Genomic DNA, 60,924 nt, shown 5'->3' on the forward strand with positions numbered 1-60,924 from the left:
AATAAGAAAGGACTGTGTGGCTGCACTGTGTCACTTCTGAATAACTGCATTGGGAAGAGCTGACCGTACAGCATCGAAATTGATACACGTAGGATGGCACAGGTTAAAACACAAGCAGATGCTGCACAGCATGCCCGTGTCTTTATTGGTTATATAATACCCCCAAACTCCAGATGCTTTACCAGGTATAATGCAAGCAGTTTCTCCCCATATCCTAATCATGGAGGGAAGGCAGGGTGCAGGAAGGAACAATATGATGCTAATGTATCTTCCTGTGGGCATTACAAAAGACAGGGTTCTTTTGGAGGACTGTTTGTGTTTCTGCAGGGTTGGATGGTTTCAAGAGAGGAGCAAGAACCTAAGGAACCAGAATAAAAAGCTTACAGTGGGAGTACTAAACAGACAAATGGAGACTTGTGTGAGCTGTGTGATATATTCCTATGTCCTTGTTCTGTGGCCAAGAAGGAGCTAGTAACAAAGACGCAGGGCAGAGGCTGTGCTTGCCACATCTCCAAGATGTAGCAAGGCATGGAGGCAAGCAGAATTCTATGTTCTGTCTTTGATCAGCAATGGCCCTTTAAGGCTGAGCAGGACGTGCAGCATGGACACTGCCCAGTTGAGCCCAGCAGCCACGTGAACTGTGTATGATAGGCAGTGCCAGGCTGGCACAGCAAGAGACTCCCAATGGCAGAGGGAATCTGACAGAACTTGTTGGCTCCCACCCTATCTGCTCCTCTTTTCCTTGGGACAAATGAGAAGAACCTATCTCCCAGTGCAAGATTTTGAGGGTACATATCAGGGTAAGAGATGCCTGATAGTAAAACTTCCAACTTGCCCTGATTTCTGCCTGGGATGCTGCAATGTCAAATAACCTTCCAAGCTGGCTTTGGTGCAGAGGTATTTTGCTTTATGTTATTGCTAGGAGCTTTCTCTCTGAGCTCTCTCTGCTTCTCTGTGTTCCTGATCTCTGGCTCTTAGCTCCTTTTTTTTTCCTTGGGCTGGGATGCGTGCTGTCTGCAATGCATCAGGAAGTAATACACAATGAGGAAACTCTCATCATCTGTGCATCAGGGGGAGATTTACTGACTGAGTGCTGAGCAGTCAAGTTATTGATTCAAACCATAGCCCGGTCTCTCCGTCTGCCGCTTGGAGTGGCTGGTTACGTCCTTCTGGTTCACTGCATTTAATCGGATTCCCTGAGCTGCCACACAGAGGGGGAGAGTTAGAATCATATCCATCTATGATGTTTGCTTCAAAATCCAGTTCTGTATCCCCTTCTCCATCCATGGAGCAGGCAGATTCCGATGCTCTGGACATCAGCACCAAAGTGCAGCTTTACGGCGTGCTCTGGAAGAGACCCTTTGGGAGGCAGTCGGCCAAATGGTCCAGGAGGTAAGCCACTGTTGCTGAGGGATGCTCAGCTGAAAAACAAAGCCTAAGGGCACTGCAGTAAGTTAGAGCCTGAGTGCTTGGCTCTTTAAGTGCAGCTAGCCAGGCAAAGACTAGGGGTAAAACTTTGGGCATAGCTTCCCTGCTTTTGTGATGCTTTTCACACATGGTACCCCATTGTGCTTTACTTTATCTGCCCAAACCCTGTGCTACATGCACCTTGGGGTGGGAATAGGGACTAGCTGCCTCCTCTAGATACTTATCTTATGATCGTTTAATGAGAAAAAGGGTCAGCTCATGTATTTTGCCCCCAAACTGCTTGACTTTTTTCACTAGCACTTGTTAAAGCTCTTTAAGTCCTTTGGGTGTGAGACAGCTAGGCTGAACTGACAGTGCATGTGGGACTGTATGTGCATGTGTACAGTCTGCTGGGGCTTGTGGACCGGTGTCAGTATTGCTGTGCTGTCTGATGGTGATGGCATGCTTGGAACAGCAAAAGCAGACTCACTTCCCTGCGGAGAAGGTGGCTCCAAATCCTGTCCCATCTGGTGTTAGGGAGTTGTAAGCTGCTGTGTGTTGTCTCTCAGAGTCAGGAGGTTTGGAGCTGGAAAGCATTTGCTATAACCTTTTACTGAGGATGGAAGTACATTCTGTAGTGTTGAAATGATGGGTCACTTTGAGGTTAAAGTTGGTGTAGTTTGTTCAAATCACTGAATCTCATGGGAGAGTTTTCCATTGGCTATCAAAAGGTGAGAGATGACTGTTTATGGATGGTACCCACAAAGAAACATTCTACAGCTCTTTCTGGAAGTACACAATCTAATGGATTAAGCCTTCCAGCACTCCTGGATGGCAGATTAATGTCACTGCTGGTAGACATCATTGGCAAATGATTCAGTTAAAAGACTAGTAGCCAAGAACTTGCATTTTCACACTACCACTGCCAGAGATGAGTTTTGTGATCCAAAACTTGTTGTTGCAATCTATTAAACAATGATAGCAGGACTCACCCACCTTCAGCAGTTTGATATCTGCAGATGAAAAAGGCTGTGACAAAAGCAATGTTGTTTTTTCCCCCTCCTCACCTTTCCACTGGGGAAAGGCACAAATGAGTCATTAACAAATGACAGCACAGGAAGCCTGAGCTACTTCTGGACCTGAAAGGTGGTTTTGTAGCCTTGGTAGTAAAGTGTGTCTCAAGGCTTTTTGGAAGAATAAATGAACCTGCACGTGAGCAATGTCTGTTGGCTGCCTCTGGTACTTATCTTTGGTGGGTACCTTTTTGCTGCAGGCTGCATAGTAAACACAATACATCAAATCCTTTCCAGCCCCAGCTTTCCCAGTTTTGCTCTGTGTGGCAATGACAATGCTGCCCAGTTTGAACCTGTGAAGATGGCATAGCCTGAAAAATAATCAAATGTCTTTTGGGAAGCAGTTTTGTGTTTGTAGCCACCTTTGACTTGTGCGCAGGTTTTGTTCTATACTTCCCCCCATAGTGTCCTTTTTTACCCCAGACAGAATTTGTGCTGATGCTCCCTACTCAGCTCCCAGCATTGATATTTAAATGAATTATATCTGGAAGCTAATGTGGCTGGGTTACGGAAAACAAGTGGACAGTAAGAGAGGGGAAGGTAATTTGCTATGGAGGAGACATTCTTAAAAGGCTTTCTTCTTCCTAATAAAAATTTCTTGCAGGCAAATGGCTCATGTCTGCTCTCTCTATCATTACTTATTTAGTGCTGTTCTATTCCTAGAAGTCACCCCCATCTTCATCAAGTGGTAAATATTTTAGTGCTAGCAGGTGGGAAGAGGCCATGGGGCAAGAATGAAGTGGACGGTTAGCTTGCAAGCACAGCAGCTGGGGGTTCTGGAGACCAGAGATGGGTCTGTGGGAGATGAGCACAGGGGGTCTGTAGGGTTTGGAAGGAAGGGATTTCTGAAGTAAAATCACTGGAAGAGGAGGAGCAATAAGTTGGGTTTTTTTACCACAGGAGATATTTTCTTTGCAGTAAAAAGCTTATATGTTATTATAAGTTATTTGTGAAGGAGAATAAGGAGTAATTAATCCATTCCCTGGCCTATCCCCCCCCCTCCCCCCCACCCCCCCCCCCCCATGCCCAGCAAGACACAGCTGGTCAGTGCATTGTTTCATGAAAAGGAGAAGTTTCCCACTCCCGTTAAATTAAGAGGAAAAAATGGACTATTTCTAGATGCAGCTGAGGATCTGATCTCTCAGCAATGTAGATTTTGTCCTGACATCTTGGACTGAACAACAGAGCTACTCCTTGTTCTAAGGAAAGTCTTTCCAAGCTATGGGAAATAAACCAGCATGTAACAGGAGGATTGACCACATCAGGCTGTCAGCCATGAAGATGTGGCTGTTGAGATGCATGATACTGCTTGATCCCGTTCATTTGGCTGTAGCAGCAGTGCTGCTGGAGACACAGAGGAAAAAAGTGAGTGTTTAAGGGAAAGATGGAGCCTAACTGGATAATGGATCAAGGAAAAAAGTCCAGGCATGGTGTCCAGTGCTTTGGAAATCAAAATCCCAGGTCTGGGGATTTTGCAGCTTTGAACAGTCGAAGCTTGGGTCACTGCTGGAGTAGCTTTGGAAAGTCATATTCTTGGCCCTTGACTTATGGTTCTCCTCTCTCCACCAACTGCCTTCTATTCTTCCTTTGAATTTATAACAAGCAGTTTAGTCAATTCAAATACAAAAGTTGCACTGGTACTGGCATCAGCCTGGCATGGAATGAAATGCACAAAGTACAAACCTGCTCTGGATGTTGCATGAACAGGGCACTGTACCTTTGTAGGTAGGAAGTAACACATCCTCCTCTCCTGTGAATAACCCCAGCTCTGTATAGGAATGACAGGTTCTAAGCTGACTGTCACCATTCAGGTGTGAGACTCTGGAGCTAAGGGGAGCAACTCCAGGAAGGCATCTGCCCAGTGGTCAGCCAGAGTCAGAAAAGCAAGGTTGGGGCATCAGGAATTGAAAGGAGTAGAGAAAAAGTACCACAAAATATGGTGCTACCTCTGAGCAAACCCGTCAGAGATGCCAGGTTACTGCTGGAAGGAGGGAATGCAGCACAGTCGAGAGAAATCTCATCTTCTCTGTGACCAGTCCTGGCTGTGGCACTGCAACACAGGCACATAACCTTGTTTTCCAGCAGACTGGTTACCAACAGTCGCTAGATGTGGTCACAGGACAGATGGAAAGGGTGACTGGTTTGGACTGTTTTCTGCTCTAAAAAACCCTAGAAAGCACATGGCTGCAGAGCAGTGTGTGCATGAGCAGCACATGGGGAGCAGGAGCTGCTGAGGCAGCAGTGCTGTGAGTCAAGCTTCCCTCATCCTTCTCAGCTTCCCACTTGGCTGGTTGCTGTCAGGAAGCATCCACCTCTTCCCGCTCCTTGCCTGGCTGCCTGCCTCTCCAGCTGCCAGGCGCCAGGAGGCAGACAGGAAAGCCTGGAGCTGTCAGGAGAGGAACAGTGAGGGACAGGTATGTCTCTGAGCTGGCATGCCGATAAACATCATTTGCCCATCGTTTTCCTGAGCTGTCCCTAGGGAGAGAGAACTGGGCTGTTTTAGTAACTTGGATTCACTGCCTGTGCTCCCGGACTGGTGCCTGGAAAACCACCATTGGAAGGAAGGACCAGTGAGACTGCTGCAGTTTTATAATGTAAATACTTAACTTGGGCCGTTGTCACTTCAAACACTTTTAGGAAGGTTAGCTAGTTAACCTTGTTAGTCCTGTGTGACACAAAGCAAGCACTTTGTCCCCAGAGATCAGGTATCTCTACTTGTCCAGTATGGAGTTGTTCTGCCTAATCCTGGCAGACCAGGCCTCTGGCTTTAGATCCAAGTGACTCAAGACTGTTACTGCTCCTCTGCTGATTTTGTTTCATTACACTGTGGTTTCAGTGGTTTATTAGTGCAGGATCTAGCGACAGGAGATGGATGACCCAAAGAAATAGACCACGCATGAATAGCTCCTGTATTGCTTGAGCTGCGTGTGGAAGTGTGTGCACCAGGTCTTCCCACCTTCATTGCTGCTCTCTAGGCTTTTCGCTGCTTTGCTTTTAAATATCTTTTTTTGGTTCTTTGTCTGTGTTCTGAAAGCTTCCCCTGTCTCTCCAGTACTCCCTTTAATTCTGCTGGCTCATCTGTGCCAAATACAAGTGTGTTCAGTGTCTCCTGTCTTAACTGGCTGTATCTCCCCATTCGCCCTTGGCCATCTTTTCCCTTTCTGCTGTTCCTCACCTGGCTGCTGCTTCAGTCTTCAACTTGCCCTTGAGTCTTGTACCTCTTCCTCCTTCACTCTGTCGCTTCATCCCTCTTTTCATCATGCTGCATCCATTTCCTTGTATTGTTGTATGTAGACTTTGTCCTGAGAGTCAAAGTAGTGATCTTGGTTTCTTGGGTGTTGCCTTCCCAGTAGGGATAGATGAGGGAATAAGTTCTGAGCGTAAACACGTACTGTTTATCAGTTAGCCAGTTTTTCAGTGTTTTTCCTTCATTATTTGCTGTGTAATTTTGTTGTTTTAACTCTTAGTTTGTACGTTTTAATTCCCAATCCCCACAGATTCTCTCCACATCTGTAAGATCAGGGATCTAAAAGCTCATTAATCTGTGAGAGGTACATCAATTCTCAGAGATCTGTGCTAGGCTTTACTCTTGGTTTTGTTTTGGTTTTCCACTGGAGCATACATACTAGGGGGATATTGGGAGCACTGAGTAGACAAAAAATATGTAACAGCCTGGCTTTAAATGGGATCAACAGTTTAGAAATCATACATAATTAAAGATCTTTATGCCTTGCAAATGTTTCTCAAGGTTGTTCATCCTGAAAAGACTATTGAAAGTCTTTACCAACAGACTTTCTCCATTTCATGTGGTGTGTTGGTTTTCATACTTTAGTTTGTATTTACAGCCACAGTATCTGATTCACTCTGACCCACTGAACCAAGCACAGGCCAGGCAGAATTGATCTTAAAAGGTATTATTTCTGTATTTATTATGCTGACGAGGTAACATTTGCCTCTAAAAATCAAGTTCTCATTGAACTGAGCACTCGAAACATAACATGAAGATGTAGCTACTCATAAGAAAACTTTTGAATGGAGTTAATGATCAGAGGTGTGAATTAAAATGAAACAGGAAGGCTTCTGCTGCTCACACAAGTGATGAGGACAGGAGGAACCAGCAACCTGCCTGCTCTGTGGAGGTCTCTCTGATATCTGCCTTGGCCAGGGTCAGCTCTGAGCCTGCTGCAGGGGTCATGGCTGCCTTTGCCATGAAGGCAAATATGTCTGAAAATACCAATCCTTGTTTCACACTGAGGTGAGACCTTGATGAGTGCACCCTCTCAGCACTGTGTCACACAGAGATGTGCCTGATGCATCTGCTAAATGGGCTGGTGCCTCAAAGTTGCGTGGTCAGTTCAGCCACCACCTTCTCTGGGATGCTCCTTCGCAACCCTGCCTAGTGTCTTGAAGAAACTGTTCTAGTCCATGTTCTGTGACAATGGCAAGAGATTTAGCATGGAGATTTCCATCACAGGGAAAGAAAGTAATGCCCCATGGGCAGTCCATCTCCATGTCCATCTTAGGCACCTCGTACAAAGAGAGTATGGACAGCCACTGCAGGTAGGGTCATGCTGCTTTCCCAGCTGAGGGGGCATCACAGGCAGCTCTTCTGGAGATGCAGTGGCACATGAGCTTGTGCTGGCAGGGAGGTGTTCCCTGGGTGAAAGGTCAATAGTAAGTCCTCTTACAAGTTACCTGGTCAGGTAACTTGCTGGACAGGCTGCACTGTGAATGAGCACTTTTTCAGTCCTCTGCCAACTAAATAGCTCTGTGCAAAAGGATGATTTTTGCACTGACTTGTGCTGTTCTGTTTGGAGAGATTTTGCCAGGCTGTGGTCAGGAGCAAGAGGTGAGATTAGGCAGTCAACCATGATGTTTTTGGAGTAGCAAATGAGAAGACAATGTGTCCTGCTGAGAAAGCAAGCTGGAGGCTTCTCCCCACCTTTGATGTCAATGTGAATAGATATAGATAAGTAAGCAAGGAGAAGAAAAAAAACTGGGGCACAATAATTGTTGCTGGTGTTTGTACATTCTGAACATTTCTGGATATAAATATGCACAAGTTCAATCATTGCCACTCTTAAATGTTTTGGAGCAAGTGCACAACAGCTCCAGAGCCTGAGAGCCTTGAGCTTTCTGCAGGCATTCAGAAGCTTCACTTTGTTCTGTGTCTTTTGGTCCCCCTGTGAGCCCATGGCTCATATTTCCATGGCATTTGTCAGTTTCATCTGTGCCAGAGCCCTGGCAGAAGAGCAAGAGATGGAAGCTGGTGGAAGTGGTAAAGCTTTCCCCTCAGTGTAATAATGAGAACTATTATTAATAATGTATTATATTATAATTATATATATTAGTTTGCTATTGTAATGATAATTTTCTGCCAGCTTCCGCTTCTTTAGCTTTAGGAGCTAAAATGGTACTAAATTGCTGTGCTCGTCTGTCCTGGAGGCAGCGCTTGGCTCCATCTGACAGGTCCTCTGCTTCCAGAGAGGACTGCGGTGAGATGGGCATGCGGAGGTATTAGAATTGCCCTTGTGGATCAGACCTCTTGCCCAGTAGCCCATCACTAACGGAGGCTTCAGCAGAAGGTACAGGAATCCTCAGGCTGCACAACTGGAAAGCTCTGCCTGGAGAAGTCTCTTCCAGATCCCATCCAGTGGAGGCTTTCTGCCCAGAAAGAGGAGGTTTCCTTGGGGCTGTTCTCATTGCTCACAGAAAAGCTTTATCCTTTCCAGATTCCTCATGAGCTCTTGTCCTCAGGACCACATGAAAGTGACTTAAACAGCAGTGCTTTGTGCAGTGTAAAAGGACATTCTGTATTAATCTTCAGCTTACTGCCTTTCGCTTTGTTTCCAAATCCCTCTTTTCTCATATTAGAAAACATGAACAGTGCAACACATTTCCTTTGTCATTTAATCTTTTGAAACTTCTGTACTAAACGTGTCCCCATTTTTTTTTTCAGCTGTTCTTCAGCATTTTTGAGAGCTGCAGAGATTTAGACCAAACTGAAGCTAAGTCAGATATCTCCCCCCTCTACCACTGCCTGCAGGGTAAATGCAACCTCAGTTTTCAAAGAGAAGAGGGACTCTCCCTGGGGCATTTTGGACATGCAAATAAGCTAAAAGTGGCACTCCTTTAACCACGATTTTGAGGACACACTCCAGCAAATTAGCGACTTGGTTTACAGAAGCTGTGATATTTTGTGGCTACTACAGAGTGCTCCTCAGAGCATGCGTAGGGCTGAGGAGAACAAGGCACATTAAAATGTGATGTGTGTGAGGAAAAAAAAATTCAATTTACTTTGTATTTGCAAAGGTCAATGAAGGGAAACTTTGCCAGGAGCTCTATTAAAATAGCTCTGAAATTTATTTCTCCTCCCGAGTACTCTTGTGGCTCTTCTTTTGCCTCAAGTTGCCTGAGGATGCAGATCTGTGACTCTTCCTGCCATAGACTCAGTTACAGTGAGAAGACTTCCCTTCTGGCTTATGCATAATGGGGAGGAAGAGGGTGGCAGGGAATAGATTGAAATAATAAGTTTTTAGCTGTTCTTAGCCCACGTGAGAGAGGCTCTTAAAAAAAAGAAGCAGCTTTCTTCCAAGAAGTTGAATGCAACACGTGGGCTTGATAAAACATGCACAGGTCAAGATGTCAAAAGGTTTTTGCTATGCTTTTGTCTTGGACACAGACCACCATCCCATTCCCTTGTGAGTAAACTGTGCTGTGGTTTGCCTTCAGCACTGCTGTGTGCATGCTGTGGCAAACTGCAAGCACAAAACACTTGAGCTTGGCACTTTGTGTTAAGCACTAGCTCTTGGCTACAAGCGCAAGTAAGACACCTCACCTTAGGCATAGATGGGAACAGTAAACTCTTCTGCTCAGAAAGCAGCCTTAGTTACGTGGTGATTTTCTTGAGCTGTGGAACCATGACCACTGTTCTAGCAGTGTTTGTTTCCTTTCTCTGTCTTAAAGGTTCTTCATCATTAAGGAAAGTTTCCTGCTCTACTATGCTGAGAGTGAGAAGAAGAGTTTTGAAAGCAATAAATACTTCAATATCCATCCCAAGGTGAGCAGTGTTTGCACGGGAAAGGGGGTTATTCTCTTTCTAGCTTCCTCCCCCTCCACAGGCCCAGCAAGTGAAGAGGTAAGCCAGACCCAGAGAAGCTCCCAGAAATGCAAGAATCATGTCAGTACCTTGTTAGGTTCCTCAATGATTCAACATGACTTCAATGTTTTTTTACCTAACAGTAGAGGTATTCCCTTTTTTTCCCTGATCAAGTGATCTTGAGGATATGAGAATGCTGTTAGCAACGCCAGTGGTGGGTCTAACGGTTTTGGTTGCTGCTTATTTCTAACTTGTACTTGCACTTGTAAGCAGTCACAGCCATCCCCTGCTATCCCCTCATCCCTGAGCAGCAGCCTCTATCAGGAGGCTGTGTGGTCTGAGTCTGCTTTCATCCTCTGTAGTCTCTGGGGCTGATGAAGCACATGTGCTCCCAGAAGTGTAGATTTCACCCAGCCTGGTTAGGGACAGCAGGGCACCCATCCATCCCCATACAGCATGTGTGGGGTGTTGACCTACTGATGGGGTGGTGACTGTAACGGATGGACAGCTTCTCTCATGGTACCACGCTGTGAAACTGCAATGTCTGGCCCTGCTGGGCAATTACCTCCTCCTTGATAAGAGCTCCCACTTCCATGTCCTACCTAGCAGCCTTCCCTCCAGCCGTATGAAGGAGAGCCATCTTTACCCCTGCTCCGATGCTACGGGGAGGTCTGCTGAGAGTGGTGGGAGTCCCTGTGGTTTTCAGGAGCTGTGTGTATTGTCCCTCCTGGGATAGGCAAGGCAGGGCAGGGGCCCACAAGTGGTGAAGGGTGAAAGTTCAGCTCCTGGCTGGTTAATGGCTGTACTTGATTTTGACAACTGATTGGAGCACTCTGGTTTGTCCCCAGGGTGTCATACCCTTGGGAGGCTGCATTGTGGAGCCCAAAGAGGAGCCCAACATGCCTTATGCCATAAAGATCTCTCATGAAGACTTCCATGTAAGTAGACTTCTTTTCTTCTCAGAAAAACCCCATAAACACCACAAAACATGTTACTGCTGATGAGCAGAGCTGAATTGGCAGCCTTTCCCACCCCACCAAGTTATCCTACCCTCTCTGGGCACACTACCCTGAGAGAGGGTGGCTTAGCATCCCAAGTCTCCTCAAAGCTTTGCTGATGCTCTTATCTTGACAACCAATGAGGAAACTTGCTCTTTCTGACAGCAGGTCTTACGATACTAGAGGACCAGTAGACAGATATTCAGGAGCCCTAGAGCTCACATTGTCCTATCATTTTATTCCTGCCATGACCGCTTGCTGTTCACATCTCTTCCCAACCTGTGGTAGATCTGGGTTATATTTGCTCCCATGTGATGCCTCCATGGAGGTGGAAGCCTGAAGTGAGCTTTCCTCCCACTGTAGCTGTGGTACCTGTGTCCTGATCATGCCCTGGGTGTGCAGAGGTGTGTAAGGCACTAACCTCTCTAATCCAGGTTTTTTTCCCCTCCCCTCCCCTCTTCTAGGGTAACATTGTTCTAGCAGCCGAATCAGAGTTTGAGCAGGCTCAGTGGCTGGAGATGCTACAGGAGTCTGGAAAAGTGTAAGCTTCTTTCTATTCCTTATTCTCTTTGATCTGCTCTGTAGATGTGTAAAGGATAAAGGGGAAGAAGCCTGACTAGAAGGAGCATGAAAAGCTCCCCTAGACTAGCGAGACCTTCACTTGCCTCCTGGACCCATTCTTTCCTACACAAGAATGCTCTAAAACTGACCCAAATCTTCCTGTCTGGGTGTGGTATGCAGTATGGCTCCTTGCTACCAACCCCAGGCCGTCATATGTAGAACACTGATACACCGGGTGTTATCTGCTGTCCCTCTCTCTTTCTTAGAGAGGTGGGAGCTCCCTGGACCATTTTGTGTGGGAAGGAAGATCCACGGGCTTGACAAAGGTGTGGGTCAGAAAACCTCCCTGCAATGAAGGTGTATGAATTTGGGGTAAGGTAAGAGCAGAACAGGCAAGGTGCAAAGCTTGTGAGCAGCTATCTGTGTGGCTCTGCACCTCACTGGTGAGCAGGGACCTCACTGGCACATCCCTGTTCTCCTTAGCTGCCCTGGTCACACTGAGATGTCAGTAACAGCCATAAAGCAGCTGCATGACCATGGATGTGCATTCCTTCTGCTCAGATCCTAGGGCACTCAGGCCATGCAGCAGCAGGATTTGGCTTTTCAGGACAGTTTAATTCTGAACTGTGGAGGCAGGCTAAATCCCATGGAGGAGATATTAGCAAAGCATATCCAGCCCATCTACAGGGGTTAGAGAGTTTGATTGCTGTGTGCGTACAGCACTGAGTCCATAGTCCACTGAGAATACTGGAGAGATCTGCAGTTTGTTGGCACCAGCTCTGCAATCCCTCAGTACCCAGGTGCCTGACAGTGCAGTGAGCAGCTCTCCTGCAAACCCAAAGCAGGCTCTTCCTAAATCTCAGCAGATGCAGGAAGAAATAACACTTAAAGAGAGACTTGACTTTCCCAAGCCAGGCAGAAGCTTGCAGAGCCTACTATCCAGCCATGAGGTCTGAAGCAGTGAGAACTTTGTCCTTCCTGGCTGCACTGCAATGTGCGTATGTGGTCTCTTGTGACTGCAGGGACAAAAGCTGCTCTTTCAAGCAAGTTGAACTTGTAATACCAGTGTGTGCATGCATGTGTGCATGGCAAAGGTAGTATCTCAGTTAATTCCAATGTTATGATGCTGAAAATGATCATTTCTAATTAATGGGGAACACAGTATTATGGTGGATCAGCCCAAGCCAAGCTCTGAGCTGCTGCAGTGAGCCTGGCTTTGGCACTGGAGCAAGATGTAACCTCCATGGTATCATATAAACAGTAAATGCAAAGCTGTTCATTAGAGCTTTATGGGAGCATGTGCCCTATGGGACACAAGACCCAAGGCAGAGATCTGTCACCCACTCGGCAGAAGCAGGCTTGGGCATAGCAGAGGAGGAGGGACACAGACTCAGCCCTAGAGCAATTTTGAGTTGTTTCTTTAATAGCACAGGTCTGCACTTGCCTTCAACCAATGTTATACTCAACTATTGCCGAGGACAGTAATTTGGGGGCCAAATTAATCTTCCAGGAGTGTACGGGAGGGAAGGAACACGGCTGCACAGTGCAGGAAGGGGTCTTACAAACAACTCATGTGTACCTGCTTATTTCACAGGGCCAGCATTTTGTCTAGTCCTTGCTTCAGTATTCCAGCACTAATGTTTAAAACAAAGATCTAGACTATGGCTCCTATCATACAGCAGACCACCTGCACCCAGCTGACCATCTGCCTGAGACACCCCCTCCCCTCCCCTCTCTGCTTCTGTTCTTCCATCAAAGGAGGGGAGTGATGCAGCTCCAGTGCCTGCCTAATTGGTGCTGATGATAGCCTGCACGTGAGGGAAAGCAGAGATTATGTGATTTATGCTAGCAGGGTCAGGCTGGGAGCTAAGCGGCAGCCAGAAAGGCACAGCGTGGGCCAGTAAATTGATCTGCAATGAATAGGAAAGCTAAAAGGACACAGCTGAGATCTTCTAGGCAACCTGTTTTAGTGTCCTGCTGTTCCTAGATGGAGATTGTAATGCCAATGGCACTGCAGCACTTAATTTATCATCCTGTTCCCTCATTATAAAACCAACCAAATTATAAAAAAAAAAAAAAGCCCCACCAACACAAAAGCAAAACCAACACCCTCAGAAAACACCACATCCAGAGGCTGAGATTTTGATAAATAGAGGAAAGAAAAAAAATGAACCCAGGACAGAAAGCATCCGTTTCCTCTCCTTTGTTTCAATTTCTGTGCTGCCTCTTTACATCTCGGGCTGGCTGGTGTGTGTGTGCCTCCACAGCTGCCTAGTACCTCCACCATCACAATCTGCCTAGTGATGCCTTCAGCTCCTCACTCCTTTTCCAGCCTCCTGATTTGACAGGGAGACCCCTTACTCAGTGCGGAGGGGAGCTGGTGGTCTCCTCAGCCTCCTGACGTGGTGTGCTTGGACTTATCACACTTGGCTAGATTTTGAGAACTCCTCAGAAATGCCAAAGCCCTGACTGCCAGCTGGCTGGGCTCCCTTCCCACCCAGAGAGGCTTCTGCTGCTCCTAGCAGGAGACATGGGCACAGGTACACTCTCTATGTCCATAGCAGCATTCGCTGCATTGGTTGAAAGCAGACTTCAGTGGGCAATGGGGAAAAAACCAAAACAAAACAGGTAACATAGTATGTATGTCCCATGGAACAAAAAAACCTGAGTGTGAATGCTCTTGAGAAAGGTAAAATGCAGGCAAAGCTAGAGAGATGTTCCGAATGCTGCAAAAGGACTGGGATAAATGATCTTTGAGCTGAAGAGTAAATGGAACTACTACACACCTTCGGGGTGTAGTTTCACAAGTATATTATAGGGGTGCTTTCTACTTGTCCCAGGAACCTTCCTGACCCTGTGCTTCCCAGTACCTCAAGCAATGCATCTTTTTCTGATGGAAACTCACTTGGTAAGAAATACAGAATTGCTCTCCCTTCAGTTGAAGTCATGGCCTGAACCTCCCTGTGGCTGCAGTTACACGCTGGTAATGGTTCCAGCAGATAAAAGGAATAATAGCTTACATGCTGCGCAGTGATACAAGTGCATCTTCTGAGTTATACAGCAGTGGGTGTAGTAACCTTTGAGTTACAAACAGGAAGACATCTTGTTAGGCTGAGAAAGGGAGTTTGCACTGAAAAGGTGAATCTAATAAACTGACACCTTGAAGGCTGCAGCAGTTTTGGAACCTTCCAAGTAATCATAAAATAAGCTCTGTCATGCTTCCCACCCCACTCTTGCCATGTTTGCTCTTGATTTCTCTGGGGTTAGATTCATCCTGTATTAGAGAGTATTAGTGGAAAAACACATTCACACTCACATGTTCTCACTCAAGACAAAGATGTCTACCTGCAGGCAAAACATCACCTTTTTAATTAGCATTCTAATTTCTTCTGCACTTCAGAATATCCTAGATGCTCATTAGCTGAAAAGAAACCCAGCTGTCTGCAAAGAGCAGAAGGCAGTGCTTGGGCTGCTGGAGCTGTGAGCTGCCTAGTCCCTGGGGTGATGTGTTTTTAGTGTAATTGTCTGGCTTTTGTAAGAGATGAAGTACAGGTTGCCTTGACACTGCTTTATAAGAGGTTGCCAACCTAACAGGTTCTGAAGAACTGTAATTTCAAATGGCTCACAAAGAGGCCTGCTACCAGAATGCTTAACAGGTATTTAATATTAATAAGCTCCCTTAGGATTTAATGAAGATGGCAGAATTTCTGGGCAGCAATTGCTGTTCCTGTATGTATGTCTATATAAATAGATTGGGATGAATTTTAAGTGCACATTTTATGTGTTTAGGAATTTCTTTTCTAATGGAACATTAATAGAAGTGAGCAGCGAATTCCATTCCTGGTTCTGTTTTTGATTTGTGTGTCCTTGTCCTTGGTATTTAATATCCGTATTAAACTCGGTCCCATCAGCTCAATCAGTAATGGGCATCTGCTCCACAGGCCTTGTTTTAGCAGCTTAGTTTCCTAGTATATTCAAGAGACCTTGAGATCCTTAGGCCAAAGTCCTACAAAAACTCAGGGTACTCTTTGAATGTGCCTGCTTCCTTTAACTCTCCCTACTTACTAGCATCTTGTCAGGCTTTTATCTCAGGTTCTTCATTGTTTTTACAGGGAAAGGCACTTAACAGATGGTGTAGGGCTAGACACCAAATCCTAGCGGCTTGCAAGTTTGGCAGAGGAGAAATTGATTGGTTCCAGGATGGCTAATGAATACCAGAAAGGCTGAAGGTAGATGACTGTGTGAAGGAGTCAATAACCAGTTAATAACAGTTTGAAGGGGAAGAGTGGCTATAGCAGCAAACTATTGGAAATGGTGAAGACAGTGTCACTGTCTTGGCAGACTGCTAGGCTGAGTCCCCTGCCATGCTCTGTGGGAGCCTTGGCTCTCTCTTACATTGTCTGCTTTGTGTCTGCTTTCACTAGGACCTGGAAGAATGCTCAGCTGGGAGAAGCCATGATTGAGAGCCTGGAAGCACAAGGACTGCAGCTGGCCAAGGAGAAACAGGAATATTTAGGTAGGAAACTCTTACTTCCAAAAGCCATAAATCCGGAAATAGCCATTTTGCTTTTTTGGAGTTGTCAGTGTGACCAAGCCAAGGATTTACAGGTTTCCTGTTACTGGATGAAGCTTTGCAGTAGTCAGCTGAAATTCAGGTTTGAAGGGAGTTAAAACATGAAAATGTAAAGGTAGGATCTGGACATCTGTGCAGAGCATGAAAGGAACGTGCTTTGGCCAGCACGCTGCAGTCCTGCAGCTCCCAGTGGTTAGACTGCACAAATGTTTGCTGCCCCTGGGAAGTTTGGATGTGCTGATTTCAGCTGCTCACCAGAAAAGAGCCAGTACCTTTGTCTCCCTGAATCACGTAGGACTGGTATTTCTGCGGCTAACAACAGCTGTTCTGGCATGAGTTTTCCTCTTTTCGCTGTTAGGGTTTTTTCGATCGAGTCTTTACATTTGCTCACATTGATCATATTGGAAGGGATAGCTTTTACATGGGCTTGTTTAAGGTGGCTGATGTTAGTGGTTAATTTGCCATTGCTCTCTCCATGGGCAATGGATACAGAGCAGTTGCTCCAGATGAACATAGAATAATTTAGGTTGGAAGAGACTTCTGAACATTATCTAGTTCAATCCCCTACTTGGAAACCAGCCTCTGGATGGCAGTACCTTGGGTGCTCTGATTGCTTTGGGTGGTCCAGCTGTCTGTTCCCCCCATTGCCTATAGCAAGAGCCAAGGGAGGGGAGCCTTTTTAACCCAGACACCTCCTAAGTTAGACCATTCTCTAAGGTGTAAGAGCCCTTCTGACCTGGGAGCTGCTGGTCACATGTGAGAACTCAGTGACTTGTCTGGACAGTCATCTGCTTTAAACAAGCTAGCAGCAATTTTGGGTGCTTTCAGGTTGGTGATGCCTTGAGCAGCGATTCATGGTATCTCCTCCTAATGATCAAGCCATTGGAGGGATCTTGAAAAACCTTCTCTATTTCTGCATTCATGCTGATCAGGGGTGATCTCAGTATGTGGTCCCACATTTAACAGTGATCATAATTCAAGTATCAAGGCATGTTCATTCTCACCACCTAAGTGTTATTAACACATGTGAGTGGAGGTATGGCCTCATACATGAGGCAAGCAGATTCCACACCTGACAAAGGGATAACAGGGAGTGCTGTGAGGAGAGACAGGAGGAAAGCTAGAAACAGGAAATTTTTGTCAAAACATTATTTTACAAACACCAGAGCAGACTAAAAAGCCTAAGAGACTGAAGGGTGCCACAGTATAAGACAAGGTGATAGAGGAATAGAACAGTACACCTTCTATGACAAACAGGAGATCATTTGGAGTATAAAATACATGTTTCTCTGGGTTCTTTGGTCCATGACAAGAACATTCAGAGCTGGCAAATTGTCACAGCTGGTTACTTTCTCTTGACATCTATTGTCTATTTATTCCTATATAACTGCTGAGGCTTCTGCCTCAATAACCTTACCTTCAGTGAGCTGTGTGCATTCTGTAGTTAAGCTTTGAGGTCAGGTGCTGCTCCTGGCAGCAGGTCAAGGCTCTCTGGGGGAAGCAAACACTGTTCCAGGAAATTCCCTGGATTCCCCAAGTTGCCTCTCAGCTGTCCCCACACAGCTGTAAGCACGATTAACAACTGCTCAAGGCAGAGCCTGTTAGAGCATAGGTGCATCAGGTCACAGTGTAAGGTTCAGGGCAGAGTCCCAGGTGGGCATGTGTCTTTAGTAGGCAGAGAAACTACTATTAACAAGAATAGTTAAGAATGGTTAAGGAGTTTTGTGGCTAAGTTAGGGGGTTGATTTCTGGGCTTGGCTGGGACATGCCAAGATCACAAACAGGAACTGGCAGGTGCCTGAAGGAGAGCGAGATGTGTCAGGAGGGTAGGGATGGGGCACAGAGCTGCAGGAGAACTAACTGTCTCTATGCAGTGGTGCGTGATTCTGTGCACCTACCTTCTGGGCATTTGCTTCCTTATGTGAAAAGCAGAGATAAGAGTATTTTCCTGATTCAGAGGATTGCAGAGGTTTGTTTGTTCATGCTCTTTAAGAACACTGACAGAAAACCTTAGAAGGAGTACACAGCAATATGGTTGCTTAGTTTATTAAGTCATTTGGCAAGCTGGAAATTACAGAACATCCCATTACTGTCATCTCATCCTTCGGATTCTCCCAGACAGATACACATAGAGCAATAGGCATTTTCATGCCCATAAATATTCCCAGGATATCAACTGCTTTTCTCTGCATTTGGCCTTTGTGTGTGTGTTTGCAGATAAGCTAATGGAAGAAACAGAAGAGCTGTGCCTGCAGAGGGAGCAAAAAGAGGTGAGTACTCATCACAAGCCAATTTCCTTCAACTTCCATTTGCAGGACTGGGGAGCCTGGGAGTTGTTGGTTTGAAGGCGTATCAAGGTTCAGGGAGGGAGGCTTTGAGCCAGAAAATCTCTCCAGCCAACCTCTGGCTCCTGTGGATAAAGAAGGGAGTAAAAGCTGTGCCGTGAGATCAGTCCTGGAGGTGTAACCCTGTTGCCCTTCCCAGGCACTTTCCGTGCAGTGTTCTTGTGATACATCTCAGGAGGGCAAGGGAGGAAGATCACATTAAATTAATATTCCCCGGATTGAATGATACACTTGTTTTTTGGCAGATTTAAGACAACTGTGGCAATCAACTTGTTCGTCTCCACAGTTAGAAAGCAAAGGAACAGACCTGACACTGTTCTAGTGTAGAGATACTGTTGTGAGAAGCAAGCAGCAGCAAAACCCAACATCATTTGTTCTCTGGACACACAAGAGATGGGGAGAATAATAAACATTGCACTGAGGAAAACTCAAGAGAGCACTCCCTTAGATGTGACTATTGCATCATAATTAAACAAGGTTATTGTTTCCCAAACTATTCTTAACTTTTATTTGCTTAATACAATAAAAGCAGTTAATTTTCATGTTTTTACCACATCTATACCAGTTTTTATAGCACTATCATAAAGTTATTTTACGATATCTTTGAAAGTGGGTTGTCCTATTACATGGTAGGAAAGTCTGCATGGATGTAGACCACCACATTGCAATCTTGCAAACCACTACATGCTCTTTTCCAGTTAATCCAAAATGGCTGTGTCCCCTCTTTAGCAAAAGACAGCAATGCTGACCTAGGCTTCTCAGGCTTATGTTTAGTCCAAAAGTGGCTTGATCACTCCTTTAGAACTAAGTTACTTCTCCCTTTGCAGGGAGACATCCCTTTCTGGAAAGATAACCTGCTGCCAACTCATGGCTGTAGGAAGGGAAATGCCTTTGTTTAAGGGTCCTGGAACAAATCTCTGCTGTTACGAACCCATGCATGGTATCTTTGTTGTCCACAAAGAGCAGATACCACCAGGTTCGCTTACAGGAGTTTGGTACTGATGAAGGAATGAATATATAGCTCACGGAGCTGCACTAGTGGTGACCTGCTGCAAGCCTGTAGGCTTCAAAGCACTATGCTGGGAACGCAGCTTGAACCATGTATCTGCATCATGGAGCAAGAGTCTTATTATAGACTTACCTGGTGTCAGTGGTGTTTTGTGACCTTCCTGGGCTTGCAGGAGGAGTTCTGCCTACAGCTAAGGCTGCAAGGGGACTTTTGTCCCTTTGTCCCTTCATTTGCAGTAGGTCTCTGTAAAGCTGCTCCCTAGATTAGGGTAAGAGACTGTTTCACTGCTTGAGGATAGCTTGTGGTATTCAGTGCTCTTCAGGCGTAATTTTTTTATCACTAATGTAGTGATGGGCTGATTAAACTGTGCAAAGCTGTAACTGTGCAGTTTGTGTTTTCCTATCCCAGTGGGGATGTGAGACAAAGCTGAGATAGCAGAAATATCACACATCAGGCACTGCAGTGCTGAGGGTGTCACATTCCTGTGTCCAGGCTTTCTGTACCTGCATATGTGGGTGCCTGGAAATGGTACATGCATGTTGAGTCCAGCTTTCCAGGGCCTTTGGACCTTCTGTATTTTGCAGCAGAACTTATCTGTGCAGGGAGCATATCCAGGACTTCCAGGTGCCTGGTAACATGGCAGGGACTTCTGGATGTATGTAAATGCTCAATCAGCCTTCAATCCATTCTAACTGCTCCTGGATGAAAGGGTGCTGGGATTGGACACCCTGTGGCTCTGCATAGCTCAGGTTAAAAGTCACAGGCATTAGTATCAGGGAAGCCTTTCCTAATTTTATGTGTGTCAGCAGAGTACATTCCTTGCCTTCTCTTTCTGTCCAGGAGCTCGAGCGTCTGAACCAGGTGCTGGAAGCAGAGAAGCACCAGTTTGAAGAGGTGGTACGGGAGCTGCGGCTGGAGCAGGAACAGATCAGACGGTAAGGTGGAAACAGCACAGGACAGGAAAAGGACATGACCTCCCACACTGGGCAGGAGTGCTGCTGTGGTGGTGAATCCAAACTGTTTGTAAAATCCACCTATTTCATACATGCTATATTGACCAAACCAGGAATGGCTGAGATCTGTTTACCTGGATTTGCTATCACTTGTGTGACCAATGGAGTCCAGCTTAGCTTCATTTTGCATTCAGGGCTCCAGCAGCTTCATTTTCAGAGGGCTGGGACATGGATGAACCCCAGATTAGTCAGAGTAACATGGCAATAGACAGGTCCTAAAGGATTTCAGAGAGGGAATTAGTTTGATTGAAGGTCCTGCCATGTGGGCTCCAGACATCTGAATCTGGTTTTCCACTGTCAGCTGAATGATGAAGTTGCCTCACCAAGAATAACTTTTTCATTTTAATAGTTTTGCTAGCCAATATATGAACAGTGAATGTATTTAGAAAGGGAAGGATCCAAGTGCTTTTCCCTGAGTGTTTGAAAGGGTATGTTTTGCCATTGCCCTCTTATTCACTTTTTTCTCCCTAAATAACATCTCAGAAAAGACAGTGTGAATTTGCAAACCATTTTTGTTTTCATAGATCTGTATCTGTTTAGCCATGTCTGAGCTCTTCCCATTGCAACCTGGAGGCACAGTAAAGTTCCTGGAGGCCCAGAGCATGTTTAAGCTGTGATGATTCCTAGCCAGCTCCAGACTCTCCGGGGCTGCCTGTATCAACCACTGGTTGCAGGTCGTGTGCTAAGAGATTCAGTTTGTGCTGTCTCACCGTGGTCTGTGGGGCTACTGTTCCTCTGCAATAGCTGTCACCCTTTTTGCTTCTTTAGGGAGCTAGAGCTCACAGCCCGCTCCCTTAAAGGAGTGGAGGAAGAAAAGAAAGAGTTGCGAAGCCTGACACAGTCCTTACAGAAAACTCTAGAGGTGAGTGGCCACTTCCCCCCTCTGAGTGACAGCATTCTGGGGATGATCCATGAGAACTGACCAGGGCTGAAAGCAACGCTGTCCTGTGGAATGAATCTAACATGCACTAGTGCCAGGGTTAAGTCCTGTGTGGATGAACAGATTCATTTGGTAGATGATATGAAAGCCAAAATCCCCTGCAGAAAAAAGTTATGAGTGACACAGAGCCCAGCAGTACCAAGCGATGTGGTGCAGGACAATAACCACAAATTGCACTTTGGTTGAAGAGTAGGGAGAGACTTTTCACCACACAGGGAGGCTGGTGGTGGGAGAGGCTAAAGAACCTACATGAAGGAAGGTTTTCACCACTTGACTCTAGAAGGCCACAGCTGACCAGGACTTGCTGTGTTGACATGCCAGTTCTGAACAGGAGGCTGGGCAAGAGGCTACCAGATAGTCCCTTCCAGCCAACATGGCTTTAAATCTGTGATTGTGTTTTGACATATATATAGCAATGCATATATATCTTTTATATTTTTTTATTTTTTTACTGCAACTAAGTTCTGGTGGAAATTGGAACAGTAGAAAGACATTCCTTGTTCACAGAAGGGATCATGGTTCCTAGACAATTGTGTACCACATGGGAATTCAGGAAACAGTGTTGATGTATTAAACCCTTTCCTTCCTTAGTATCTCTCTTGGTGGAAAGTGGCTTTTCTAAATGTATATGATTTATGAAATTTCCACACAGTTTGCCTTCTGAAGCCCATAAAGTTCATGTCAGATCATGCAAGTTTGTCCAAAAATCTGTTGTTGATGGTCCTTTGAGCTCATCTCCTTGCCCACAGTTATGGGTATGAAAGAACTGGAAAGCTAGGGAAGGAGCATTCAAGCCCTCTTTGCCCACCAGACTGGACACCTCACAGGAAAGCAGCATGGTATGTCCTAGAAGTACCATGCAATGGATGCCTCTAGTTAACACTAAGGAGCAAGGGAAGGCAGGGTAGCTGCCTGCATCAGCGATGCACTAGGAAAGCACAAGGCTCCAGTTCCTGAGCTTGGTTCTTACAGCAGATCATGTCAAAGGAGCCTGCCAGTTCTCATCCCCTTCCATAGCAAAGGCTATGGTGGACACTTGTTCCTCATAAGAGAGGTCCAAAATGAAAATCAGATTTTGTTATTCCTGTTTTTAACCTGAATGAAGCATGTGGATATAAGGATGGAGGGACTTAATAGGGAAACACAGGCAGGAACAGGAGCAGAAATGTTAGACTTGGCTGACACTCACAACCTCTGCGCTTCTTCAAGGAGCTATCCCTAGAAAAGCAGCAAATGCTGGAGATGCTGGAAGAAAATGAGAGCCATCTCCCACCTCCAACCAGCCCCAGGAAGGAGCAAAACCCCATCTGGGGACTGCACTGCAGCCTGCAACAGATTGAAGAGAAGATGCAGCAACTTCTAGAGGAGAAACTCTTGGCAGAGAAGAGGTGAAGTGGGGATCTTATGGTGGTGCCAGAGACAGGGATGTGGGAGAAGATACAATCCAGTGTGAAGAGGGTGGTGGGAAAAGAGGTAATTTTCCTCCTTGCAGGTGGGAGGTAATCAGAAAGGGTATGGTTAAATATTCCCAGGTTTAAAATTAGGGTCACATCAAAACTGTTTCCTTGTTTATCCTGACCTGCAGAGAAGCAAGGTTCTTTTTAATTTCCATTCTTGGGTTCAGTGAAAGGAAGAGGACACTTGTGCCCTGCACAGGCTTAGTGCTCCCAAATGTTGTGACTATCTGATGAACTGCTTTTCAGTTGCCAGCGCAAGACAAGTCTGGAAGCTTGGTTGGTTCCCATGGCAGAAGTTGACATTATAAACACTTCAGATGGAAGAGAGTGAGGCAGGCAGTTGGACTCCTTGTTGCTGCTTGGGCCTGCTCCTTTCAAATCAGGATTTGGGCATATGAATCCAACTGGTGTTCTCGGACTTGTCCATAAGAAGTGTTTAGTGCTTCTGAACCTTGTCTAGGGGTTGAGAATGTTCCATTCAAGAACTTTACAGGTTGCCAAAGGAAGCTGTGAATGCTCCATTGCTGGCAGTGTTCAAGGCCAGGTTGGATGAAGCCTTGGGTGATATGGTTTAGTGTGAGGTGTCCCTGCCCATGGCAGGGGGGTTGGCACTAGGTGATCTTAAGGTCCTTTCCAACCCTAACTATTCTATGATCCTATGGTCCACCCAGCTTTCTCCAACAATGCCTGTGTTATTGAAGTGAAACACAGACAGCACTCCTGTTAGCACCCCTTTGCTAGGGGCAGCCAGGTAGTTAAGCATGCCCCATCACAATACTAAGCCCCTTCCTTCCTGTGAGTTGTGCTGCGGTGGGAATGCTCATCTTCCTTTGCTGTGCCATGGACCAGGATGAAGGAGAATGAGGAGAGGTCCCGAGCACTGGAGGAGGAGCGGGAGTTTTACTCGTCCCAGTCACAAGCATTGCAGAACTCACTCACAGAGCTGACTGCAGAGAAGCAGCAGACAGAGCGAGACCTCAAGGTATCCCCTGTGCATGTTGCATATTGCTGTCCCTGGGCCCAGAGTCCTCTAATTTTCCCTTTCACTTTATCCCCTATTAAGTGGAAGACTTGGTTTTGTTTTCATTTTGTGGTCACAAATCTTCACATGGTGGTAACAGGTGAAGTTGACATGTTGTGTCTTTGTAACACTACTGTTAATTTCTCATTCTGAGGCCTGATTAACCCATTCAGTAAAAGTCTTCAATTGCTCCTGTGAAAGCATCATCTAAAGATGGAGGGGAGGAGAAAACAAGTAAAAGAGGAAAGTAGACACAATCTAGAATAAATATTATTTCAAACAAATGGACATTGCAAAACTGAGCAGAAATCTCTAGTCCTCACTTGTGCTCAGAGAATCAATCTTAAGATTTGTAAATCTCCAGGAACATCTGCATGAACTTGAGTTCAAAAGCAGAGGAATGCAGGTGAGGTACCAGCCCTCCTTCATTAATCCCAGTAGTGGAAGGTACCTTAATTTACACAAAGGTAATTGGACAAAGTACGCTATAATATTTTAATCTAAATAATTTAAAGGTTATACTTATTATTGGCTGTTTGACACTCAACCTCCTGCTACAAATATTTTGTCTAAACCCCCCTCCCTTAATTCTTCTTTTTCCTTGGCCTCCAAGATTTTGTTATGCTGTAACCTTCCATGTGGCCAAACTAAAGCTATGTTGACCTAAACTATATTAGTTATTCTCATTTGCTAAGTTACTACTGATAAAATCCTTTATTTCTAAATTTTCCTGTGTGTTGTTTCTGAAACTAAAGTACTGTGCACCCCTTTGTGGGAATTGATTGCTTTTATCTCAAGTCTGTCTCAGCTGGAAAGATGTGTTCCTGCTCCTCCTCAGCTGCAAGTACTTGAACTCCCATAGTGAAATTCCACCTCTGATTCCACATACAGTGAGAGAGAAGCAGTGAAAACGAAAGTCAGAGTAAGGGAGAAGTACTAAAATAATGTGTATTTCAATTTCAGATTCTGGAGACACGAGGAACAACTTTTGTATTGTCTTACAATATTTCTGTTGGTTTTCCTGACTGTTGTCTTTTCATTTCATTTGCCGGGTGGGCTCCTCACAGACCTTGTGAGTTGGCAGGGTGGTTATTGAGACACAGGTTGGTTTTCAGCAATGCTCACTCTCTTCCTCAGGCTGAGGTGAAAGTGCGCATGGATCTGGAGAAGAGGCTGAGAGAAGCTGAGGAAGCATTGCAGAGCTTGGAGCAAGGTTTAGATTCCCTGGATTGCAACAAGGAGAAAGAGGAGAAGATGAAAGCAGATGTCAGTAACTTGAGAAGTAAGTCAGTCATCCATCATCCTACTGATCAGCAAGTTCTGAAAGAGGAAATATTTCTATCCATCTTCCCAGACAGAAAAAGAACTTCCCAAGCTAGTGAAGCTGTACATAACATGCTCTCCCAACCCCTTGTACCTCAACCACACGTCCTTTTGAGAAGCCAGAACATGCTGTGCCGGCACTTGGTGTTTCTCCATCAAAGGACAGCAAAATTATTCCAGCCTTCCTTGTTGTGTGGAAGACAAACCTAGGGGCAGAGGTGAGCAAATGTTTCCCAGAATGTCAAACAGGAAAACTGTGGCAGAGCTGTAAAGACTGACTAGGTCCAGTTCCCCTCAGGATAATCTTTTCTCAGCCTTGGTTACGGGAACAAAATCAGTCTAAGGAGGACTGTGGTTGCTGTAGCAACGTGCTGGTAGGTGACCCAGCAGGCGAAGTTTGGATCCTTACTCAGATCTAAAAGACAGCATCAGCTGAGCACTGCTGTGCTTAGATGACTGCAGTCCACAGGTCAGGTTTAAGACTCCTCGCAGCTTATCCCTTTCTTTGCCGTTTTGTTTATTTTTCTGGTAAGATGGGGCATGATCCTAGCATCTGGCTTGAGTCAGGTTTGGGAACTGACACTTTCAGCTTCAACTGTGTTGAAGTCTTGCTTGTTTTCCACCCTCAAGTATAGTGAGGGGGAAGGCTGTTATGAAGATCATGTATCTGTGGTTTGTTTCAGTAAAAGGTGGATATATTGGGCCAATATAGAAAAGTCAAAAAGGCCTATGACATTCTGAACACTATTACATATACAAGTATAAATACATGTATAAATAGTTAATATACAATATTTATAATTGATATATGTAAAAACAATAAGTATTATTCGGTAGTTTCTACATCATTTTTCTAAACTGAGACAAAAGGGCATGATTCTGAACTTCATTCTACTGGCTCAGAGCCATGGTAAAAGAAAACAGAGCTAAAGTGGATGTGTTGAGCTCAGCATTCGCCTTGAGCTGAGCTACCTGCACAGGATGTAAACGAGTAACCTCTGGCACTGAGTGTCTCCTGACACTCGTTTCCAATCTTAAGTTTTGGGGGATGTTTTCTTCAAAAGTATAAAAAGGGTGTCGTGGTTTAAACCCTGTCAGCAGGGCAGCCAAGCAGTCTACTCCTCCCCAACCCCCTTTCTTCCCTCCCACCCACTCCTGGAGGGATGGGGAGGAGAATCAAAAGACTGTAACTCCCACAGGTTGAGACAAGAACAGTCCAGTAACTAAGGTATAACACAAATCACTGCTGCTGCCACCAATAATAATAATGATAAGGGAAATAACAAGGGAAGAGAATATGATACCACCCACCAACTGAGCCTGACCGAGCAGCACGTGCCCTTCCGGGTAACTCCCAGTTATGTCCCCAGGCATAATGTGCTGTGGCATGGAATACCTCTTTGGCTAGTTTGGGTCAGGTGTCCTGTCTCTGCTTCCTCCTGGCTTCCCCTCCTTCCCGGCAGAGCATGAGACTCAGAAAGTCCTTGGTCAGTCTAAACATTTGAGCAGTAACTACAAACATCAGTGTTATCAGCACTGTTCCCACACTGAAAGTCAAAACCACAGCACTGCACCAACTACTAAGAAGGAGAAAAATTACTGCTACTGCTGAACCCGGGACAATGTTCTCATGAGCAAGACACTGGAGAAAGTGAGGGACCAGCATCATTTTAATGTTGCTCCCACCGCAGATTGCCTCAGTCCTTCCAAGTGATTTCTGTAGCTCTACTCTGCTCTTTCATGTAAGAGTTGGGGCACATTAGTGCATGAGCCCTATGAAGAGCAGAGCACCAGTGACAGGCAGGAGGGACAGCAAGACTGGAATGTCAGAAGATATGCTGGTTAGACCATACAAGCAGAAATGGATCAGGAAAAGCAGCTTCTGGAACAGATCAGGACAGAGTAACATTGTTAGTTTGTACATGGGGCTTTGCAAGGAGCCTGAAGCCTGTAATATGTGTATGTAAGTGCCAGTATTTGCTATGCTATTAAGAAATCCCTGGCCATGTATGCCAACACCTCCCTTTCTGCAGTTAGACTTGCCTAGTTTTACACCCCATTCCTTCAAAAACAGTTCAGTGAGCAAAGCTTCAGACCCCTCTGTTGCAAGAGAGTTGAGAAGTTTTTTCATAACAGAAGCTGAATCATGAGTGGTTTTGGGAATGATTGATGGGGAATAGATGGTTGCAGTTCTTTCTATAATTTGAGTATGTACTTGTTGGGGACTGGAAGGTTTTGTCACTAACTTTTTTCATTCTGATAATATTCTGGAGCTTCATGGACTGCTGTTTATGAAGATCTAGGGAGGTGTTGAATGTCATTACCTGACTCAGCCCATCAGCATGTGCAGTGCCTTGTGACTGGTTCATTGCTTGAAGTGTCTCTCCCATCACTGCTCACAGTGATGTCTTCTCCCCTCCTCAGAGTTCTTTGAAGAGTGCATCCGCAATGCTGAGCTGGAAGCCAAGATGCCTGTGATCATGAAGAACTCTGTGTACATCCATAAGGCTGCCACTCGTCGCATAAAGAGCTGCCGCTTCCACCGCCGAAGAGCTAGTACTTCGTGGAATGACTGTAGGTTTTGGGCAGCTTCTTACTCTATATCCTGCAGGAGCAGATATGTGCAGGTGGGGCTGACAGAGCAGTAAGGTCATGTGGTTCATCTTTCATATTCTCTAGTAGCAGCACAGAGCTACAGAGAAATGTGGGGCTTCCCATCTGTGTACTGATTGTCTCTTCAGGTGTATTGAAAGGTAACTGCTGTGATGGTCCTGGGCCCCTAAAAATCCATTCTCAAAGCCAGCTTCATCTGAATGCTTAATGATAGACTGATTTAGGTTGGAAGAGACACCTGGACATTGTCCAGTCAAGTACTCAGGGTGGCTACCTGAAAGGTTAGATCAGGTTCTATGTAGAACCCTAAATGAGAGACAGCTGTAAAACCAGGAAAGTATCTTTTCATGCCATCAGCGTTTTCCTCCTCTGAAAACAGTACAGTGAAGCTGTTTCAGTGCAATGTTTAGCTTATCCCTTGCTAGGTTCTCAGTCATGTTGATCGCATTGCTGGTGTGCTCTAGTGAAGCTTTGTCTTCAGTTTGTGTCCCTGATGATGGTGCTGACCTTTCTGTGCTGCTCTTGTTTCAGTGAAGCAGTCCCAGTCCTTCATCTTCTCGCATGCAGAAGCTGAAAACATTGAGGAGCTGAAAGAAGCAGCCAAAAGACTGAGCCGGGACCAGCACTTCAGGCAAACTCTCTATCAAATAATGAGGTCGCAAAAGGATTCTGCTTCAGGGGATGAAAAGTGACTCTTGCTGGGAGGGGTCTTCTGATCTCAATTTGCCATTCAGCTCTGCAGAAGTCATGCCATTGGGTACTAGGGTCAGAGGGGAGATTTGCCTTTTGGTGGGGAAGGTGAGGGAAAGTTGTGAGTAGGCAATTCCCTCAGGTAGTGGCTTTGCTTTAGTTTGAATGCTCCCTGTAGCCTGGCAGACCTCTGCTGGTCACTCCAGATCTGTTTGCTTCAGCCACTTATGTTAAGCCATGACTTGCCAAGACACCACGGTCGGTGTTACACTGAACCACAGACCGTCGGTTAGGAAGTGCCTCTTCTTTCCTTTCCTGTCTAGTCTGTCTGCCAAACACAAGTGCTTCTGAGAAAGTCCTTTATCAGCCAACACTCCAACTAGTGTAACCGCCCCAGCCAGACACCGCTTACCCTGTTCAGCCTGATCCTGCCTAGGAAATGGCTCCCGGCACACCCCCAGTCAACCAGCACCTTGGTGAGGCACATTTCCTGGCAAATTTCCTGAACACCGCAGCAGTCCCAGCTTCCCAAGCACAGGCAATAATATCACACACAGGGCAGCCTCTTGATGCTACACCCTTTCAAGCAAACTGTTGCAACACAAGGTGGAGACAACCTGAGGATGCTGAGGATTTGGCTCTGAGGAGGATCATGTGCAGATTTTATAGGTAACCCATTGGCATCACTGCAAGCTGGAGGGGGGTTATGTTGTGTTGACTCTGGGCAGAACATCCTGGGGCCACCTTTGCACTTGTTTTGTACTGGGATGTGTGGCTGTGTCACTGCTGGAAGGAGGAACAAAGGTATGTGCTGCAGAAGGTGTTGTCTGTGGGCAGGTTCAGTGTGGAGGAGGCTTTGACTTGGCTCCGCTGTCTTCCTCACCACTTCTGTAAAACAAGCTGGAGGACAGGCAGGTGAAGAGTGTCCAGCAACAAACCCCATCACTGCTTGGAGAATTAATCACTGTGAGCAGAGAGCTGTCAGGGCTATGGAGGTGGGGAAAATTATCTCTGTATGTGCTTCAGTGAATAGCCAGTGTCCAAGGCATTGTATTGCTCTCTACCAGCCTTCTTGATTGCAATTTAGGCTATCTTGGTCAAACTGGGATCTCTGGCAAGCCAAGGCTGCACTGGGAGAAGAGCTGTGGACAGCCTATTCAGAGGTGGGCCTCTGGCTGGCCTGTGTTCTCCTTCTGAGTGCTCACTATGTGGTTATTGCAGGGAAGGATTTGCCCTCAATGTGGTCATTCTGTATGTTACAAGAGAGGTATCACTTTGTGGTGGAAACCCTGCAGCCTCTCCCACCTATTTTAAGGAAGCAGCTGACTAATAATTACCCTTGCTGTAGTAACAGCACTGCCTGGTGCTTACAGAGCACTTGACAAGCACAGTCAGAGTGATGCTGTTATCCCCATAGTATAAATCTGAAAACAAATAAACAATTCAAATGTGAATAAAGTTAGCAGCAGAGGTACAGTTGGGACTCAAGGGGTTTTGCGTGCAGATTTTCTGTGGCTTTCAGGACTGTGCCCCTCATCAGTACTACTGGGTATTACATATGTCCAGTAACACTGGCATAGCTACTTGCCTCTCCCATGCAGGCTGGGACACTGTCCAGTCCCGGGCTTTGTATTCTGTCTGCCTAAGTTCTTTCCCTAAAGGTTCACTGCTGTTTCTAGGGAGAAGTCAGAGATGAGGCTGAAGGGAGGGGAGCCCTGGCTTGCCAGCCAGAGGAGAAGCTTGGTGCTGAGTGGAGGAGCATATTGAGATGATGTGATGCTCCTGGAGGGCATCACTCTGGTATGATCAGAGGAAAAGCACTGAAAGCACAGCCTATACTTTCCATTTCAGGCAGTTAGAGAACAGTATCCTTCTGTGAGGCAATGGGAGGTTTTATACAATCAGAGGGTCCAGCACTGAAAGCTGACATTTTTGTGATGGCAGGTAATGCGATAGGAAAAGAGAATTTTTATCCCTCCTTAACACACCTGATCCTTCTGTGATTTTTTGCCACTCGTGCTTGCTCGTTAGAAAACCACAAATGAATTCGTGCTCCTACAAGGCTGAAGGGCTCAGAGAAAGCAATACAGAGATGGTTTTCCCTTTTACACTGTCATCACATTATCTCTGGCTGTTTTCCAGTTACAAGGTCTATATTACGTGATGCTGGAAGGGACAGAGGAAAGGACAGCCAGGGAGTGTATCTGTAATTCAGGCAGTTAGGAAAATCACCCTGTGGCTTGTCAATGCAGCACCATTGATCTATTATCATCAAAAGCCACAATATCAGTCTTTACAAAAGTATTGTACTCAGGAGGTAGCCACATCAGGTCTTCCTTTACTGTGCATATTGACAGCAATAAATAAATAAAAGTTATGCTGACACTAGAGTGAATTCCTGTGTGTTCTTGACAGACTGTCACTGAAATGATGTTAAATTGCCTCTGCACGAGTTGAAACAAATCATTGTGACACACTCATTTACTGCCAGTACTCTTCCTCTGCTTCACTGAGTTGTTGTGTTATGTGTCTAACATCACCTCTCAAAAGGAGTGGGTGTATGTAAAATGCTTTTACCCTGCTTACCCACCACTATACACTTTTAAAATATGTATAAAGTTAAAGACAGAATGTATCAAATCTAAACAAGAAATCTCCCACTTTCTTACCTGAAGCTAGTGAGCAGCTCTCTGTGTAGCCAGCAAAGCATACCCTAAGTCACATGCAGCAAGGTGCTTGCCATCAGTTGTTTCTTGCTGCAGATACCAGTCCTGCAGGGAGACCTACCCCGTAAGCTCAGAGTCAGTATAGAGCTTGGTCTATGCACTATAGCATCTTAATTAAGTGATTGTCTCCTTATTCTGTTTGAAAGGACAGAGTTACTGATTTCTATGTTATCTACATATTTTTAATGCAGTGCAGTAACAGGAAGATGTCTTAGGGAGTGACCTGCCTCTGTTCAAATAGCCTCCACTAGTAATCTTGGGCCACATCACTTTTGCCTATTGGGAAAACAGGGAATGAGATGAGCACTCTCTCCACTGAGGAGAGTTCCCTAAAATGTTCCCTCATGTCCAAGGATAGAAGATCCAGGATGGTTTGCACCTCCAAGATTTCTTCTCAGACATGGCAGAAAAACTAGATTGGCTTGTGATAATTATTCCACCATTGTCCATTTTCTGGCTATCATCTGGGAACTTGTCTCCCTCTGAAGACTTTTCCTGTTGTCACCTTTGGAGACACTTTAAAATATGGTTTCATTTGCAGACAGTGTCAAAGATGAAGCCTACTGATTCTCCTCTGCATTGTCTTGCCTACTTTTCACAGCGTGAATGGTGGCTCCTGCTAAGGTAAATTCCAGGGTTAATTTCATCCTCCACATAAGACCTCCAAAGCCTCCCAGCTGTTTTAGTCCCCAGTGTAGAAGAGTGGTTCCTGCTTAAGGACAGGGTGCTTGCAGTCTCAAGGCTTTGCTCTTGCACAGAAGTAAATGGCAGAGAAAGGAATGCAGCACGAGCTCTGCTGCCTGCAGTACATGCTGCTTCTTAAAGCAGAGAAAGTGGACAAGAAATGGAAACTGCCCTTAGGGTCAGAAGTCAATAATAAAGGATAAAGGGTTGCTGGTGCGTGTTATGCACTGCTGTGCTTGGCACACAAATGACATAGGCTGGTAGCAATTTTCAGTTACAGAATATGGCTTTGTTTTTTAGTTCAGGATGGTAGGCAGGCTTTCTGCTTATGACATTAGTGTATGCCTTTGAAAATAAAATTATAGATTTTCACAGAAATAGTCTGTTTTGAATGTTTTTCAGTGCACTTGATTTTTGTGGCTGCTAGAGGAACAGAAGATGGTTCATGTTGTGCCTAGTAAGTTTGTGCTCAGGAAGGAGGCCATGCTCTGATAGTTTTGTCCAAGGCTTAGCTTCAGGCAGGTCCTGGGCATTGCCTGAACACTCAGTGCTCCTTTGTGCTGGTGTGACTGAAGGATGCTGTTATTTCTGGCATCTTCCACCTGATGTACTTGGTGCAAGGACAATTCTGCAGTTTTTCACACAGTCCGTGACAATTTGTGATCCACCTAGTTTGATGTGTGGTCATGAATGGGAGACATGGTCAAGCCAGATGAACTGGCTATAATCAGTCACCTGGTTGTCTGTCAGGGTGACAGTCATGATGAGTGAGCTCAGTGAGCTTGGCAGCCATATGTGGTTTGTGGAACAACTTGCAGTGCCTTTCTGTCTACTGAGGTAACATCCATCTTCTATACAAGTAACATTTATTTCTTCCTGCAGGCTAAATTCCAAAATGGAGAAAGATCCAACTGAGTACTCAGTCAGGCCTGTGAGTCCTTCCTGCTCCTTTCTGCCACCAGTACTAAGTACAGTGTACACCATAGTGCTAGAACCAACATCTTTTTTTGCATGTGGCACTTCAGAGGAAGAAAAATTATGAAGGTCATTTTGTGGGAGTAGCAAAGGCATCTTTTGCTAACTCAGAGGTGTTGCAATAAATAAATTGGCAGGATCGTTTGTTCTTATTTTGGTGTATCATGAAAAATGCAAACTTTGCATTGCTTTAAATGATAACCGAACTCTGCTTACCCTTGAGTTCTTCTTGACTGCACTCCTGCCTCAAACCTCTCTGTGGAAATGACTTGAGAGTGGATAAGGTCCTCTCCCAGAACTGCTGCTCCCATTGGTTTCTTCATCATTAATTCTGGGGGCAGGTGAGAGCTCCAGTGTTTCTCCATACATCAGTGGCTGCCTGTTCCTCTGGCATGAGGGAAACAAGCTCTGGGTTTTGTTGTTTCTGTTTTGTTCTAAACTCTGCAAAGTAGAAGTAAATATAGTTAGCATCTCCATTTCAATAAGGAAGCTTGAAAACAAGATGTTTATGCTGGGTGTGAGAAAACTGGTTTGCTGCAAGGGGATTAGGCCCTGTTTAAAAAGAGTGCTGGGTTTCTCAGCCTTCATGGAGTATGGCTGGAGGCTTGTGTTAGATTCAGTGCTGAAAGCATAGTGTGTATGCAGACCTTGGTCTGAGATGCTTCACAAACACACAATGACCTTGGGTTACAGAGTTAGGCTGTGCTCTCATGTGCACTCATCTCAGTAGCATTCAAGGCTGTAAGAAGAATTTAAGTAACAGGGGAAGAAGGTGGGAATGCTGTGTCTTCTGTAGCAAGATACTTACCACAAAGATTGCCAGAGAGAATGGAATAGCCATTGCTTGCCTTTCTCCTTTCCTTTCCTGATTCTGCTGGAAGCATGACACTTGTGATTGCTGCAGGCGAGGAGAAGGTGAGGAGGCTTTGACAGGAATGAGATTAAAAGTCAGGAGTGCAGCAGGTGCTACTGAAAACTAGAGCACTGATGATAAAAGGTTGATGTGTTTAAAAAGCAAACAAACAAAAATGTGTTCTGGCAAGTGCATCTCAATAAGCAAAAGAGAGCTGTCCTTCTCCTCAGTAAGCAAAAACCACCTCAGGTCCCAACCGGAGTCCAGTTCCAGGTGCTCAGAGAAAAGAGGTCTGCAGCTCAGGCCCTCTTTACCTCCCTGAGATTTACTGCTGCTAAGCAAGACATGGTGAGAAAACACAGCTGAGCTTGCACTGGCATGACCCAGCTGGGTGACGTGGGGACATGGCTTATGGCTGATCTCTGCAGGCAGCAGCGGCTGCGCAGGGATCACAAGTCAGTCATTTGATGCTGGGAAAGTTTTGGGTATCTAAACATTGACTGGCAGAGTCTGGAAATTCATGTAGCTCTCAAGGCATTTAGGTGTTCAGAAACTCCTCTAGCTCTCTAGATCCCTCTCTGTTCAAGTGTGCAGTACTTCAGGCAGATGCTCTGATCCATGAAGGGATGCAGGGAATAGCAATGAAGCAAGGTGTTCTCTCTTTTTTTTGTGCTCCTGCCCTTAAATTTCTTTTCCTGTTTCTCCCCCCACACAAATACAGAGCTGGTGAGGCTTAATGTGGAACTTATTATAGATTACAAGAAGAAACGTGCAGGCAGAGCTGGTTTTCCTCCTTACAGAGGGGGAACGTGGGCTTCATAATGAGGTTAGAAAATTTCCAACCATTCAAAGTTACCATAGATGGGTGGAAGAAGTGTGCTTATGACATGTGCTGAAATTGGATGAGGAGGAGTTGCAGGACACACTATATTCAAAGTTTGAAGGCAGAGAGAAAACGAGTTTGCTTGGAGGAGATGCTTTAGCCCCTTGGTTTGGCTGATGCTGAAGGAGCTTGAAAACAGTGCCCATGTTCTTCTTTTAGGTTGTGGCTGGCTCTTAGTTCTGGAATGAGATTAGGTTTGGTGGCTGCTTACTACACAGAAAATCCATCTGGCTGTGGCCAAGTGCTGCTGAGTAACAGCCATGTTCAAAGCAGTGATAGCCGTGTGGCTCCAGGAGCACCCTCAGCAAAGGATGTGCATGACACCCTTCCCAGCTAAACTCAGAGGAGCTCAATGTCATGGGAGCCTTTGGCTTCCCCTTGCAAGCAAGCAGGAGCTCAGCTGCAGCTCTGCTGCCACACAGGAGCAAAGACCCCTGTGCCAACTGCTGATCCTGCACCCCAGGCTCCCCACTGCCTGCTGCATCCCAGCGCACCAGGGCAGGCATTTGAAACCCAGCTTCCAGCCACAGGGTGGAAGGAAGAGGGGATTTAATACGCCAGCCTTAGGAAAGGCCATTGTGAGCAGGCACGGAAGTTCTTCTCCCATTCACTTCCTGAAGGGAGAATATCTCCTTGTCCTTGCCCCTGTAGCTATAAGCACCCAGTCTGGCTCCGAAGTGCAGTGCACTGAGGATCCAGAGGCTGCTGACAGAGGAGCTGCACTGGGCTCTGTTTTTTCCCAGACCAGGACAGAGGAGAAGGGGAAGGGAGAACAGTTTCTTTCCGGGTGTTTTGGAAGGAAAGAGCAGACCTGGCAGGGAAACAAAGAGCTTTAGGATAGCAACCTACAAAGGAATAAAGTGTCTGATAATCCTTTTCGTGTACAGATGTTTCTGGTCCTTGGTTCTGCTGCATTCCCTGTAACACAGGTTTTGGTTCTGTTTGTACCTGAAGAGGGTCACAAAGTTAGAAAACAAATACTGCTTTATACAAGGAACATCCTCTCACCCCCTGCACACCCGGCTCCCCCGCAGCTCTGGGCAAGCTGGATTCTCCCTGCATTTCTCTCCATTCTGTTCCCTCTGCTTTCTGTTTGTTCTTCCATGGCTAATTGTGGCTATCTCTGCAAAGTGGAACTTAGCATCACCCCAGCAGGCTCCTCAGCACCCAGGAAGGATGGTGCTGTCCCAGGCAGAGAGGAAGCCCATGCTGCTATGGTGGAGCTGGGTAGATGCTCCCCTTGGAGAGTGCAAAGGAGGTGAGAGATTGCCTGCAGATGATCATAGCTGCTCATGCCTTTTGCATAACGCTGGCTTACTGTCTAAAAAACATTATTCATTCTGCTCACAAAGTCTTTCTGATTTAAGTGTTTCATGCAGAAAATGCACAGCGATGGCAGTGAACACCCCAGGCTGTTAACCAGGCACCTTCCTTCCCAGCTTCGTAGCCCACCTCACATGTGGCTTGGGCTATAGGTGTTGAGGTGGGCAGGAAGCTGACTGGTCCCCCCTTGCCTCACACCCTGCAGTGTGGACCCTTTCAGCGTCTGTGTGCCAGGTCCTGTCCGAGTGTGCTGCCCAGGGGCAAGAGGCAGGCTGAGGAACCAGTGCCTGCACCAATCTGGTCTGAGCCTTTGCTGGGAGGAGCAGTGGGCCTGTACTCTAGGAAGGTGACTAGCATCCTGTGTCCCTTGCAAGCTGCTAATGAGCACTGAATCCAACTTGCCTCTCCTCCAACAGGTATTCACACACATATACATACATATGCATGCATGCATGCATATATGTATACACACACATACATATAAAGAACATGTATTAAATACATACCTCAAATATATGTCATCTATCAAAATGAATATTTCCTAATAAGCTCTTGTTTTGGGGTTTTTTTTCTTGTTTTGCCTGAAAGTAATTTCTGATCTTCATTCCTCATAGGTGGAGTACAGATGGGAAAGTTTTACTTGCAGGTGAAACATGCTGCGCTCTATAACTGAAGGTCACCCTGGAGGCTGTCTCTACTGTAGCTGCCCTTGGCATCCACAGAGATAGCTGCACGTGGGCAAACAACCCTGGCAAGGACAGCACCCTGTTAATCCTGCCCATAGGGACATTCCGGCTCCTCCACCCTGCAGCAACCATGACAACCATAGCCTCAGTTTTCCCAGTCTTTCAGCAACCCGCTCAAGACACGTAGCTGAGGGCAGGGGCTGGGGCATGAGGCTCTGGGCTAAGGTAGGTTTTGAAGTTAGTGTGTAGTTAACCTGATGTGCCCTCCTCCTTGCTGCTGCCTTTGTGCTCTGGATAAATGGTCTGAAATCATGAGAGCTGTGAAACTAGTGCATTTCCCAGCGCTAGCATCATGTAAATAAACCAGGTCAGACAGCTGGCAGGACACAAATTTCCTCAGCATTTTCCTATCTGCATGATTAACCAAAATGCAACTATATCCTAAGAGCCCTGGAAACACATCCCTCTTACATGCATTAGGATGTTCTAAGTATTTCTGAATGTTGTGGAAAAGAGAACAGTAACTGTTTCCTTGGAGGAGATGGTGTGTGTCCCACATGGCAGGCTTGTGGGAAAGATGAAGGGAGGGAGCTGTTGAGTTCCTGTAGCTGCAGTGCAGCAAGAAGAGGTGGTGTAATGAAGAAAGCTTTCCTGGTCTGAGACAGTGAATACATTTGAATTGTTTTGCAGAATAACTGGCTTGCACTTACTACTGCTGTAATGGGATAGCCAGAGAAGCAGAAGCTGTGGCTGATTCTGCAGCAGGAGGCATCAATTATAGAGGAAGGAGGACATGCTGCATGAGGTCAGGAGACAATAGGACAGACAGGTCTATATTCTGTTCTTTTGCCTGTCCAGGTGATGTTTGCTGTGGTAGGGTGTGAGTTCCCAAGGTAACATGAAATTAATCCTGTTTCCTTTCTGAGGAGAAATGGGTCAGTGTTTGCAATCCCCACAGTCTTGATACCACAGCCTGACATGTTATAGATGCTAATTACGGTAGTAATATCACTTACTGAGTCACTTCAGCTCACTTTCTGGAGGCTGTGTGTGGAGAAATGTGAATTATACAGCAGAGGGAGGTGGGTTCTCATCTTTGCATGGACAGCTGCACCAAAGGCAAATCAGATTTTATTTGATGGAATCTCCTCTCTCCTTAATCTTTAGAAATTTAATGAGAAGCTTAACATTAGGAAAGACCACCACAGCCTCTAATCTCTTCTTCTGTATGCCACAGACAAGTACATTTCACCTGTTTATCACCAGCTGAATTTTAGTGTTGTTCTAATCTATGGCGAGAAAGAAAGGCTTGGGAACAGGATCTGCAGTACATCATCTCTGGCACTTACTGGGGACTTCTCCACCTGCATTAATGCTGCTTGGACCAACACACACCTAAACAGACCCCAGCAGGAATCTTGCAGGAGGTGTTTAGGAGCAGCAGCCAGTTGGGGAGTGCACAGCCTGGCAGGCTCTGTGGTTTGGCTGTGCACAGAGAGCTAGAAGGCAGAGGGGTCCCCAAGGGAAACCTGCAGATCCAGTTGGCAGTACTGGGGGAAAGAGGAACTAAGGTGCTGGTGCAAGCGAGCCCATCTCATGCAACAGGATGGATCTTCAGGCCGCACCACTTTTCATGGAGCTGGTACCTCTAATAGGGAAAAGGAAAGCAGTGACTGTCCTGAACTCTTCACACTCACTTCTGGAGGGGTTGTGTTTCATTACATTTATTTTCCAGGGGCTGTTTGTATCTGAACATACACAGACCATTTTTTTTTGGGAAAGGTTTATTGGTGTGTTGTTACTCATTCTAGATATTGTAGCCTTTGTAGGCTTGGGGCTGAGAAACCCACTGGAAGAAATGATCCTGCCCTTGGTGGCCAGGCTGTCAGCTGGAACACAGTGGAGATGTAGGGAAGTCATGGGTAAAGTCTACTTGTAGGGAAGAGGTGAAGCTCAATGAAATGTGAAAGCCAGTCTAAGCAGAGGTGCCAGGCTGGACTTTGTGGAAGGAGAAGGCAGCTCATGCCATCCCCCAGCTGACCTGTGAACTTGTGTAGCCATTGTCCTTCCTGGGGAGCAGCTTGTAACTTGGCCAGAACAAGTTCTGGCGTATGTACCCAGGCACAGCCTGCAGCAGCATCCCTGTGGAGAGAAGCACCACACAAAGAGGTAAAGCAGTGCTTGACTTCCACACGGTTAAGAGTTCCTTGCACATCTGTGCTCTAGGTGTAGTCTGTTTTAAAGGGCTTGTCCAGCTTTCTGCTATGGACAAGGTGACTTTGAGGTTTGGGTTGGGGTGGCTGTGGGGACAGCAGCTATGGGAGGGACACAGGGCCCCTGGCAGGCTGCAAGGCAGACAGCTCTCAAATGCATGTTTCCCCATCTCTGCTCCTGAGAGTCACTTACGGGAGAGATGGAACTTTTATCCTAATTAAGAACAATATAGAAATACATGTAATGTCAGGCTTCCCCAAAAGTGCAGAGATAAAAGGAAGGGGAGCTGAGAAGCAGCAGCTGCCAAGTGGAAAACCCAAAGCCTTATTAGCACTCTGTTTTCCACATGGAGCACCATGGAGTTTTGTCTTCTTCAACTGAGATGAAACTGCAAAAAGGACTTTTATTTGTGGGTATCTCACCCAGGCCGCTTACAAGGCAGGCAGGTTATTTATCCTACCTGCCAATCCTGCCTGTAGCTTGTTTAAATGTCTCTATGTCTTGTCAGTGCCTTTGCTGTTGGGCTGGAGCTGTTGGAAGTGGGTATGTTCATCCAGAAGGGTGGACAGCACACACATAACCTCACAGAGCCCCTCTCTGGGAGACATGTGTTCTTCAAAAAGCTTCAAGTATTAACCTGCCCATCTACCTTGCTTTCTTAAGAAAATGAAGTGTCAGGAGCTGTTCTGTCCCTCCCATATCCCCACAGTTGTGACCTCTATCCACTGAGCTTAATAGAGACACAGAGCTCTCAATGTTTATCTTGACCCTTCATGTTGCAGAGCTGAAAGTAATAAAAACATTTTTGCTCTGATTTATAGCTGAAGAATAGTGGAATCTGCCTAGCAGGCTCTGGCCTAATCTTGTACCTTAAAGTGGGAACTGCTTATCTCACATCCCACACTAGTGCTGCAGGAATGATCTCTTGGTGGGAAACCAAAGGAGAGTTGTGCTTCTGGCTTCAGGATGTCCCTTGCTGTTCACAGGCGAGGCATACATAGTCAGCAGGGTTTGGGTATTTCATAGACAAGCAATAATAACTATGGTCTTTAGGGAGCAGCTGGACTGCAAAAGGTGAGATGTACTGAGGGAGGTGGGAAAATGTCTTTTGATTGCTTAGCTGCTTTTGAAAGGTGCAACAAGGAAGATTTAGCATGTGAATAATTTCAACAGAGTCCTGGGGACCTGTCCTCTTGGCTGAAGCTGAGACATGAGCGTTCCTCCTCTGCAGTTACTGACATGTATGTGACCTCCAAGGAGTCACCTGGAGAACTGGGAGCTATTTGTATCCTCCATCTCCAGGTAGGGAGCCTCACCTTCTCAGCTTGCACCTTCCCCATTGATGAAGCAGTGCTGATCTCAGGCAGCCATCAGGCAAGGGACTGTGGCTCATCCTGCCTGGATGTGCACAGAAGGTCCCAAGCAAAGCTGCACAAGCTGATGCCCAGTGTTAGTCCCTATTAAGAACCTGGTTCCCTAGCTTTCTGTGTCAAAAGTTCTCCTCACTCTTTTATGGTGGCAGCAGATCTCAATTCTTTACATTTAAATCTCAATTAAAGAGTTTTTTCACTGATGCCTTCAGCTGCCATCTCACAGCTCAGTGGGGCTTCCCCTGTATGTGGTGAGCTGTGGGGCTGGCAGGCCCTGCAGCTCTGCCCAGTGGTCTAGCTGTCATGGGAACAAGCCTTCCTACCTTATGCTGAAACTAATGCATAGGACCTATGCCCTCTGAAACCATATTTCTAGATATACGTGTTTCCCCCGAGGTCATTTATCTTCTGGCCCAGACTTAGTGCTCGGTTAGTACCTCACGGTCTATTAAAAGCTCTTCCTGCATAATGTTCTCTCTTTAGTACACAGTGCCAAATATATCCAACCACCAAAACCTTCTGCTCCCAGAGGGACAGGTTTGGCATAGGGGGTGTTTATGGGAGGGGGAATGTGTGTGTGCACAAAACCCAGTACCATTTTTCCCGTGTTCATCTTCCACCAAGAGGCCTCTCAGGGCAGGTGGGAAAAGTTAAACTGCACTTCTGTAGCATCTTAGTGGTGTTGCTCTCCCAGAAACAGCAATAAAACTGTGGCTTATGGGCTTGCAATGACAGTTCAGTTCCTCATTTTGTTCCAAGCCCTGGCTGTACTATCTGTTAGGAAGATAATTCCCTGACCTTGTGGTCAGGGGATAAGCACTTTGCTTAGTGATTAAGCCACTGCAGTATATAACACAGCATGTTTAATCCCTTTGGTAGCTGGTCCTGGGGAGGGGGGCAGGAGTGGCTGCAAAAATACCATGGCTTGTGATAGGTCTGGAGACCTCAGAAACGGTGGCTGTATATGCCCATCCTCCTAAGTTAATTTGATGGCAGACTGGAAATCAACCAGCATATCTAGGGCACTATTTTATCAAGTGATAGAGCCATATGGTGCAAAACCTTCTGATTGTGGCTTAGGCATGTCAGAAATCAGGGAGTCCCTTTGCAAGTTGATCCTGTCTGCTGGCTGGCACACGTAAAAAAGGAAGGTTTATAACTATTTTCCCTTCACTCTGTCAATGGGGGAAGGGACTCCTGAATAACCAACTAATCCTGCTGACTTGAGCTGGGGAAGGATGAGATGCAAACTGTTCTGCTGCTTCAAAGCTGTGGCTCAGATATGGCTGTGAAACATCTGGCTGGCATGCTGGAAAGACCCACAAGCCTGCCTTAATGTCTAAACAAGCGAAGCCAATGCATCAGGGTGTGGATGCATGACAGGTTTCAGGGCTGTACAAGTCACTGAGGGTTGAAGCCCAGTCCCACTGGTGATACTTAGGGTCCTGTCTGCAAATGAAATCAGGGAGAAAGCATTGACTGACAAGGTCTAACCTAAGAGGTTTCATTCTCCCAACCAGCCTTCTGTCTACCCCTTTTTGCTGAGAGTCTGATTCCTGCCACTTCCAGTGATGGAGAACATGGGGACATGAGCCCACATCCAGCCTGCCAGTGATGAGACACTTACTTGGCTTGAGGGAGGACCCCTTCTTTTTTCTTGAGAAATCCTCCCTTCCCATGCTGTCACTGCATAGCTGAGGACTATAATTCCTCCTTTAGTCTAGCGTTTGCCTTTCAGAAGGTCCCTGTCCTCCTTGGAAACAGCCTGAGCTCCAGGTTTCCATTGGCTGTGGTGTCATCTCTGCTTGGACACAGGAATGTGCTAGTTGTCGCCATGTGTTTGCCTTTGGGCTATTGATGTTACCAGGCAAAAACCCGCCATGTGTTTGCCTTTGGGCTATTGATGTTACCAGGCAAAAACCCAGCCCCACAGTCTGGTGACCAAAATCGTTGCTTAAAAATAAAGCCATGCATGGATCTGACCTTTGTGTGACACTGCCAGACAGCTCTCCAGTTCCCTAATGAGAACTGGGCTATGGGCATGTTGTGGGTCTCTACCAGCCCCTGGCAGTTTGACATTAAATTTGGTCTTTAAGATAAAAAGAAAAAGCAGATTTAAAGCAAACTTCAGCAGAAATGTGCTGCTTTAACCTGTGCTCTTGAGCTAGATACCTCTTCTGCAGCTCATCCTCCTGATCCTAGACAGTAAAATCTTTTTACTACCAGCTCATAATGAAACACTAACGGAAGTGGTCCTCATCACCTTCTGAATCACAAGACCAACCTGGGCACCCATGTCCACTGCTCTAGAGCCCAAAGTGCAGTAGGTTTGCTCAGGCTCCCTGCTAAAGATATGAGATGCTGCCTGCCAACCCCCTGGAGCAGCACCCACAAAAGCCTAGGATCAAGGAAGCAACCAGGTTGGAGTGCTCCCACCATTCCTCATTCCCTGAGGGTATCCAAAATGTGTGAAAGGAGCTGTTTGGCCATGCACATCTGTTGCATGAGACTTAGAAACCATGCCTCCTATGATCTGAAGGTTGTTTAAATCTCCCATGTTGCCATTTCTTTCTTTTCTCTCATGTGCAGCAATTCTTTCCTCCAGGGAGACATTTTGTTCCTTGCATTTGTGCCTCCAACTTCCCCATAAAAAAGACTTATGCTAAAATGATACATCTAATACACTGAGTCCCTGGACAGCCTTGCCTGCTTGCAGGATGCCTCTCTGTACCAGAGGACATTACAGTGTGTTGTCATGGAGAGGATTCAGACCGTATTGCTAGGTCAGCAGGTACTGGACAGCACGTGTGCTTATACAGCACTGGCATCAGGATGGATGAAAATGACCCATGTGGATTCCAGGAGACTTTGCAGAAATTCCCCTGGTAGCTTACGGTAAATGTTCTGTGCATGTGGGGACTCGCAGGCTGTGACTGGATCATGTGGCACCTGCACTACTGTACTGTTCCTTTGCAGGGAGGGATCTGCAGGTTCACAGAGACTGCAGGAGCCGCAAGAAATCTAGAGTAACACAGTGCAGTCTGATCAGAGACACTTAGAGAGGACAATAGCTCTGGGAGTGAACATCGCTGCCTTCAGGAATCTCTACTTCCACAATTTTTTATGGAACCATAAGCAAAATACATTGAAGTACCTGACTGTAAGGACATAAGTGCAGGTGCTTTGAAATGTTGTAGGAATCACAGAATATTTCTGTTACAAGACAGAGTGCCTTCTACCTGGAAAATATTAGTACTCACAGCTCCCAAGAGATGTGAGTTGGAGTGACAGCTACCATGCAGAGTGACATAGAAACTAACTACAGCAAACCTAAGATGTCAGGTGCTCTCGTATTGCATTAAGCCCTGAAGAATCCCTTGGTTTACCTATCTGATACAGTTTTCTGAGAGCAGACAGGTCAGCTCTGGTTTACTGAAACAATCCTCACTGGCTTTACTTCCTTCTGTGCCTTCAGTAGGTGAAACTGCTAGCAGAAAAAGCAATGTCATGACTCAGAGCCTTTAAGATATGTCCAAAATTCCTTAGTGAGGACAGGTCATCAGGACTAAATAAGCTAATTAGGAATTTACCAGTAGAGCTGTGAATGAGTTGAAAAGCCCACAAAGAGAAGGTGGAGAATACTGGACAAGTTAGTCCATCCTAAGCTCTGCACTGCTGGAGTTAAACCGCTAGTGATGACTGAACTAGTCTGTTTAACCTTGGCTTGGTTATATCCACTCTTCACTGGCAGTCATGGCAATGGTGATAGGGTGGACGTATTTTAGATGGGATACCAGCCTGTCCCCAAAGCACAGGTGATGATGACTGAAGAAAGGAAAGCTTCCCTCTCAGGCAAGAAGGGGCACCACTTCCCATGTCACACACTGGTCTAATCATGGAGGGCAAACAGCTAATTGCTTCTTCTGGGGCTGCTAGTACTTGCCCCATTCATGGTACACTGCCTGAGAAAAGCAACTCAAGGGAAGCAAATCAGCAGCAATGCTGCTATTTGAAAATCAGTCGCACCCCTTTGCTACGCCCCAACATCCTAGGTCTTCTGTAGGTTTTCAATTTACACTGCCCAAAGCCTAGATTCAGACAGTTCCTATAGTTGCTCATGCACAGGTACGCCTTGGTTTAAGAAAGAGCAGAGCAAATTAGTTGGCTTGAGGCCTCTACAAGCAGGTGGAGATTTGGCTACACCCTTCAGTCAGCTCCCCAGGTACCTAGCTGCAGGCAATGGGAGTAGGAGCCTCAGGACCAAACTGACTAGGTAACAAGGGAAGCTTGAATCTGGTGGGAGATGAAAATGGGTGCAGAGGCTCCTAGACAGTGTCTGCATGAGGGCTGCAGAAATCCCTTAATGAGAGCAAAGCATCACTCCTCTGTCAGGCTTCATGTCAGATGTGGGCTGAGTCCACACAGGACAGCTGTGCAGTGGTCCCTCTACAGTGAAAATAATGCCTTTCTGTTCATGGATCTCACCTTTCCCTTGAAGTCTGAAGAAATCGCTGCGGTAAATGTGACGCCTGTCTCATTCAGCATGTACTGGAAAGAGGTGCACAGGTAGCAAACCCTGTGGACAGAACGGCTGCCCTCCTAGGGTCTAACAAAATGCATGCAACTTGGCATTTAGCAAAACTCTCAACTGCTGGCATGATGCTCAAGGCTTTATTCAGGAGGGAAAGGAAAACGGCTTTCTGCTTTACCTACACGTCTGTGTTTTGAGCTTCCTTCCTCCATTATTATCCCATCTCTTATAACTCATTAAACAATTGTTAAAAATAGCACAGCTTACTTTGGAGGTGATTAAAAAAGAGAAGAAATTATACCATCATTCTCTTACAAAACAAAACATTCCCGGTAGCACTGTACAGACACAGAGCCAAATCTCTTACTCCCCACTGTTTAGTTTGCTGTCTGACAAGGTATCTCTGTGCCAGCTGCTCTTCCCCTCAGCTGTGCTGAGCTGTTGTTTAAGCAGACATTGTTCTGCAGACACCCAGGAACACAGCATGCAGCACAGGGTATTGACAAACTTGTTCCCAGCCTAAAAATACCAACTGATATGTGACCCTGTCATCCTGTTGCTTGGGTACAGTGCAAGAAGGAGGAAATTTCCACCAAGCTCTCGGAAACATAACCTATCTCACTGTGATTTATACAAATCATAAAAAGTTTAATATATTCAGGTTGTATTCATTCCTGGAGTAATTCTGCTGGCTCTAGGGAGAAAACTAATGAGATGAACTGGATCTTCTAACTTTAATGTGCTGAAAGAGTTATTGTATGCTGTCATACATAGAGAGATATAAGCAATTCTAGCTAGCCAGGATGGTATAAGGGTTCTCAGCGAATGCTTGCTCTTTCATTTAACATTTCCATCTGTAGCTCCTGCCCATCTCTGCTAACGCACCCTCCTCCCACCTTGCCTCTGTCCCAGACTCTCAGAACAGCCTTATCTGTGATACTCATGTTCAGGCCCCTCATCTGAAAGTGTTTCAAAATTTGGGGGCAATGCCCAGAAGTGGAGGCTGGCAGCTTAAAATCTTCATCCAGTAAAGCACCAGCTTCAGAGCAAGAGCCAGAGAAGCTGTCACAGCAGGGGTACAGTGATATCCTTCACTTGCAACCAGGAACAGTTAATTAGAGGGCTGCTTAGGAACAGCGAGGACCAGAGAGCAAGCTCCAGCTACATCACAGAGGTCAGCATGGCCCGGGGCAAGTCACATCAGTTCATCAGTTCTTTCTGCTTCATTTTTCCTGTACTTAAGCTGGGGGTGATAATTAGTTTACCTCACAGTCAGATCCTGAGATTAGATGCAGGGAACTTTGTAAAGCACATACGAACAAAATTCCACTGGCAGTTTGGTTTTGTAGTACAGGGTATTTCTTACTGCCAGAGTGCTTTTGTAATGTGAGGGATTTTTGCTCAAGAGCATGGATGTAAGAGATGAGTGTGAAATTGCCAGAGAATTACTTTGGTCCTGCCAGACTAGAATCTTATAATAACAAGGTTGTGCTTCACAGCAAAGAGCCATGCTCAAAGAATAGGCTAAGGACAAAAAAGTCAGACCTATAACTGATTTTTTTATGCCCTAGCATTAAGAAGCATGTTGGATGTGAGGCATATCCCATTATGAAGGCTCTGAACACTGTCATTTCCCCAGAGTGCTGCTTGCTCTGCATAGAGAATACGCTTCTAGGTATCTTGTACAGAGGAGTTTTGCATTTTTTTTTCTTCCCAGTATTTTCTCTTCAAAACCTGATATATCTCACCAAAGAGAAGGGCAGAGCTGGCTCCTGCCTAAAAGCAGGATGATTTTCTTACCGTATCTCAGCATTGGCTCTTTACAGCATGTGCTACTTGCTAGCCAAGGGCTTGTAGGGCTGCACTCTCCCACAAGGAGTTGAATTAGGGCTCTGCAGGCTCACAGTAGAACATGCCTGCACTATGCTGCAAAGTAAGTGTCACGGGTCTCATTTCCAGAGGGGCTAGAATAAGCCAGTTTTCCTCTTCTTTGCCTATGACAGCTAAGTCGGATTCTAAGCAACTTAATTCCCTAGGACCTTGACTCGGCAAAGCATTAAATGAGCTTAAATTTGCACACTTTGAAGGGAGCCTGGCAGGTCCATCCCAGAGCACCTCAGCCCTCCTGGATCTTGGTGGTTGCTCTGCTAAAGAATAGCACAGTCCTAGGTCTGCAAAACAGAACTGTGTGCAAAGGGAGCCACTGTCATCACCTGTATTTAACTAGTTTTGTGTCTCATCCTTGTATCTCTCAGTATCTGCTTGAAGAAAAACCAGAAAAAGGTACAGCAACCCTCCTTTCAAAATGGCATTCTGAATATTACATTTTTGTCTTCACTACCCATGGAAGAACATCCACAGCTGAAAGCAAATCTCTGCAAGTTCTGGTGTAACAGTTGGGGGCTATGAGCTGTCCTCACATCAGATGGGGTTAGCCTGGCTCGCTCTGAGGTCAGGAATGGAGCAGAAAATGACACTTCCCTGAAGAAGTCATGTCCCTCATGACACCTAGGAGAGGTGGCTCTGGAGCTGTTCTTAGCAGATTGTCTGGAAAACTAGTGCTTGATAGACTTCGCATTGCAAATTCTGTTTCCCACGTCTCCCTGTCCAAGCTTGGCTTAGTAAAGACATGCACACCAAAATAAGTCTCCTCTCAGACCTGTGTGTGCTGCCTATTCAGCATTTGTTTAGTGAACAGAATTCCCCTGGCATCAGGAGAAATTTTAGCACAGAATGCACCTGGTGCCCTAGCATCATGAAAGAAACACAGTAAGTAACGAAGGTAAGAAATCTAACACACATCTCTCTTATCCATGTGGTGAAAGTATTTATGGTAAACTGGGTTAAAAAATACCTTGTGAAATATTAACCAGGGGTGGTGCAGCTGCTCCTCCTAGTAGTTTTTGAATGTGTTTGCCAAATTCAACCTTGACAGAGATCATGATTTAGTGATGAATTTCATGTGAAGAGGCTGCATGTAGAAGAGATTGCTGGCACTCTCAGTGGCAAGATGCTGTTGTCTCAAAATGCAAGACTCCAGCTTTAGCCTAGATGCTGTTAAACACTAGACAATCCACATAGAATCGCAGAATGGTTTAAGTTGGAAGGGACTTTAAAGATTATTCAGTTCCAACAACCTTGGTCTGTGAACACTCAAAATGTGTGAAGGATTCATCTGGAGCTCAGCTTTTTAGTCAATGTTTCCCACCATGTGTGAGCTCCCTGATGTCTTGATACAAGATGAATTTGTCCTGTAGCCTTGATTTCACAGAAGTGAGAATCACAGGGCACTTTGCTCAAGGAAACCAGGCTGCAGTGTTCTGGAGCCTCTGAAATGACTTGTCTTATTCTGTGATAGCCAACTGTGTGACAGACTCTTGCAATACTGTGTGCTTGGTCATGTTGTCTCTATGCAAAACATTACTATATTACGGGAGTTTTACCTGAAAATGAATCAAAGGACCTGGTTCTGTAATTCTTTTTAGAACATTTAAATGGTATTAGAAATTCTTCTCCCTAATGTTTCAATATCTAAACTTCAGAAAGCCTGTAAACATTCAGAGTAGTTTCTATCAGGTCAGCTTCTAGCAGTAGTCCCAGTCAATGGGCAATAGTAGGCAGTATAGTGGTTCTCAAATGGGGTTAGAGGTGCATCCACATGTCAGTGTTTGGCTGTAGAATTGAATGTTCAGTGTCATTTGATCCAGATTTTGGGTTCCAACATGAAACCTGGAGCTAGACTCCAAGCATTTAGGAACTGAAACCTGGGAATTTAATGCTAGCTGAATGTAAGATGTGTTGTCAGTCATTGAAGTTTCCAGGTAATTGTCCTTTTGTTACTGTTAAAGTGCAGGTATTACAAGGTCTAGTGGTCATTCTGTGGCATGCACACAAATGGCCAAGAAGCAAAGTCCTGATTATAATCTCATGATTGTAATACATCAGTAGCCTAAAATGTATTTACTAATCAGCTGCTCTTCTGCTCTAAATAAGCTGTGATCTACTTCTGAGCTGTGAGGTAATATGTTGCTTGCTTTGATTTTCAGTTCTCCCTGGCCTGTAGCTCAATATCAAAACCACCAATAAGCCTCATCCAAAAGGGTTTAATTTGTTCCCACAGAAATCCAGCAGCAGAATTCCTTCTCAATTAAACAGAAGCAGACCCAAGATATCTTTCATGCCTCCACCGAACTTGCTGACTTCATTTCCCATGCTGCAATTTTAAACAACTTAGGAACTCTGTTGGCTTTCACAGACTTCAAACTACAGAAATAAAAAAATATCCATACACATATTGATGTCTTTTGGAAAAAAAATATTTTTTCTTAGATTGCACATTCAAAACTTGAGCTGCACACTGCACAGTACAGGAACAGTAGTTTGTCGATCCAGTTACCACCATGTAGGTGTGTTTTGATTAGTTCAGCTCTAACCCCAGGTGTCAAACTCAGTCAGCAGCAGGAGATGGACTCCAGGGGTAATTATAGACAGTGGTCAAGACATGGCTCCTGTGCTGTGAAACTTTCCCACTTTACATTGGAAATGCCCCCTCTGGGGGAGGTTTGGACAAAACCTTCAGGTAGATTGCAGTAGACCTTTGGGGAAAAAAATGCTGTTCCAATCAAAGACTGTGTCTGCTCATTTGCCCACATTTTGCCTTCTTTCCACTGTTTCCCAGCTCTTCACATTTGCCCTCTGCTAAACGAACCAGGCAGTGAACTTCAGCCACAGCGCAATGATGCAGGGAGCAAGAGCCCTCACATCCGTGCTGGCAGGCTTTATCTGCAGCCCCTAGGGCTACAAACAAGATGGAATGTTGGCTATGCTAGAGTCACTGCAGATTTCAGCCCAACTGTAGTGCTGCCAGGAAGTAAAGAAAGTTTTGTGCAGGCTAGATTTGGACCATTGGGCATCTCTTTCCTACGTCCTTGCAGCAACAAGGGCACACATGGACCACTGTGCTATGAACAACACGTGAAGAAGACTGGGTTTTATCAGCATATTTTAAACAGTATGTGAAATAGCTGCCACGTTTTTGTGCGGTACCCTGCCCCCCCCAAAATAAGAATTTAGGGTGGTTGTTGGTTGTGCTATTTTTTAAATGTTAGTGGGGAGGAGCTTTTTGATGCATTATGATGGACAACTGGTGATGTCTCCCCACTCATCCATGACAAGATCTTTCATTTCTTACTCAGGTGGGCATGCAGTTCTGCTTCCAGGGCCATCTTGTCAAAGGTGCGCACGTTTGTCTCCTCGCGCACCTTTTCCCGGACATGGAATGATGCCCGAGCGACAGACCTGGCATTTTCTAAGACAGTCTTCTTCTCCTTGAAGATCTGCTCACTCCTCTCCAGCTTCCTCTCTATAGAGAGGAGGGTCTCCCTGCGCCGTAAATCCTCATACTGTTCCACCTTCTGCTTGTTCATCTTCTGCACTTTCTCCTTCTCCAGACGGCTCAAGACCACCCTGCGGGCTTTTTCTTGGACAGCCTCTTCAGCCACCTGGGCAGCATGCTGGAGCTTTCTCTCTGTCTCTCTAGCAAGGGCCTCCAAGTGCTCCTTCTGCTCTCTTTCCCTCTTCTCTGCTGCCAGTTTGGCTCTCTGGATCTGCATGTCCTCCCTCCTGGCCTTCTCCTTTAGCTCCTGGTTCCTCTTCTCCACTAGTTGCTCATAGTTCTCCTGAGCCTTTGTCAAACTCATCTCCAGTGAGGCCTTCAGCATTTCCCTCTCCTCTGCCTTTTGCTTGGCCAGCTCCTTGAGCAAGGCCTCGTGCTTCAGCTTCTCTGCTTGGTTGAGCAGTTTCTTCTCCTTCTGCAGCTGTACCTCCTTCTTCAGCCTCTTCTGCACAGCTGCGGATAACTTCTCTTGAAGGAGCTGCTCCTCTCGCTCCTGGTGCTCCTTCTTGCCCTCCTCCTTCATCTTCAGGTTGTGCTCTTGATGAAGCTTCTTTTGCTTGTCCTCTTGGATGGCCCTCTGCAGCCTTTCCCTCCGCAGTCGCTCCTGCTTCTCTGCTTGCTCCCGCCACCTCTCCTCGTGCACCATGCGCTGCCTCTGCTTCAGCAGAGCTGCCTCCTCCTGCTCCTGGCTCAGCCTCCCCCGACGCTTCTGCACCTGGCTCTCCCACAACCGCTGGCCCTGCAGGAGGGCCTTCTGCTTCTCTTTCTCCTCCTGCTCCTTCCGCTGCTCCGCCCGGCGCCGCTGGCTGTCCCACTGCAGATGTGCCGCCTGCCGCTGCTCCCGCAGCAGGCTGGCCTCCTGGTGCTTGGCGATCATCAGCGCCGCGATCTTCTTGTCCCTCTCGGGCACCTCCGAGAGACCCTTCCTCCTCTTCACCTCCCTGACGATCCTCTCCACCTTCTGGGCGGTCTGCGGAGAGTGGCTGAGGTCGCCCAGGCTGAAGCTGCGCCCCAGCAGGGAGCTGCTTGCGGCGGCTGCTGCCCCCCGGCCCCGGCCGCCCACCTTGCCGCCGCGCTCCCGCAGGCTCTCCCCGCTGTAGGAGGACGAGGCCCCCGACTCGGACGAGGTCTTGCCCCAGCTGCCGTCACGGCGCTTCTGCAGCGAGTCCAGCGAGTGGCTCTTGGCCTTGGCACCCCCGGACGCCCCGGCCTTGCCCCCTCCATGTGGCCGAGGCCCGGCAGCTGTGGCAGCGGCAGCAGCAGCCCGGGGCGCACCACGGGCTGCGGGCGAGGGCGGCAGGCTGCCGAGGGGTGCGAGGATCCGCCTCTTCTCCTCCCGGATAATCCTCTCCCGCTCCTCGCGGCACTGCTGCAGCTTGCGGCGGCGCTCCCGCTCGTAGGCCTCGTAGAGGCCGGCGGCCACCCGCATGGAGCGCCCGGGGGCCTCCCGCAGCAGGTCCCCCAGCGCCCGCGGCAGCAGCTCCACCGGCCGCACGGCGCAGCGGGCGCAGGCCTCCAGTGACCGCGGGCTGGTCAGCACGTACCGGCTGCCCTCCGCCGCCGCGCAGTCGAAGTTGTACAAGTCCAGGTGCAGCAACGGCGACTGCTCCCCGGGCCGGGCCGGCTCTGCTGCCGCTGCCCCCCCGGGCGCCGGGCAGGGCGGCGGGGGCGGCTCAGCCGGCGGCTCCACCATGGCTCGGCCTGCAAGGGGAGAGAGCGGCGGGCGGTGAGCGGGGCGAACGGACCCCTTTGTCTCCCCGGGAAGGCGCCAGGGCCGGGCGGGCAGGAGGAGCTGTGTCGGGGCCGCCTGTGCCGGGGGAGGGCAGCCGTGGGGGTGTTCGTGGAGGGAGGGGGTCCGGTTACCTGCGGTGCTGGGTGGAGGGGGATACCTGGGGCGGGGAGGTGTGTTTGGGTGGTCGGGGGGAGTGCGTGGGGCGGTTTGGAGCGATAGGGGCTTTTGGGGTGACGTGGGGCGCGTTCAGAGTCCCTGCGGCATGTTTGGGCAGTGGGCGCAGGCTTGTTTGGCGATGAATGGGGGTGCACGGCGTGTGTCTGGGCCGGCGGCTGGGGACTCCGGTGTAGGGGATGCTGGAGAGATGAATGAGGATGCTTGCGGTGCACCGGCTTAGCAGTGCGGCGGACAGGGCTGCCTGGGCGTGAACGGGGATGGGGGTGCACGGAGGGGTCAGGCAGGGCTGGGAGCGGGACCGGGACCTCCCCCCCGGGGCCGGTACCCATGGCGCAGGACGGACACCCCCGGCCCCCGCGGTACTCACTCACTCACCGGGCGGGCTGCGCTTTGTCTCGGTGCTGGCAGCCCTGGGATCAGGCGGGTGGCGGCGGCTCCTCCATGGCAGCCCGGGCCCCGCGCGGAGCCCCCACCTCCGGGGCGGCGGGCACGGCGGCCGCCCTCAGCCTGAGGCGCCCCGCGCGGGGGGCGGGCGCAGGCGGCGCGGGGGGAACCGCACCGGGCTGGGGGCAGCGGTGATGCAGGGCGGGCGGCCCGCCCCCCGTCCGCTGCGGCGGGAGCGGCGCCGGGGCTGGCTCCGGCGGTGGGCAACGCGACCGGACGTGTGTGCCTCCTGCGGGCATCCTGCATCCCTGTGTGCGCATCCCTCCGTGCACCTGCCCCTCCGTGCGGACCGTCCCCTGCGAGCGGCACTTCTAGGGCTGTGCCCCCTGTTTTGTGCTGTGCCTGCACACAAACAAGCACACCTGTATTTACAGTTAATACGAACAAGGATAAAAGGGGGGTAAGAAGGAGGAGGGGATGCTAACCCAGTTTTACAGATGGCAAACTGAGGCACAGGGAGATGAAGGTGCCTGCCTTGGGCTACCTAGGGAATTCGTGCCAAGGCACAGTTCTCAAATTTCAGTTCAAAGCCATTTCCAGCCTTGTAACACTATTCCCTTTAGTGCTAATTCAAGCTATTGCTTGCTGCTGGGTTATGTCAGGATTGACAAAAGGGGGAACTTTGAACATTCTGATTGCAGTTACTTTGATATTCCCGTTTCTACAGGGATCCTGGGCTCAACAGCCTCAGTAGGGTTGAGGAATACCCTGCTCTTAAAACACCATTCAGCAAAAAGAGGATTTTATGTGGTTGTGGAGTTGCAGAGCATCTGTGCCACATAGTGGAGCAACTCTGATTTTGTCAGGCAGAGGACAGTGGTAGCAAATGCACCATTAGCTACTGTGTTATGACTTCAATGCTTTTCAGCAATTTCTCGTTTAACCTCTACAGGAGCAGCTTAATCTGCTTTGCTATAATAAGGAAGGACTTGGCACTCACTAAAGGACTTCCAGGATGGCCCAGGACAAGGATACAAAGCAACAGAAGAAGGACTCAAGAAAGGCCTAGGGAGTTCTTGCAAGACAGCTGGAAAGCTGCAGGTTAGTTGTGGTTTCATATTGTACAGGCAAAGACTTTGAATCATGCTCACCCCCATGCTGATGAATGCACACAGTAATGCATCCAGAGCAAGTGGACAAACTCCGCCAATAAACCATATTGGTCGATGAGAAACTGAACATGAGCTGACAGTGTCCACTCGCAGCCCAGAAAGCCAGCCATGTCCTGGGCTGCCGCAAAAAGAGTGTGGCCAGCAGGTTGAAGGAGCTGATTCTGCCCCTCTACTCTGCTCTCGTGAGACCTCACTTGGAGTATTGTGTGCAGTTCTGGTGTCCTCAACATAAAAAGGACACGGAACTGTTGGAACAAATCCTGAGGAGGGCCATGAGGATGATCAGGGGACTGCAGCATCTCCCATATGAAGACAGGTTGAGAAAGCTGGGGCTGCTCAGCCTGGAGAAGAGAAGGCTGCGTGGAGACCTCATAGCAGCCTTCCAGTATCTGAAGGGGGCCTACAGGGATGCTGGGGAGGGACTCTTCATTAGGGACTGTAGTGACAGGACAAAGGGTAACGGGTTAAACAGGGAAGGTTTAGATTGGATACAAGGAGGAATTTCTTTACTGTAAGGGTGGTGAGGCACTGGAATGGGTTGCCCAGGGAGGTTGTGAATGCTCTATCCCTGGCGGTGTTCAGGGCCAGGTTGGACAGAGCCTTGGATGACATGGTTTAGTGTGAGGTGTCCCAACCCTAACTATTCCGTGATTCTATGATATTGACTAATTTGATCTCATTTATTCATCAGCATTGTGGTCTGCAAGGGGATAGTTATAAAGCTTGGCAATTAGTTATGTGGAAAATCCTCAGGCTGGGAACAGGTCTCTGCTGTCTGAAAAGCCCAGCTCACTGACTGATGGAGTTAACCATTAACACTAGCTGCAGCACCGTAGCTGTCAAACTATGGCTGTGTTCCCTCCTCACAGGAAATACTAAGCTAGTAAGTATATATGCCAGGTAAGGTATGGGCTTCTCGGGGCCTTTAGCACATTACTCTTTCAGCCTCCAGCAGGGCTTTCATATGGGCCTTGATCTTTCAGGTTTCCTTATGGATCTTCAGGAGCCCTATAAATGGTCTCCTGAATGTAATTGGAAGGGTATTTACTGGGAGATTTCAGGAACAGCTGGATATGACTTTTATACATACTATCCAAACATGGAGTCTTATCCCTACCTCATCAAGACTCTAAAGGAGATTTGGGATGGGGCAGGAGGAGATCTCCAGAGGAGCTGAAGGGGATCACTGCTTGTGAGTCATTTTCTCCCACACAATTATAAAACCTAATTCTCTGTTGGCTGGAAATCTCTAGAAATTTAGGCACTCGGGCAGAGCAGTACTGTAAGATTACTTTCCTGCTTTAATACACATTTTCCTTCTTTGCATTGCGGTTAATCATAGCAAGAGATAGATGCAGGTCAGTTGGAAGTTGGGACCACAGATTGTGGAGGTGGAAGTATTTGTATCACTTCAATAAATTTGTATCACTTCAATAAATTCTTCTGTATGCTATTCATTGCAGATGTATTAATTACTTTCTTACCATGCAACTTTAAAACTGCCTGTGCCTGCATTTTTCTCTGCTTTCCTTGTAAGAACTGTTTCACACCCTACGATTTTACTCATTGGTAAGGTGTTGCTAGTTACTTTCAGCTTTGTTTTTGTTTTATCTTCCCTAGTAAGTATTATGCCCTGCTTGGGTTTATGCCTTACAAGTATTTGTAAACTGTTTCCATATCCCCTCAGAGCCAAGGAAAACATACTGTCATCGCAGATCAATCCCCTGTAGTTGCACAATGAGCTATCACCTTTCTTCTGACCTCCTCAGTGTATCAGGCTCTCCCAGTAGCTGCTGCCCTGAACTGAGCAGAGTGGGCTTTCACCCAGCACTTGCCTCAGTGCTGCCTGGCACGGGGTATCTGTGTGCACAGTCCTGGTGCTGGTATATTGCCTTCCTTCTTCCTAACATCTCCTAATGTCCCTTCTAATTTGCTAGCTGTCCTAAGGTTTGTTCAACACAGTTTGACTCTTCAGAACTGTTCCCCCTTCTGCCAGAGGGAATATTAGCTGGTGAATTATTTCCTCCTTGCTAAATAGCTTTTGTTTTGCAGGTTTAATCCTGCCTCCAGCTAGTTTGCAGTTTCTACTCTCTCCTTCTCAGGCTGTGTTTACATGGTTGTTGGGAGGATCCTGACCTAGCTATTGTGTAGCTTCTCCAGCTCTCAGCCTACTCTCTTTTGTTCAGAGCCCTCCTGGTTTTGCACCAGAATGTTCCTGCACCTTCCTGAGCCCTGGTAATAGGGGATGGTGACAGCCTTGGAGAGAAGAGAGTAACACAGCTTTTAGGTTACAGGCTCCTGGCATCTGCCAGGCATGGTGCTCTTCTATTCCTAGCTGCCAGTGGAGCACAGGCACCAACACCTTCCTGAGCATGTCCCTTCTCTGCCTAGAGGCAGCTCCTGCACCTCTTGCAGGACATACCAGAGCCTCTTCAGTACAATTTTCTGTCAGCTGGATGGTTTAAGCACTGGTTTAAAACTTTAATGAGGCACTCAGTCTGAGGTCTTGCTGATCCCATGATACTCACCCCCATGATACTCTTGGTCCCTTCCTTCTGAACAGCCCCTTGCAGCATGCCATAATTCTTTGTTTACAGTCCTGCAGCCCATGGACCTAAGTGATTCTGCAGCCTGCTCTTAGATGATGTTGAACATAAATTAGTCCCATGACATTTTCCACACTGGGCTTGCCTGGTAGCCAAAGGCTAAAACCTATCATGCCACAAAGTTGGTGTAACAAACTGACATAAGCCAAAGTTCTCATCCAGGAAATTTCAGTGTTGACTCCTTTTATCCATTTCCTATGCTTTGGCTTTGGCTTTTGTTATTCCCTCCTTCTGTTCTGCCCACAGCCCTTGCATGGCCTGCCTTTACCTTCCTACACAGTGGCAGGATGGGCTTTTGCCTTCCTCCATCTGCTGCCACAGTCTGCCTCTGGGGAGATGCAGGGAAAGCCTCCCTCCTCCTGGGCTTTAGGCATTGTTCTGTAGCCCCTCCCAGGCTGTTCCAGTGCAGTAATTGCCCCCAGCCAAGGAACCCTTCCCACCACTCACAGCCTAGAGGCTCTGCTAAACGTTGTCATCTGTGGCTGGGCCTCAGCCACTTCACGTGAGTCTCTTGGGAAATGGAGCTTCTGGCTAGAGCAGATGTGCAGAGCAGGGAAGCAGAGGAGATGGACATTAGGAGGTAGTTGGAGATGGCAACATATGGTAAGGGCAACGCAGAGGGCTGCTGCCAGAAGCAAAATGTTTGGCAGCCACTGGGGACACACTTGCACTACAAATAAGACATCCTTCACTAATTTAAAGCCAGAGTCTAAGGGCAGCATTTGAATTGTGCTGATAGTGAGTTGTTATTAGTATTCATCTTGATGGGTAACATTGGTGTGCGCTGTTTGCTCTCTCATCAAAACCACTTGGTCCTCGGTAACTAAAAGGTTTTGTTGGTGTCCAGCTGAAAGAATTTCCAGGCGGTTGGCACTCTCTGTATTAAGGACTGGCGGCAGTGTTGCTGCATGGGTGCTTTCTTGGGGTTATGGTGAACAGCTCTCTACTTGGCTCTGTGCAAGCTGGGCACATCCACAGTGGTCTCTGTATGTGGGTAAACCTATCCAGTTTCCAGGGCAGTCTGGAAAACATATGGCAGGTGGCAAAGAAAATTTGGAAGAAAAAGAGAGAAATTTGAAAGAAAAAGGGGAAAAAAAACTTTTCACTGCATATTTCCATGGCAACAACTGTAGATGTGAGAGCAGATTTTAGGCTGGATGGGCTTTGGGCAACCTGATCTAGTGAAGGTGTCCCTGTCCATGGCAGGAGGGTTGGAATGAGATGATCTTTAAGGTCCATTCCAACCCAAAGCATTCTATAATCCTGTAATACTCTGTTATCAGTGGTTATTTCTGGAGAAATTTGAATACTGGCATATTTTGACTCAACACAAATTTGAGATACAGCTGCTGAGCCTGATGCATTCAGCCCTCCTGGTCAGGCTTGGCTTCTTCCAGAGACCTCATGGGTCAGGAGGGTGTTACAGGGTGCACATGGTGAATCTTGAAGGACAGATTTGGCCCCAGGGTCATAGAGCAAATTTACGATAAGGCAAACAAATACATGAATCACTCGGAAATTAGTATGGGGACATCTTTGTCATATGTGGGGTCAGAGTACACTGTTGGAGTGATCTGTGCAGGACTACAAACTCATCTCCATGAGCTATTATTCGTATACAAATAGTGCAGTGACCCAGAATCATCTCTAATGAGCAAGTGCTATTGAGTGTAAACTCAACAGGAAGGTACATGCTAATGCTGGTTACATTTTCAAGCTGAAACTGAAATGCAATTACGTTCCATTCATTTACTTGAAAACTGTTGGTTTTGAGCAAATGATCAGCCTTGCATACCGCTTCAGTTTCCAAGCTGTGCTATTTATTCTAGCACAGCCTGGAAAGCACAATGTGAAGCTATTGAAGAACAGTGGGGAATATGACATTGTTGGTGATGCTCTTCAGGGCAAGTAAAATGCAAAGTGTAATCAAACAGAATAAACTGTTAGATTGAGTGGATATCTTAAATTATTTCAGCTTTAACTAATCTGGGGTGTTTATTAGCTGAATAGTAAGAGGCTCTTTCTCTTCCTGTATTATTTCTACCTGGAACATGGCATGGATTTTATTGCTTAGGTATTTTTAGGAGAAATGCAAAAATCTCACATCACTCTTTCTTCCCCTGTCAGAAGACTCACCAAAACAGTTTTCCAGGGTATAGTATTAAATGTTCCAGACTAAATATGAGCTGCTTTTCCATTCCTAGATTGTACTTAATCTTGCCTGATGGTGCAGTGCCAAGGAGCTTATAGATAGAACGGAAAGATTTGCTAATTGCTTCTGCTCTCATCAGGGAGTGAAGCACAGCAGGGAGCACAAGAGAGGGGTCAGGAATCAGGAGCTGGACCCCCCCCCCTTGCTTTGTTAGCCATACAACCGTGCTTATGAAGTATAAAAGAGGTATATGTGGGCTTTGCACTCAGCCTACATTGATGTACTTTACGGCCTGAGGAGAAAGGCAAAGACACGTTAAGACCATGACGCCTTCCTCCCAAATTCAGGAGAACTGAAAGGCAAATATCACACTTATGGAGGCAGAAGATCACACATGGGCAGAGTCACATGGCACCCACATTAGGCCTAGTGAGGTGGAGAGAGGTGATCGCCCAGGGCTGATTTGGCCCAGCTGTTTTAACACTGTTTAACAATAACCTGAGCTACCGAGTCTGTCTTGACAACAGCCAAACCCCCTTATGAATAATTCTGCTTAATTACAAATGAATGTCTGCAGCTGAAGCCTACTACTCATAATGATAGGATTACATTTAAATTCCTCAGAATTACACCTGTGTCTGTATGTTTAGACATTGGAGGGGATAAACTCTACTATTCTTCTATGGCATGAGCTGGGATTCCTAATTCCTTAGATGACAGAGCATTTGTCCTGAATCCCAGAGGCTATACCAGTTCCAGTGCATTTCAGATCCTGCCATCTGAATCCCATGTCATCAAAAACCTCCCCGGGAAGGGAAACTGTTCTACCTGAAGAGTGGGAGAGTACAACCAGTGATGGTGCCAAATAGATTTTTCTTTTCTGTTGGGCTGTTATCTGGGAATAAAGCCAGCTGGAAGATGGCTGGAAGGAAATCTTCCTAACTCTGATCATATTTGCAATCAGTTTTTAAGACAGATGTTGCCTCAGGAAATATGAAAGTCAGCAGACAGGAGTTTCAATGTGCAGCTTTGCAACTTGAAAAGGGCTGAGATTTTATAGAAAGGGAAGAAAATGAATGTTTACAGTTTCCTTGAGGTGTACAGAGTCACTGTATGCAGCCAAACAATGCAAAATTATGTGGAAAGAACAGGTGAGAATCCAAGAAGTTAACAAATGTCCTGTAGCAAAAACCTACTGTGTAATAGAAAGACTTTTACAACCTTTAATTTTGAAGAATAAGTCAAGAAATTACTTTCTGAATTAAATTTTCAAAATTGACAATGAAAGGAGAAGCTGAGAGTAAATCAGCTGCTTTTCACAGGAGATCCTGGAACATGAAGTTCTTGTTGGAAAGAAAGAAGAGTTGAGGACAGTGGGTGTTAGACAGGAATAGGTTCAGTTCTTTGCTTTGACACTTTGTAACCTAAATAAATGCTCTGAGTGGGTATCTTTGGGATCTGGGCCTCCCTCTTCTGTCTGTGAAGAGGAATAATAGCACCTTCCCTAAGCACTGCATAGCCAATGTGATAATGAAGCTGTGTATTACATATATTAGATAAATTTGGCAGCAGTAGGATCTCAAGATGGTTGGAAGGTAATTTAAATTAACAGCAGGATTTTACAGTGAAGGTGATTTTGTCCTTCAGCCTCTTGGAAACAATCCCATAGACCGGCAAGAGGAGGTCTCCTGTACCTCTTTATTGTAGCACATAGGCAATGATACAGCTACTGTATTGTTGAGCAGGTACTAAAGGGGGCAGGATGGATATTTTCCCCTAACAGTTTTGTAGAACTGGTGTTTCATATGTGTATGTATATAGGTCAGATTCTGCAGTTTCTTTGCTCACACAAAGTCTCACTGGACTCAGTGATTTGGGTTTTGTTGCACCTTTTTTCCTCCAGCTCCCCTGCTTTTTAGCACAGTGTAGGATGAGATACATGAGATGGTGCTGAACAAGGTAGTACAGGTCCATGACACTGTGGAACACCACATAGGTGAGATACCTGGGCAGGATGGCATATGCACAATGGTGCTGTGCCCAGGTGAGTCGTTCAGCTGGGATTTGGGTGCAGTTCTCTTGAACAAGGGTAGAGGCTGATTTCAGGGTGGCTCTGAGCCACCCCTAGGAAGCAAAAGCTAAGAAGGCCAATGTGATCTTCTGGTTACTTGGGCAAAGTGTCTCAAGTAGAGGTGAGGGAGTGCAACACCAGTTTGAGAGGTACCAAGGAGACCCTGCCCAGAATGCTGTGTGTTATTCCAATGTCAGGAAATCCTGCAGGCAGGACTTGGGTGCTAATTACTTTTGAGACAGCAGGGCTAGTTAGGATGATCAGCAGACCCATATGCCAGCCTTAGGAACAGGACACCAAAAGGGCGTCCATCTTTGAGACTGTAAAATGAAGTTTGAGGCAGGATGTTGCAGACCTTTAAAAAAAGGCAAGGAACCAGGCAACTTGCTCAGCCACTGCCTTCCATATATTCTACATTTTGCTTTGCTAACCCAGGGGCATGTCAGAGCCAACCTCAGAAATGCAGGCTCTGAAGAAACTGCTCCTGTGAAAGCCAGGGTGTTGTTGACTTCAACATGAGCAAGACCTACAGGAAACTCCCTTTTCCTTGCTCTGAACATTTACCCCGTAAGTGAAGTGGAATTAATACCATTGTGCTGTGTGACTTGAATCTAGCACAACTGGAGCAGAAGTCAATTTGCTGTGTTTGAATGAAAATTAATTAAGGCCTCGTTTGTTTCCCTCAGAGAGAAAAGCTCTGGGTAGTTTCCAGGAGATGTTTTTTTTCCCTGAGCTTCCTTGGTACAGGCCTATATGTACAGAGCAAATGTTGTACAGCTTCCAGCTCCGAAACCCTGTAAGCTCCAGCCTGTGAGCTAGGCTTTCTGGCTCCCATGGTGGTGTTGCAGCCCCAGTGGTTGCTCCACAA

General features: G+C 46.7%; 2 protein-coding genes across 2 annotated transcripts; one reads left to right on the forward strand and one right to left on the reverse strand.

The window, feature by feature from the left end:
• The first annotated feature begins 1,240 nt into the window (after positions 1–1,240).
• PLEKHD1 (pleckstrin homology and coiled-coil domain containing D1) lies at positions 1,241–29,476 on the forward strand. The gene is made up of 13 exons (XM_005149238.3): positions 1,241–1,392; positions 9,447–9,540; positions 10,428–10,517; positions 11,042–11,118; positions 15,563–15,654; positions 17,929–17,981; positions 19,906–20,000; positions 20,847–20,940; positions 22,228–22,406; positions 23,325–23,457; positions 24,634–24,778; positions 27,244–27,393; positions 27,964–29,476. The coding sequence occupies exons 1-13, from the start codon at positions 1,241–1,243 to the stop codon at positions 28,122–28,124; spliced, it is 1,515 nt and encodes a 504-aa protein (XP_005149295.1). The 3' UTR covers positions 28,125–29,476.
• Positions 29,477–48,673: 19,197 nt separating this feature from the next.
• Positions 48,674–51,455, reverse strand: CCDC177 (coiled-coil domain containing 177). Its single transcript, XM_034062208.1, has one exon. The coding sequence runs from the start codon at positions 51,453–51,455 to the stop codon at positions 49,548–49,550; it is 1,908 nt and encodes a 635-aa protein (XP_033918099.1). The 3' UTR covers positions 48,674–49,547.
• Between the last annotated feature and the right edge of the window lie 9,469 nt (positions 51,456–60,924).

This window comes from Melopsittacus undulatus, chromosome 4 (assembly GCF_012275295.1).
Source record: "Melopsittacus undulatus isolate bMelUnd1 chromosome 4, bMelUnd1.mat.Z, whole genome shotgun sequence".
In the NCBI taxonomy this organism is placed as follows: domain Eukaryota; kingdom Metazoa; phylum Chordata; class Aves; order Psittaciformes; family Psittaculidae; genus Melopsittacus; species Melopsittacus undulatus.

Bases quoted from the DNA above. Each gene is read 5' to 3' on its own strand.
- PLEKHD1 (XM_005149238.3), top strand. From the start codon at position 1,241: ATGATGTTTGCTTCAAAATCCAGTTCTGTATCCCCTTCTCCATCCATG. The intron at 17,982-19,905 runs GTGAGTACTCAT...CTTTCTGTCCAG, and splicing joins TGCAGAGGGAGCAAAAAGAG to GAGCTCGAGCGTCTGAACCA. The intron at 20,001-20,846 runs GTAAGGTGGAAA...TTGCTTCTTTAG, and splicing joins GAGCAGGAACAGATCAGACG to GGAGCTAGAGCTCACAGCCC.
- CCDC177 (XM_034062208.1), bottom strand. From the start codon at position 51,455: ATGGTGGAGCCGCCGGCTGAGCCGCCCCCGCCGCCCTGCCCGGCGCCC.